The sequence below is a fragment of the Pinus tabuliformis genome, chromosome 3_2, assembly GCF_031772625.1.
Source record: "Pinus tabuliformis cultivar Carrire ecotype Pingquan chromosome 3_2, CPIR1, whole genome shotgun sequence".
Lineage (NCBI taxonomy): Eukaryota > Viridiplantae > Streptophyta > Pinopsida > Pinales > Pinaceae > Pinus > Pinus tabuliformis.
The window spans coordinates 588,618,994-588,679,678 of record NC_142302.1 but is presented as its reverse complement, the minus strand read 5'-3'; the positions used below and the strand labels follow the sequence as shown (position 1 = coordinate 588,679,678).

At 34.5% G+C, this 60,685-nt stretch overlaps 1 protein-coding gene across 1 annotated transcript; it reads left to right on the top strand.

Annotated features, from left to right (window-relative positions):
• The first annotated feature begins 36,023 nt into the window (after window positions 1–36,023).
• Window positions 36,024–42,285, top strand: LOC149181937 (uncharacterized). The gene is made up of 4 exons (XM_089414385.1): window positions 36,024–36,084; window positions 37,136–37,917; window positions 38,053–38,730; window positions 38,836–42,285. The coding sequence occupies exons 1-4, from the start codon at window positions 36,024–36,026 to the stop codon at window positions 42,283–42,285; spliced, it is 4,971 nt and encodes a 1,656-aa protein (XP_089270511.1).
• The last annotated feature ends 18,400 nt before the right edge of the window (window positions 42,286–60,685 follow it).

Sequence of the window (60,685 nt, the reverse complement as noted above, 5' to 3'; positions counted from 1 at the left end):
AAATAAATAACTAATTTAACTTTACTTTTAACTTATTTGAGATTTTGGTTGAATGTCAGTGGATCTCATCTTGTTAACTTATTTGAGATTTGTTTAATGTCAGTGGATCTCATCTTGTGCTTGATCACTTTGGCAATATACAATTCACACCCATTAGTTTTGACGGATTATGCACCCCTTTTATCTAAGTTTATCGTTGAAGATTATGAATTATAAATATCCATGAAGGCTTGGCCTTTTACAAAATTTTCCAATTAAATTCCAAGCACTTGTCACAAATTTTCCTATATAGCTCAAAAAATAAAGATTTTAAGAGATTATGAACACAAAACATGAAATTGCTAGATTTTTATCTATTATGAAAGGAAAACAAGGAATTATTATGAAATATAACACAAAACTTTCCAAATTCCAAAAAAATAAAAATATTACCTAAATAATTTTCAATCTCCAATTTTGATTGAAAGGCACGAGCGAAGGTTCAAAAAACATGAAAAAAATGAAAAAGAAAAAAAAAATCTTAAAAATGCATCAAATTCACCGTTCAAATCCGAGGGAAATCAATGAATATTAAAAAAAGAGAAGGAATCCAAGATCCTCAATGGTAAAATATAATATAATAGAAATTGAGTAATTGGGCATACACATTCCATGAGTTTCCTCAAACCTTATCCTTGCCTTGCTCTTCTTGACATTCAAATTTGTTTTTTCAAAATAAAGAGTAACGAAACAACATATAAATATTACAGAAAGAAAAATCAAATTATATATAATAAACCATTGTACTGATTCACTTACAGAAAATACATGTTATAAATTTACCAGCATAATTGACTGGGGATGTAAGAAACTGTTGAAAAAACCCTAATATACAAATCATTTTATTAAATATGAAATAATAATATTATTGTAACATTATCATGGACTATTACAGATTTATTTTTTGAATTAGATTAAAACATCATAATTTCTATAAGTGAATTATATAGAACTACAAAAGGCTACATTGTAATGCCCCTTAACCTAAATCATAAATAAAGTCAACAAATATAATCATGCTCAAAAGTAAGTGACATAATTCAAAGGTAGGTTTTATGATTACCATTTATGTAGAATTGTTCAAAATATTATACATATCCGCTAAATAAGTAGGAGGAGAAAAATTTCCACAAAAATAGGTATGATATCATGTGTAATTTTAACATAAATGAAATAAGCAAACAATGGAACTTTACCATATTAAAGTTTACTTCTTGAAAGCATGCATTTATAGGATACGGTCAATTTCACAAATAATCCTCCTTTCAAGTAAAATTGAAAAAATCAAATTTGTAATAGAATTCTAATAAAAGATTTTTTGTTCAAGAACGAGTCGAAGTAAAACTAAGCAGATCACTCAAATTTGTTTTTATGGCAATGAGGATGAAGCCACTCTCTATGAGAATCTCTTGGTGCCATTGCACTTCCTTTACCACCAATAAGGTCTCACAAAGCTTATACCTTATTTTCATGCCCTACTTAACTGCTCTTTTCACCCCCTTCCTTCAACTTTTGCCTATTCTTTCCTCTTTCCTTATTACTTGTTTAAAAAGGACTCAAAACTAGGTAAATATATAATAGAAATACAAAACATTACTAGAACGTCAAGAATGCAAGGCAAGCCTTCGTAATAGCAAAAAGATCATCATAGTCCAAAAAAAATGTTACCTAATTTCATTTTCCGAAATGCATGGCCTTTCAAACTTAAAAAAAGTGAATGAATGAATGCAAATCTGTCTTAAATTCAAATTATATGAATTCCTACCTGCTCAACTTGTGACATGGATGATAAACTTTTTACAAGCAGAAAAACAATGAAACTGTGACAAAGATCCAAAAAGAACCAATGTATTGCCTTGATGATCAAATTTAAATAAATATAGGAGATCTTGGTTCTAAGGCCACCTATTGAGGAGAATATTTTGAGTCCTCTATTTCTGTTGCATTCTTTTCAACAATGCCAGGGCTCTTGATTTTCAGGCAGGGGATCTCAAACCCATCAACATCTATAAACACATAAAACCCATCAACTTCTATAAACACATAAAACGATGATTAGTGTTACACCAGTTAATGCATAGAAATCCAACTATAGTTTCAACAATGCAAAGAAAATACACTACTCATTGATATTTCCATGCATTCGCTAATGCTTCCAATTTACAAGAGTTCAAATTTTATGGGGAACACAATGAACCAATTTACATGAGTTCAAATTTTATGGGGAACACAATGAACCAAGGGGATATGCTATGGTATAAGCCAATTCATTGGCCTTTAGCTCTCCAACCCTTTGAACCAAAAGATAGTAATCATAATAATATGTTTGATCAACCCCACTTCAATGAAAATATGAATGTAGGAGTTTAGAAAGGCTAGCATGGAAAATATGCCAATCAACAAGGAGCTAATTTGATAGAGCTAAGAACAAATGTTCAAAAAAGAGCAGCCTAAAGCACAATATTCAATGAGGGCTAATTTTCACAAACCCTTAAACTAAAATATATTTTGAATGCAATTATTATCAATTTACACAGGGTTCCATTATGCTTTTTTGTTAAGGGTGAAAATCTCACTGGATATCATTAGTATTTACGAATTTTGGTACCTTCTTAAAACAAGTTTAAATTGACTTCCTATCCACACTTAACTATTTCTATGAATGCTATTTTAAACTAGCTCAGAAAAATCAACATGTGCACAACAACATCTATACTAAATCAAATAAATGGTAAAAGTAAAAGGAAAATATATGCCCCATTCATTATTTTCTCTAAAACATGATTTAAAATAACTCACAAAAAATTAGTACACATCAACCCTTATATTGCATAAATGGGAAGAGTAAAAGGGAAAAAATTGCAACCCATTCCTTCATCCAAAATGGAAAAAGTCAATTCTTTTTTTCTCCTCATTCATCCATCCAAAACTGTCAACATATTTAGCCAATAAAAAAAATGCGATCACTAAAAATAATATGGGAATAGAAGAAATCAATGGTATGCAAACCATTTTTACTTATGCTTTCCAAATCAAGGGAAAACTTGTTCACTTGATCAAGGGAAATGGCAACAGAAATATTTTTGTATTTCAGTAATTGGTCAATTCACTGCAGCCTTTACCACATGACATTCCTCATCATATCATATTGGATGGGTCAAAGAAGTAGGTCGACAAATTCCTACCACCCATCAGTGTTCTGTTCACAAATCACTGCACATAAAATTATGGCAGGGTTTTAGGAAAAGTTGGTGATTTGATTATGGTATGTAACATGCCATGCCAAACAATGCAGCCAAATGATAATAGTTAATTGCTGAGCAGGATTGGTGCCAGGAAATGAGCCACGATTATGGCAGGGTTTTAGGAAAAGTTGGTGATTTGATTATGGTATGTAACATGCCATGCCAAACAATGCAGCCAAATGATAATAGTTAATTGCTGAGCAGGATTGGTGCCAGGAAATGAGCCACGACTTCAAAATAGCTAACTTTACCTAACGTTGTTAGAAAAAAGATTTTTTTTACTATTACTCTACAAGACTTGGTATAAACAGTAGACATAGGTCATTTTTCTAATAGCTATTTCCAAAAAATGTGCCATGAAGGAAGAAAATACTTCATTATTTTGTCAAAAATGTCACTTGATAACTTAGGGTAAATCTAACACAACAGGATAATAGATCTGACAACTGGAAAAACAAACAAAAAACAACAACAACAATAAAGGATTCAAACCATAAATTACTAATTACAATTAAATCGAATTCACAGAAAATGACATGAATGAAATACATAGAGATCGTACCATATGAAAAGAATAAAACCCTTGTGCAAAATATAGAAGTTTAGATGCTAAGCGTCGATAAATTATTAATGTAATTAATTAAAGTCTATGGGTGCTAAATTTATTGAAATATTTCTAGTGACAAAATAAATCTCCCATGCTCTGAACCTGACCTAAGCATTCAATTCATACAACATTCTAAAGAACAAACACCATCTCTGCAAGATACCATTGGAAGACCTGTCACCATATTTTCTTTACACAGATTCTGAAGAGAGCGATAGTTTAAGTGACCAAATCGCTCATGCCAAAGTTTGCTCACTTCATCATTATGAGCAACAAATAGTGAGGGAAGATTTGATGACCCAAAGTTGTGAAACTTATACAACCTTGTAGAATCATCAGCAATGCCAGTAGCTAAAATCTATCTAGGATCTCTTAGGTCCTTAATTACAACATCATGAGGTGAAAATTCAACGATTCTACCTTCACCTAAATGGGTTATCTGATATACAGATAGAAGGTTGCAGGATAAGGTTGGAACACATAATACATCATTAAACTGACCATTGTCTATATGAACAGTTCCAGTCCCTACAACACTAAGAGATCTATCATCACCAACATATATATTTTTGGTGTTACAATCATTTAAAGAAGAAAACATGGCTTTGTTTTTGGCCATGTGATAAGAAGCTCCAGAATCAATGAGCCACTCATGAGAATGAGAAGAAGAAGATACATTTAGTTCATAGCCAGACCGAGATACTTGACAACCACATGCAGAAAATGCCATTCCTGAAGATGAAGTTGAATTTGAAGAGTGCTCCAAATGGATGTTATGATTCTTCATTGTTGCTTCCAAGGCTTCCATCTTCTTAAAGCATTCGGATTCTAAGTGGCCATCTTGATTACAAAAGTTGCAATGTCTATTAGTCTTCTTCCCTTTGTTTTTATTTGTCTTATCATTTTGTTGAAATGATTTTTCATTTTGAGGCTGAAATTGCTTAGGACCCTTGTTTGGTTTAGGACCATTCTTTTTAGGATACAACTTCTTAGGAATCTTTGGATTTGGTTGATGTTGGGCGGCTAACACTTTCTTAGAAGAGTTTTCAAGATTAAGAAGACCAAGGTGTAAGATTTTTTCTTGTTCTCTTATTAAGGAATCACAAAAAGAATCAAAGGAAGGGACTTGTAGTCTTTTCCTTGAGAAATGAAGGCTTCTCTTGTAGAATGGAAGGTGGAAACAAACACAGAGTAGGCTGGTCCCAACTTAGTAAGAATGGAATAGATAAGGTTACTATCTTCTTTCTTAACCTTAACACCTTCCAAGAGAAGTCTAAGGGTCTTGAACTTGAACAAAAAATCTTCAATGCAAGAAAAATTATTGGGGTCCAATGTAAGCAACTCATTTTCAAGTTGATGGGCTCTAAGTTCATTTTTAATTCCAAAGACTTTAGTAATCTGTTTCATTGCTTCATCAGGAGTATCAAGTTCTGCAATATGGAATCTAAGATCTAGAGAAATAGACATCCCTATCAACCCACGTGCTTGGTCTTTCCTATTTTTCCCATTTAGCTGCCTTATCTTCATCTTTCGGTTTGGTATCTTGGCCTGAGGCTATTCTGTAGAGACCTTTACTTCTAATTAAATCCACAATGTAGGACCACCATTGGAAGTAGTTGGTGCTGTCAAGAATAACTTGGCATGGAATTTCCATTTTAACAGAAACTGAAGCTATAGATGTTAAAATTAAGTGTTCCAATGGAAATATCTTGAAAAATTAGGCTGTCTAAAAAAAAACGGTTCTGAAAACGGCTTCTGGATGAAGAAGTTATGGCTTTTTGAAGAAAACTTGATGAAGTCGCCGACGAAGTGCAGGAATGTATGGAAATGAAAAATCCACCCCCACAAAAAGGAGACTTGAACATCGCTCACAAACAGATCATAGATCAATACACCAATACTTTTGACGTTGTTAAAACCCTCAAAGAGGGAAACAATCCACGGTTTCAGCCAACGCGGCCACTTCAGACAATTTATTAATAAAAGAATGAAAATTTACATAAGCTTCTCTCATGAACGGTTAACCTACAAATGGCCCTCCATGCTCTTTAAATAGAGATCATGGACCAATCAGGTGTTAAGCCACAGATCAAGTGTCGGTAATACCGAGGAGAGAATGAACCGTCCGATCACTACATATCGTGACCGTCGGATTGTAAGTTACAAAATGTACATAGTAAAGAAACACACTTTACCTAACTCTATACTAGACCAAGTTATACTTAACTATTTCCTATGTGTCGGAATATCCTAACATCATTGGGGTTTTGAAATATTAAATTATATAATTTGTATTTAATAATTAAACTTGTCCAACACACTGGGCGTTGTTTTATTACAAATTCAAGTGAATTATGCGATTGTGTGATTGTTTTCTCTATTCTGGAATAAGATGCCTTTGTGATAGCCTTCTATGAATGCATTAAATTAATATGAAAATTGTATTTCCTTTGAAATTCGATTAAGTGAATTATGGGATTGTGTGATGCAGACAGCAAGATCTTTCAACACCATGCAGACAACAAGATCTTTCAGGTAAGGTAGCAAGTTTGTTCGACGAAGGCGGGTTTTTAGCGAAACAGGAAGTTTAGACATGTTGCACAGAGCATTTGTATTGTGTTTTGGTATTGACGTTTGAAATTCAGCATCAACTCTGTCAAAAAGCTCCAACCCACACAGCTAAAAACGTTGTTTTTTCAGCACAAAGTTTTGCACAGCAGAATGGAGCTACACCAAAATAGAAATAAGATACAACCAGGAAATCAAGAATGGAACCAACCAAGAAACCAGCAATAATGTTCATAATTTATAGAAATAGGACACAACCAAGAAACCAACAATAATGTTCATAATTTTAGTATTTGCCTTCGAAATTTATAGCGGTTTGAATTGGCAGCATCAACTCTGTAAAAATTCGAGGCCCAATACAGACGTAAAAACACTTTTGTAAAACTAGCTCTTACTGCAGCTGTCACTTGATCAGCTGGCACAAATTCGCTAGGAGCTCAAGCCAACTTCTATCAATTCTTAGAAGAAGCTTTTACTGTGATGACAGGAGACTAATTCTACGGGGGCTATTCTACATGCAGAAAGAGAATGAAAACTGAAATGGAACTCAAACCCTAATCGTGCATCTTTATTTCATACTTAGTTTCATATCTAAATTTTTTTTGTGGTTTCATATTTTTTAATCTTATACAACATTTGAGATATCCAATAGCCTTGTACTAAGTTGTTGTAGAGGATTTCAATACATGGTCTTGTTCAGATTTTCTGTTTAATTAATTTTAGAAAAAATCTCATGCATGTGACAACAATAGAATTAGTTGCTATATTAACTCTAGTATTTTTGGAGGAGGAGTTAATGCGTCCTATATTTGTTGTGAGGGAATTTATGATTCAGTTTTATACTCCAGCTATAAGGAATGTAATCCGCTAGAGGATTGTAGTAGTGTAGAGAAAATAGGGTGAGCTGAGAGTACGTGTGAAAGATTAAATTTGTTGTAATCACTTGCTCTATTTTGTTTAATATATCTAGCATTACTATCTCATGAACCTTATGGCTTATATGCTTCTAATTTATTTTTATATGACATTTGTTTTTATATACAACCTCACTCGAGATTATCCTAGAGAAGTGGAATCAATATTAATTATTCTGACCTCTTACATAAGATAAATCCTAAGGTATATGTCTATTCTCCTACATTGAGACAAGGTAAATTATAGTCTCACATAATGGTTTGTAAGTTACTTCAATTTTGAAACTAGTTTTTACCCACTTTATATTATATGATTTCTTCAACAATGGACTTTAAATGGAATTTAACAAGGACGAGGGAGGTGACAATCATGGAGTTGCATGAGTGAATTTCATGTGGCCACCTCATCAAGGCCCATGTGAACTTCACTTGCTACCGGTACTTGATCGATATAAATAGTGGGTATTTTACTATCTCCACCCAACGGTGTGAATCAATTCTGTAATGCATCGAGGTCATTTCCATTTTCGTTTGGTTTTTTAATATTTATTAGTGGTTTATTAATTATTTGAATGTTTATATGTGTGTTTTCTCAAGAAATATAAAAATTTCATTTTAGTTATGTTTCTATGCTTAGATTCAGGTTGTGAATTCTAAATATTTCATTATGGTTATGTTTTTATGTTTATATTTAGGGGTGTTTAGTGGGAAGAATGTCAATTGAAATAAAAAATGGTATAAATTATTCCTAAAAAGGAGAGATAAATAATTTATCATTTTAAAGATGTTATTTTTTATTTTCAATTTTTTGGTAATGAGATATTTTTGACATGTTTTATATATTTGAAATATTATTTAACTTTTGTTTTAGATATATATGTGTATGTGTGTGTGTTAGATATTGAAATATTTTATTTCACATTTTTTAATGCCATCTATCAATACGATATTAGTAAGTAAATATAGGTGTACAACATATTAAGAATTAGATAGTAGTATGTTGTTCTCTCTAGTTATGGTTTTCTATTTTGATTAAAAAGCAGAGATATATAACTCATAATTTCCAAAATGTTGTTTTTGATTTGCAGCTATTTAATATTAAAATATTTCGTATATGTTTGATAGTTTTTATATGTTTCTCTCACACACACATACACAGACACGCGCACACATATATTATGTGATAGATATTGAATATTTTACTTAATATTTTTTCAATGCCATATCTCAATACTATATTAAGAATTGAATATGTCTATAACATATTATGAATTAGAAAGTGATATGGTGTTATCTCTATATAGATATATAATTTATAAATGATCATTGATTTGTTAATTGTTTCCATGTTTATTTTTAATGATTATTTGTTAACTGTTTCCCTATTTGTGTTTCAGTGCTTATAATAGGGCATGGCCACGCTTATGACTAGTTTATGAAATGTTTCAATTTGTATTTGTGCCTTCTCCAAATATGTGACATACATAAGTTTCTCAAATTTTTTTTAATACATATTTATGTATGACATTTGTCTCTTCTTTTAAATATAGCTAAATTTACTCTCTCATGAACCCTTATGGCTTGTATGGTTCTAATTTATTATTACATCAAAGTACTTCCTAGATAAACCCTCACTAGGGCTTATCCTAGAGAAGTATAATCGATCGATGTTTGATTAATTATTATTAGTTGCAATGCGAATAAAAAAATCCTAAGGTATATGTATATTGTCCTACGTTGAGACAAGGTCAACGGTGGTCTCACATGATGGTTTGTAAGTTACTTTTGTTTCAAAACTATTGATTTCCCACTTTTTATTTAAATTAGGGAAATTTTGAAGTCTAAAATGAGCCTCGTAAGGAAATTATAAAATAATAGATAAAATAATAAAATAAGATTAGATTACATCATCAAATTTTAGAGAAAAGAAATACAAAACTACATTACTCTTAAGAAATAGTTATTGGTTTTAGTATTGTTATCTGATATTGGTCTTGAATGATGGTAGTGGGTCGAGTATGAAAATATGATGAAATGTGGCCTATGCATTTGATGTTCTGGGTTAGGTGGATCCAGTACGATTTATTATGAAATGTGGTCCATAGAGGTATTCAGGGTCGGAGACTTCAGTGACAAAGTCATAGACTCCTTCCAATGGTAGCTGGTAAGTCTCTTCAGGGGGATGAATCTCCCTTCTAGTGGGCATTGGAGAAGGAGAGAAGGTTGTATTGTTCCTCCAGTGGGGTGTTTGCATACTGGTAGGAGTCTCTACTAGTACAGTGTTGTAAGATGTTTCCTTTTATAACAAAAGATGAAGACAAATACAACACCAACAATGGATTTTGGTGGCTAGGTTTGCATACTTTTACTCACCCTTTTACCATGTTCTTTTTATCCATTTCATGCCAATAGTTGTTAATGTATATCTTAAAATGCATAGGTATACCTTTTGTCATGTATTTATGGATTATTGGTCAATGAATCATAGTCATAGGGAATTATTACCCAAGTGGCTTTCTAATTTAGTTATTTCTGTAGATTTAAAGGGAGAATGACCAGGACCATGATTCATTGAATGATGTTATCAAAGATGGCAGTGTTATCATTGAATATTGGTTGCAATGGTGAATTAACATTTTGATTTACACACTGTTATATTTTAACATTCTGTTTCATTTTGAAAACCACCGTGTAATTAAGGGTAGAAAGTGCCATAATTCTAGGAGCTCTATTATTGGAAAATTGTATAAATAAGAGTTGTAGGCTGTGAAAGCTATTGTTGTTAAGAGTCATTAAGGTTACAAGAGAAATACTCTTTGAGTCTATAACAACATACTTGCTATATTTACTTTATTAATGAAAAGTTGATCTTTTGAGCATATCGTGATTCGTTGATCTCACCACAACCCTGATTAGGGAGTTGGGTCCACTCTCCTGGCCATGTGCTCTTAGATTAGATGTGTGTTAGTTTTATTTCCATGATTTTATTATTGTTGTGAATGTTTATCAATGTGTTGTTGTGAGTCCTTATTGATGTTACTCTAGTTTTTGTTACATTTATTACTTGGTGTTCCTCTTATTGATATTACAGTATTTCTTATTGTTACGCATTTATGAATTTATAGTTAATGTTCAACGTTGGTAGAACACGTGTCCCTTCACATACAATACATGATATCCTTGAAACAACTGGTAGAACATGGGTTGACAATTAAATGTGGATTGGGTGAATTGCATGATTCAAACTTGGACAACAATAGTGGTTTTCTCCCACATTGGGTCTCCACCTAAAAATCATGTTGTCCTCATCTGTTGATGTGTCGCTTTTCTGTGATAGTTTATTATGTTATGATTTTTCATGGTTATTCTTTAATTAAAGGATAATTAAGTAATGATACACTTGTTAAAGTAGAATATATGATGAAATATATGAAAAGTTAGTTAATTGCATATACATTATTTTCCTTCATCATAGTCACATACATACACTGGTTTAATTAATGAAAATAGCGTACAAACATATTAATAAGAAATTGAAAGTTTTAACTGAGCTTTTCAATACTGATTCACCCCCCTCTCAGTGCTTTTCCTAGCACGCACTTATGATTTATTTTCATTATAATGAATTGACGTGGTTATAGGGATATTTTTTTAAAATTTTATGCTTTATCTCCTCTAACTATTGATGAGTGGTGTAGTAAAGAGATTAGGGCCATGAAGGAGGAAGGAACCCATGTGATTTATTACATCGTCTTCAGTGAGTTTTATGGGATTTAGTTATAAGTTTCAATTTATATATGTGTAATTTATTATGGGAAAAAACTAATTAGAAAGTTCTTTCCTTTTACAGTCCCACGAGAGAGGAAGCATGCGCTTAAAGAAGAAAAGGTTAGCTCCTCATTCTAGTAAGAGAAGAAAGGATGGCTTTCAGGATGCAAATGATAGTGGTGAAGGTGGAAGTGGTGAAGGGACCTATTATGTTTATACAAAACCATATGTCCAATTATCATGTTTGGGCATGAGATGTTATTTTTATATTACAATAATTTTCAACATAGCCCACCATATACCATACTTTCGTGTTTAGGCATGAGATGTTGTTTTGTATATTGAACAGGTTGTGTCATTTTATTAAATATCTACATTTGAGAGAGAAAAGAAAAAATTGAGTTTCTGTGTGAATTGAAGTGTTTTTTTGTCTTTTTATAAATGAAAATATAAATTTCATAGGTATATTATGATTTATGTTATATTATAATGTAATATTATAATATTATATTACATTATTTTATAGACCATGTTCCAAAACAAATATTTATATATGTGACCAACCTACACCTACCTTAACTCCATATAACTTAAACTATTTAACTACAAATATTACTTTTATTGAGATATGGTCTATATAAGGCTATGTTATTTAATATTGACATTGAAATACTTCATTTATGGCTCACTATAAGAATGTCTTTCACTATTAATATATTTTTATTTTAATCCAACCAAACATAAAATGAAATAAGTATAAGTAATACCAACTATACTATTTTCCAAGTGGCATATGTAGAGTCCATACAATATAGTGAAGGAACTACATGTATCTTTAATTTTGAAAAGTAAATTAATTTTTTCATTGCTTTCAAGTGATATTGAAAAGTAAAATTAAGGTGCAATTTTGAAGTATTTCATCTATTCTAGAAATTGAGTTATTTTGTTAATACTAATTCTTTAGTTTATTTTTGTAAGTATTTTTTTGTCATTTTTAAATGTATTGTTATACTTGGCTGTAGAGAACCTCTCGGAAAAAAAAGTATGAGGGAGTTATACTCATCTATCACTATATCTAAAAACAATAAAAGAATACTTGGATTAACAATTTAAAAATAGTGATAACAAAAGAATCAATGTGGGCCATAAATAAAATCTTCAATTTCAAGCTTAATTTGAAATCAAATTTATATAAAGATAAAGTAATTGAAAGTTCATATAAAAAATAAAAAGTAAAGGTTTACTTTCGAGTACTAGGAAACATGTAATTCCTTAACCACTTAATATGAAGTTGAGAAATGACATGTAAACAAATTCACATACCATTGTGGGTAATCCAAACTCTCTTTCTACAAAAGAGAACCACTAAAGTTTAAATTCTAACAAAAGGACAATATTATTAATATTACATGATGTATAGTTCATTGATATCTACGTGACATGTAATACTTAAAACAAAAATACATTAATAACGTAAAAATATTGTAATGAAGCATGACTAAAAAATTCCAAATCTCTATCAAATAACATAATTTTATATTTCAAATATAATTATAATTTATATTTTGATGAATCAAAATATTACCAACTTATATATATATATATATATATATAATATTCAAATATTATATTATAAATAATATTTCAAAATAGACACTTATTTTGATAACTAAATATATTTGTTATCTAAAGATAAAATAATTTCATAATTGCATAACATATTATTTTAATATTCAATTTTTTTATTTCCAATATAACTCTCATTTATCTTTTCATAAATGAAAATATAAATTTGATTCCTATAATATGGTTTATTTTATAATATAATATAATATTATAATATTTTATCACATTATCTTATAAACCATATTCCAAAATAAACACTTATATATGTGATTATTCAAGAAAGTATATATTTCTCTAATTTTAAAAAACTAATTGTTTTTTTTTTCGAGTAATATTGAAAAGTAAAATTAAAGTGAAATTTCAAGATTTGTGGTGTTTCAAAATTTAATCTCCCAAATTCTATTTTTGGCATTATTTAATGTGCTTTTTTATTTTTCTTATGTGTAGTAGCTTTGGACTCCAGCACTTATACCATATTTAATTATATTTAATTGCTGCTACTCCAACCCTGTCTCTATAGTAGATTTGGAATAGTGCACTTATATCATATTTAATTGCTAAAACTCCAGCCCCATCTCTATTTAAAAAACCCACCGGAAACGACGCGATCAAGTAAAACACTACTTCAAAGTTGAAAGTATTGACGTTCAAAAGGATTTAATTATGAGATAACTTAGCAACTTTGATGCTTGACTGTGTTTTTTTGTCACTCTGTGTTTATAATAAGACAAGCGTATTTTGATGCCTAGTTTATTAATATTTATTAGTGGTTTATTAATTGTTTCGAATGTTTAAATGTGTGTTTTTCTAAGAATTCAAAATATTTTATTTTAATTATGTTTTTTATGTTTAGATTTATGGCTGTCAATTTTGAATATTTCATTTCAGTTATGTATTTATGTTTAGATTAAGAGATGTTAATTCTAAATATTTTCTGTTAATATTTTTATTTTTAGATTCTTCTGTATGTAGTGGGAAGAATGTCAAATTACATTAAAAAAAATAGTATAAATTAGCATTAAAAAATAGATATATAATTTATAATTCAAAGATGTTATTTTTTATTAACCATTGTTTGATAACAAAATAATTTTTATATGTTTTATATATTTTCTATATTATTTCATTTTTGTCATATATTTATATGTTAGACATTGAAATGTTTCATTTCATAAATTTTTATTGCCATTTATCAATACTATATTAAGAACGAAATAGAAGTCTACAACATATTAAGAATTAGAAAGTAATATGGTGTTCTCTCTAGTTATAGTTTTGTGTTTAGGTTTAGGGGTGTTTAGTGGGAAGAATGTCAATAAACATGAAAAAATGGAATAAATTCTCATTGAAAATAAGAGATATATAACTCATAATTTCTACAATAATATTTATGATTTGCAACTATTTGATATTAAAATATTTCTTATAGGTTTTTATTGTTGTTATATATTTCTTATATATATATTTTATGTGTTAGATATTGAAATATTTTACTTAATATTTTTATGTCAATAATATATTAAGGATTTAATATCAGCGTACAATATATTAATAATTAGAAAGTGATATGGTGTTCTCTATATAGATATATAATTGATGAATATTCATTGATTTGTTAATCATTTTCATGTTTATTTTGAATGAGAATTTTGTTAAATGTTTATATATTGATATTTCTTTGTTTATAATAGGGTATGGCCACTTTTATGACAGCTTATTAAATGTTTTAATTTTTTTTTTGTGTTTTGTGCAAATATGTCACATACCTAGGTTTGTAGATTTTTTTCTAATACATATTTATGTATAGTTTTTCTCTCTTCTCTTTAATATATCTAACTTTACTATGACATGAATCCTTATGGCCTATATTCTTCTAAATTATTGTTATATGAAATTTGTTCCTATATACAACCTCACTCGGGCTTATCCTAGAGAAGTGGCACGTCTCATTAATTACTCTTACCTCTAAAGGACATAAAATAAATCCTAAGGTATATGTATATTATCCTACATTGAGACAAGACCAAAAACGCTTTCACATGATGGTTTATAAGTTACTTTGATTTTCAAAATATTGTTTACCCACTTTATATTATATGATTTCTTCAACAATGGATTTTAAATAGAACTTAACAAGGATTAGGGAGGCGACAATCATTGAGTTCCATGAATGAATTTCAAGTAGCCACCTCATCTAGGCCCATATGAACTTCACTTAGCTTCCGCTACTCGATGGTATGAATATGTTCTGTAAACCCTAGCCTAATGCATTCAGGTGATTTCCATTTTCATTTGGTGTTTCTAGTTGGTTAAGTTGTTTCCAACTCTTGGAGAGCTGCGAGGAGAGGTGTTGGTACCGGTACCCTAACAGTTGTGTTTCCTTACCACATTTTCTCGCCTCTTCAGACTCATGTTTAGCTCCCAAAGGGCATTCCTATATTTAGGTTATTTTGCTACACTTCTTTATTTATAACTTAACATTTTGTATGTTTATTTTATTGACTAGGTTCCTTCTCATGTTGTGTCAAGGGTACTCTCATGCCCTTTGTGATAATGGAATTTAACCTTCCTTTCCTCACTGCTACTAGAATTTACATGGAATACTTATAGATCATTTACTTTCTCCTTCTATAGGAATTGTTTTTCTTATGATTTCATGTTAGTATCAATTTATTTATTTGGGTTTTAGGTCTCCCTTATTTGTTTGCTTCATGAGTCTAAATAGCCATTATTTTGTTATTCAAGATTGGATATCTTCCTTTAAAAAAGGGGCTCTTCTTGGTCTTAGAACCAAGTACTTTTTTTCAGGGTTTTTCATATTTATTTTTCAATTGGTTATTGAGAATATCCTCCTTAGAGAAACCTTCATTTGAATATATTTGTTTTTGAAATAGTGGTGAGAGCTAGGTGAATGTGCCTACACCTTCGTGTTTAGCTTCAAGAGAGAATACATGATTCCTTCATGCAGATTTCCCTATTACATATTAGTTTTTAGTTTTCTTTTTTCATTCATATGGTATGTTTCCATGTCTCTTGAAAGGATTCGAAATTGTTGGTTAGTCCTCACAACATTAATGGAACTTCTACGATAATGTGTAGGGGTAGGAATGGTCAAAGTTGTCACCTATAGAAGTATATTATTCAAGTATATTAGTCACTATTTAGTAGTAATTTTTTTTTTAACCTAGCTATATTTACCCTCGGTACACTAGTACTCACTACCTACTTCTAATACTTTTTACAATTATACTTGAATTAATGTTAACTTAGGGGTTCCTCAAGGCGCAATAAAATATATTTATTGTTTTATATTTCAATATTGGTATAGACAACAGTACTTTTGGCCCTCTTCTATTAGGATAATGAAATTAGGGAAAACTTTCCATGTTGGAGGAATAAAAGTTATAATTGTTGTCTATATTTTTTTTCTAAATAATTGACCCTTAGCAGCATTTGATGTGATATTTGTATACTTCTCATGGGATTGAGATCATATGTTTTATGTATATTATATATTTGCTTAGTATAACCTATTATGAACCCTGCAAGGGTTTCCCACTGGAAATTCTTTTATTGATTTATACTTTTGAGATGAATCTCAACTTCAATAAAGTAAAAATGTTTTTTAACAAACTCTATTGATGATTTTGTAGTGTATGTTGTGTGATAAATGTTCTGGTGCTCTGTTGGCCATACCACTCTATACTGTTTTTATTTTTTTCTCTTCTTAATTAGAAATGGAAATAATGGCTTCACCAGTAAACATGTTTCACTTTCAATAGGATATAATTTCATTTGGAAATATATAATATCATGTACAGGCCATTCCTTTTTACTACACTTTCATTCCAAAACTAGTACATCTAAGTTTGCATAGATATATTAATTATTCTTTATTCTTTGACAAATTTTGGTTTATACAATTTCTGGTTCCAGTCTTGATTACAAATTTTTATACCATTGAAAACTGCGTCTCGTTGGATATTCGAGTCTCGTAAAGGCTCGCTAATTCATGACCATCATAGAACCCACTCTATCCTTCCCTTCTCTTAATCAAATCCAGTCCCATTTCTTGTTACTGGTGTGTAATATTTACTCAATTTTCTTATTAGTCATTGAGTCTTATAAAACTACAGTCTACGTGTCTTTTTTCTTCGCAAACGTTAATTTACGTAGACAGGATTCCATGCATAAGATATATCCAGTGCATTTATTTAACTTTGTTCTTATTGTCACGAGAAACACTTGTTAATTCCTTTCAAATATTATATTTTGTTTCTTTTCCCCCTTCTAGGACCCACAACAATAGTAGGAATAGAGTTGTTGGGTTAGGAATTAAAATACGTCTTTATGGGGTACAATATCTTTTGTGAGACTTTGACACCTTCCAGATCCCTGATCCTTACATTCTCTCATTTGCATAGAAGTCGTTACATTCCCTCATTTTCATAGAATTCGTTACATTTTAAGAAGAAAAGAAATTGAACTCGCTTATAAAAATCACATCGGAGATAAAGATCAGTTCCAATTTACAAAAGTGTATTTATCTTTACTTATGACTTCATTCCGTAAAACACCAGTTGAACCAATTTTCTAGCCAGTAGAGTGTCTTGGTTACGACAATAATGTTGTATAATGTTAATGTTCTATGAAGTGATGTCCAACTATTTACTATGTTGTGTTATAAAACACACAACTTCATTCCGTAAAACACCAGTTGAACCAATTTTCTAGCCAGTAGAGTGTCTTGGTTACGACAATAATGTTGTATAATGTTAATGTTCTATGAAGTGATGTCCAACTATTTACTATGTTGTGTTATAAAACACAAAAAACATGTTATAGAATAATTTTACACTCTTTGAAGCGTTTCTTTTCAATTATATTGAATCCAAAACAAAAAGAGTTAGAAGTGATTTGATTTGTTTTGGTATTTGCCATTTTTGGAAATAATAATAATAATAATATTATCTCAACAAAATCTAGTTTCATGATTAAAAAAGTTTGATGTGTGTGAGTGTCAAAAAGGGTCAGTGTGTGAGGAAGTGGTTATGTCTTTGCGAGCACTTGGGTTATTGTTGGGGCTGCTAGGTAATATGGAATACACTATTTATATGCCATGTTGTATTCATGGATCTAGATACTTCCATGATCACTTACTTTTTATGGATTTCGAAAAATCTAGACTCATGTTTGCTTGGAAGCTAATGAGACGTTCAATAAGGCTTTAATTATTACTTGCCTTGGCAAATTTTATGTCTAACTTGTTAAAAGTTTCAATGTTTGTTTCTTATTATGTTTGCAATAAGCCCTGACCACTTTGATCCTTGGCCAATTTGATGCCTAGGCCATTTTGATGTGTTCTTATTTTATATCATTACATTTATAATAAGCTTCGCCTATTTTTTATGAGTGGTTTTTTAATATTTATTAGTGCTTTATTAATTATTTGAATGTTTATATGTGTGCTTTCCCAAGAATTATAAATATTTCATTATAGTTATGCATTTATGTTTAGATTCAAGGGTGTGAATTCTAAATATTTCATTTTGGTTATGTTTTAATGTTTAGATTTAGGGGTGTTTAGTGGGAATAATGTCAAGTGGCATTAAAAAATGGTATAAATTATCCTAAAAATGAGAGATATATAATTTATAATTTCAGAAATGGATTTTTTTATTTGCAATTCTTTGGTAATGAAATATTTTTTATATGTTATATATATATATATATATATATATATATATATATATATATATATATATATATAGATATATATATATATATATAGATATATCTTTATGTGTGTTAGATATTGAAATATTTTACTTCAAATTTTTTTAATGCCATTTATCAATACCATATTAGGAACTAAATATAGGTCTACAACATAACAAGAATTAATTAGAAAGTAGTATGCCATTCTCTCTAGTTATGGTTTTCTATTTTGATTAAGAAGGAGAGATATATAGCTCATAATTTCCAAAATGTTATTTCTGATTTGCAACTATTTGATATTGAAATATATCGTATATGTTTGATAATTGTCATATGTTTTTCTCACACACACACACATATTTGTTGTGTTATATATATATATATATATATATATATATATATATATATATATATATATCTATATATATATATATATATTATATATATATATATATATATATATATATATATATATATATATATATATATATATTATATATATATATTTGTTATGTGTTATTTATTGAAATATTTTACTTAATATTTTTTGAATGTCATATCTCACTACTATATTAAGAATTGAATATATTTCTACAACATATTATGAATTAGAAAGTGATATGTTGTTCTCTCTCTATAGCTATATAATTTATGAATGATCGTTAATTTGTTAATTGTTTCCATGTTCATTTTTAATAATAAATTTCTTAATTGTTTCCCTATTTATGTTTATGTGTTTATAATAGGGCATGGCCACCTTTATGAATAGTTTATTAAATGTTTCATTTTTTATTTGTGCATTCTCCAAATATGTCACATACCTAGGTTTATCAAAAAAGAATTATACATATTTATGTATGATATTTCACTCTTCTCTTTAATATACCTAACTTTACTATCTGTTATGGTGACAACTACCACCCTATTAAAACATGCTATGATAGAAAATTTTAAATCGGCCCCCTATAAGTGTGATCTATCATCTCTCTAAATGATCCTTTCATCCTAGTAATTTTAACTCTATGTAGGGCCAATCTACAATTCACAAATGGGTAAAGCTCTTTAACAAATCTCTCACTTAAGCCCTTCATTTCTATGTTTATCGAGATTTGTTTAACCCCTCAAAACCCTCATCGCATTATTATTCCCACCATAATTCCTTATAGCAGAAATCCTTCACAAAGCATGCATAAACCCTTTTCGGGACCTATCGCAATAACACAAGGCATTCATGGCTTCCACACCCGACAAGATTTATTAACTCAAATCTATGCATTTCAGGTCGAGAGCCCATCGCAGATCGCTATCGACCCAGCCTCAAAGCCATGTATATAAACAACGCACCCCTCGTCTCCAGTCCTGCCGGCCCTATGAACTGCATTGTATATATTCTCGGGTCCGGCCCCAATCGCATATCACATATCGGCGAAGCCCCGGGCCTTATATATATATATAGTTTCGGGTCCGAAGCCCTATTGCACATCACAATCAGTGGAGCCCCAGGATTGTGCCTATTGCAATATGCGATAGGCCGGACTCAATGATATTTATACACTCCATCACATAACTTTTGAGGTCCGGCCTAAGTGATCGAGAAGGAATTTTCAGTGTTTTCCCATGTTTTTCAAAATTGGTGATAAAACAAAGGATTGCATTTTTAGTGTAGAAACGGGCCTGTGGAGTGCCAATAGTGCAATTGCACATTAGGGTGGTGGAGGGCATGGGTCCTGTGACCTGAGAAGGGGCTGATACCTGATTGTGATGAAAGGAAGCACTCGAGAACTGTGCCAAGCCTATGGGATGAGCAGGAAATTGTATTTTGATTATGTATCAACCAAAAATCCTCTTCACACTTGTTTTGTGGTTTTATAAAATGAACGAAGGCAACGCTTGCATTTGATTAAGCATTTTTGTTCTATTTTTCATAATCATCAAGCTAATAATAGCTGTCCTTGCAGATGAGAAGCAAATGATGCAGGAGGATATTCGAAGGGCCATTGTATGCAGAAGCAGTGTGTTTAAGGGTTTGGCCGCAAGCATTCTGAGTCGGAATCCCACGCGTTTCCTGCACATTCTGTAGGCCAAGCTATCCCGGTATTTATCATGAGAAGGAAACATATAGTCCCCCTTTACCAACATCTATTCTCTTCATCTGGGAAGGAATCAATCGGTCGTTATGCTTTCTACGTGCCAGCGGTCCTTCTCTGTGTATTTGATTTTTAGATCTGAAACAGTGGGAAGATGAAGAGGTAGGGTAGATATAGAGTCAGGGATTTTTTCATAAGTATTACCTCCGAAGAGGAGAAATGGTTTTTGGTTTTCGAGAAGAAAAGTGTTGTTTTATTGTGAATGAGGAGGATTGTTTTTTAGGGAAGAAGGAGCCTTTAGTTTGAGACTCATTGTATTTTTTTGGATTAGAGGGTTGTTACTGGCATGGATGTAAATGTGATTTATATTTATGCATATTGATGACTTACAGTTCACTACTAGTCTTTTTAAATTGTATATGATTCAGTTTCATGGTTAACTTGTGAATGGTCTCTAATTTGAAACGAAATTAAACATGATTTGCATTTTTAATTTCATAGGAGAATGTGGATTCCTATACGTGTGATTGGATTGCAATCTAGCTTTAACACAGACTTGTCTAGCTGTGAATTCAGTGATTGATTCATCTAGACTTGAATATATGCATGATGTTTAACCTTCTTTGTCATACTCGTGTTGAACATATATATGATGTTTAAACCTCTGTATTATGCTCTTGTAGGATATCTTAAGATAGCTAGGACTAGATTAGAGTAGTACAAGTAGTATAGATAGGATTTAATACATAGTGGTTAGCTATTTTATTTTGTTGATTTAACTGAGGTCTTCCTCTCGGAAGCAATATTTTGACATGTTCAAACAGTTTACGGGGTTCCTTAAAACTCATCGGAGCTATCCATTCCAAACGAAAGCAAGTCTAATTGGGGCTTGCAATTAGATTAGTTCCCTTTGTTGGCATTGTGCACATCTACCGTGTCAACAAATTGGCGCTAGAAGCAAGGCCTAAACCGCCATCCCCAACTTTTCAAAATTTCATCTATAAGTGCCACGCATGAATTCAAATGGATTAATGTATGAATTGTAAAGGTCAGACAAATCCTGCCACACATTTGAAAGAGCCTCATTTTGAAGAAACAAAGACCCCTCTAAGTCCTATTTTGGGGTCACCTAAGGAAGAAAGATTGTGGGAGTATCCTGTCACTCATCTTCCCTTTCACTCATAAGCTTGTCATGCTCCTTTTCATCAATGACTACACTCTTGAATATCTTCTCGCATTGTAGGAACTCAAGGATTTGCTAATCATCTTCGAAAACCTTCCAATTCGAGATGTTGTCAGGCATGGATAGTCTGAAAGTGTATTGAACAAAACATTTCTTTTTCTTCAGTCTAAAATCTGGTAGAAGTTTAGCAGCCATATTAGCCATTAGATCAGCATCTTGGTTTTGGCCTCGAGGTATGTATGCAATATTAAAGGAATCAAAACTATCAATTAAATCCCATACCTCATGCTGGTACCTCACCAGGTGTGGAGAATTGCAATGTATCCTTTTCCTTACCTGATATATGATTATCTGTGAGTCACCAAAAACTTTAAGATCTTTCACATTCATACCAATGGCTTTCTTCAGGCCTTTCAGTAAGCCTTCAAATTTAGTCGTGTTATTGGTGCATGTGAACTCCAATCTGCTGGCCATTAGATGTTGGCTCCCTTGTGGGTCAATGAGAATACTTCCAGCACTTGCACCTTCAAGGCCATTAGAACCATCAAAATAGAGTGTCCAGAATATTGCATCTAATGTTACATCAATTAAACTACTATCTAAGAAATTGGTCCTATCCTCTACTATAATATAGGATAAATCATCAGTTGGATTATGGGAGGGAATTTTCAACTGTGTGTGTCAAAGTTTCTTCAACGGTTTCTGCATGAAACTCTCCAAAACAGGTTTGTGTAGTATAGTTTCGGGTCCGAAGCCCTATTGCACATCACAATCAGCGGAGCCACAGGATTGTGCCTATTGCAATATGCGATGGGCCGGACTCAATGATATTTATACACTCCATCACATAACTTTTGAGGTCCGGCCTAAGTGATCGAGAAGGAATTTTCAGTGTTTTCCCATGTTTTTCAAAATTGGTGATAAAACAAAGGATCGCATTTTTAGTGTAGAAACGGGCCTGTGGAGTGCCAATAGTGCAATTGCACATCAGGGTGGTGGAGGGCATAGGTCCTGTGACCTGAGAAGGGGCTGATACCTGATTGTGATGAAAGGAAGCACTCGAGAATTGTGCCAAGCCTATGGGATGAGCAGGAAATTGTATTTTGACTATGTATCAACCAAATATCCTCTTCACACTTGTTTTGTGGTTTTATAAAATGAACGAAGGCAACGCTTGCATTTGATTAAGCATTTTTGTTCTATTTTTCATAATCATCAAGCTAATAATAGCTATCCTTGCAGATGAGAAGCAAATGATGCAGGAGGATATTCAAAGGGCCATTGTATGCAGAAGAAGTGCGTTTAAGGGTTTGGCCACAAGCATTCTGAGTCGGAATCCCATGCGTTGCATGCACATTCTGTAGGCAAAGCTATCCCGGTATTTATCATGAGAAGGAAACATATAGTCCCCCTTTACCAACATCTATTCTCTTCCTCTGGAAAGGAATCAATCGGTCGTTATGCTTTCTACGTGCCAGCGGTCCTTCTCTGTGTATTTCATTTTTAGATCTGAAACAGTGGGAAGATGAAGAGGTAGGGTAGATATAGAGTCAGGGATTTTTTCATAAGTATTACCTCCGAAGAGGAGAAATTGTTTTTGGTTTTCGAGAAGAATAGTGTTGTTTTATTGTGAATGAGGAGGATTTTTTTTTAGGGAAGAAGGAGCCTTTAGTTTGAGACTCATTGTATTTTTTTGGATTAGAGGGTTGTTACTGGCATGGATGTAAATGTGATTTATATTTATGCATATTGATGACTTACAGTTCACTACTAGTCTTTTTAAATTTTATATGATTCAGTTTCATGGTTAACTTGTGAATGGTCTCTAATTTGAAACGAAAATAAACATCAGTTGCATTTTTAATTTCATAGAAGAATGTGGATTCCTATACGAGTGACTGGATTGCAATCTAGCTTTAATACAGACTTGTCTAGCTGTGAATTCAGTGATTGATTCATCTAGACTTGAATATATGCATGATGTTTAACCTTCTTTGTCATACTCCTGCTGAACGTATATATGATGTTTAAACCTCTGTATTATGCTCTTGTAGGATATCTTAGGATAGCTAGGACTAGATTAGAGTAGTAGAAGTAGTATAGATAGGATTTAATACATAGTGGTTAGCTATTTTATTTTGTTGATTTAACTGAGGTCTTCCTCTCGGAAGCAATATTTTGACATGTTCAAACCATTCACGGGGTTCCTTAAAACTCATTGGAGCTAGCCATTCCAAATGAAAGCAAGTCTCATTGGGGCTTGCGATTAGATTAGTTCCCTTTGTTGGCATTGTGCACATCTACCGTGTCAACAAATTGGCGCTAGAAGCAAGGCCTGAACCGCCATCCCCAACTTTTCAAGATTTCATCTATAAGTGCCACACATGGATTGAAAAGGATTAATGTATGGATTGTAAAGGTCAGAGAGATCCTGCCACACATTTGAAAGAGCCTCATTTTGAAGAAACAAAGACCCCTCTAAGTCCTATTTTGGGGTCACCTAAGGAAGAAAGATTGTGGGAGTATCATGTCACTCAGGAACAACCAGTCAGAAAACTTACTCAGGCTTACACTCATTACCTCTCTCAGCTTCTCATTTCTCACTCTTTACTTTTGACAACGAAGAGAAAGCCAAGGATTTTTATGCTGAGTGAAGATACATCTGTAGCTACTTCTATCGAAGATATTGTGCTAGAATCCTTGCAAAGTATTGACTCCCCTTGGGAAGAAACTCCTGAGGATTCCCCTTCTAAAGGTAACTCCTTGCTTGATTTTGAGAATCCTAATGGAGAAGCCTCCAACCAAAACTTCCTTGTCCTCAATATGGCCAACATCCTTCCCATAGGTGGAATCAACCTCCACCTCCTTCAGGTGGGAATCAACCTCCACCTCCTTCAGGTGGGAATCAACCTCCACTTCCTCTAGGAGAACTCCGTCCCTAGCTTGCACAGGATGTTGTAGTGGTACTTGGGCAGCAATATCCCTTACCCAAAAGTACAGAAAGCGTGTTACCCAATTTTGACCCTGATTGGGGAGATACCACTGATAACCATATTTTCTCTTTCTTCCTAGCCTTGCGCAGGTTGGGGGTCATCGATGAAGATGTCTTGTGCCATCTGTTCTCTTTTACTTTGACTGGTGAGGCCTCCACATGGTATTTCAGCTTAAGAATAAGGTAAATCACCTCTTGGGATGCTTTTCAGCAGGCCTTTTTAGACAAATTTGGTGATGACAAAATACTAGTGGCCTTAGTTTTAGAATTATCCCGTCTAAAAATGGAAACCAAGGAGAAGGTTAAGGATTTTAATATCTGATTCAACACCTTATTCAATTGAATCCCAGTCACTTCTAGAACTACTGAGGAAGTTCTCATGGAGTTGTATTTTTCTACTCTCCCTTTCCCTACAACGATGTGGATTAAAAGGAGTAATGTGCAGGCCTTACAAGGTACTATCAATGAAGTGGTAAAAGTTGAAAATTAAATGATCAACCTCACATCATGCCACCCTACAACTAGAGAAAAGCAAGCCCCTCAGACATCCAAGAAGAACAATGGAAATGATAGCAAAGGGGTTGAAACTAAAGACAAGGACACCACGGATGTGGAAGGGTTGAATCGGATCATTAAGAAACTTATGGACACAGTCATTGATATGAGAAGTAATCACAGAGAGAGTACGAGTGGTAAGGGAGGAGATTATAATAACAGCAAATCCTTCAAACCTTTCTACCGGAAGAAAATAGAGGGTGGTCATGGTGAGTGCGCATTGCCTATTCCACCTAATGAAGGGGCTTTAAACACAAAAGAATTGGCTCTGATTGGATCACTCCTCAATAAAGAAGAACCGACATTGGAGCTTGAACCACAAAAAGGAGATGAGGAGGAATACCAAGTAGAGGAACACTTGGATGAGGAAACCCAAATTAATGTTCTGTAGGATTTCCATAATGATGAGAATGACGATGAGGGAGATGAAACTGTAGAAATTAACGCTAATGAAATACACATGCATAGTAAAGGGCTACTTCCAGGTGCAACAAAGCCCTTATATCAAACAAAGAAAGATGTTTGCGCTATGAAAGCATCCACTGCGAGAGTTCCAGTTGAGAAGAGTGGGCTTGGCGGTCAATCCAAGAATACACCTGTTGCAAGTTACCCAAAGAAAGGAAATGCATCCCCCACTGCAACGAAGGCTACTCAACATGGTAAACTCCCACTTAAAAATGGAAAAACAGGTATGTTTACTCTACGCTATCCTATCTATAACATTGATTATAATATTGTGTATGATCTCAAGAAGTCTAGGGCCAATATCACATATTTTGACTTGTTAAAATTAACGCAGCAAAGAGATTTGCTGCTGAAAGCTATGAATGAGCGGAACTGAAAAACCCCCACCCCCTCAAGCACCCAAGCCAGGAAGACAATGTCCAAACCTATTAGTACCACTAGTGCAACCCAAATACCATGAGCTATGGAGGCCACATTATCCAAAATGAATCGAAAGCCCCAATATGTCATCGAAGACATGATAGGGAGGAAATATAAATCTATGACTCCACCGTTCCTCATTACATTTTAAATTTTCAACATGAACGTCCACAATTTCTTGGTAGATTCCGACGACTCATCCACTATCATGCCTTATGGTGTTGGTAAAAGACTTCAGGCCATACTTGAAAAAACGGGAACTCAAATCACGCAATTAGATAGGGCAAATGTGACAGTAATTGTAGAATTGAAGGATGTGTTGATTCAGATGGCTGCTAAAACACAGTATACACAGGTCATTGATATAGTGGTAGTCGATATACCTGAGGCCTATGGAATGCTGCTTAGCAGGGACTGGTCAGCGAAATTGAATGGATACCTCTCGACTGATTAGTCCCATCTCTTGTTGCCTCAGAAGGGAAACGGTGATATGCTGAGAGTCGATAGGGAAAGATACATGAAGTATGTGGTAATGGAACTAAATGGTCCCAGTGAAACTATAATGTTTACCAACTCCATCCTTGGGAACTATAGTTTCAATGTTTATACTACACAAACCTGTTTTGGAGAGTTTCATGCAGAAACCATTGAAGAAACTTTGACACACACACACAGTTGAAAATTCCCTCCCATAATCCAACTGATGATTTATCCTATATTATAGTAGAGGATAGGACCAATTTCTTAGATAGTAGTTTAATTGATGTAACATTAGATGTAATATTCTGGACACTCTATCTTGATGGTTCTAATAGCCTTGAAGGTGCAAGTACTGGAAGTATTCTCATTGACCCACAAGGGAGCCAACATCTAATGGCCAGCCGATTGGAGTTCACATGCACCAATAACATGACTAAATTTGAAGGCCTACTGAAAGGCTTGAAGAAAGCCATTGGTATGAATGTGAAAGATCTTAAAGTTTTTGGTGACTCACGGATAATCATATATCAGGTAAGGAAAAGGATACATTGCAATTCTCCACACCTGGTGAGGTACCAGCATGAGGTATGGGATTTAATTGATAGTTTTGATTCCTTTAATATTACATACATACCTCGAGGCCAAAACCAAGATGCTGATCTAATGGATAATATGGCTGCTAAACTTCTGCCAGATTTTAGACTGAAGAAAAATAAATGTTCTGTTGAATACACTTTCAGACTATCCATGCCTGACAACATCTCGAATTGGAAGGTTTTCGAAGATGATTAGCAAATCCTTGAGTTCCTACAATGCGAGAAGATATTCAAGAGTGCAGTCATTGATGAAAAGGAGCATGACAAGCTTATGAGTGAAAGGGAAGATGAGGAAAAGGATCAGCCCAATGTGATTTCAAAATCAATTTTTAGGATGGAGCATTTGTATGACTTGCATGATAAATTCAAGAAACCTACTAACTGCAAAAAACATAGCTCATCCATGAAGTATGAAATAGTCAGCCTTGGGACCAAAAAAGAGCCAAAAATTGTCAATCTAGGCCTGGGGTGCTCTCCACAGGAAAGGGCTGCATTTGTCAAACTATTTAAAGAATACAAGGATGTCTTTTCATGGAAATATGAAGACCTAAAGACCTTTGATACCAGTCATATGCAGCATGTGATCCCCTTGGAAAAGGAGACCAAGCCCCACCAACAAAAGTTGCGTAAGATGCATCCAAGTCTAGAACCATTGGTGAAGAAAGAACTAAACAAGATGTTGGATGCTAAAATCATATTCCTAGTCAGACACACCTATTTGGTATCTAATCTTGTCCCGGTGAGAAAGAGAAATGGAGATATCAGGCTGTGTATTGATTTCAGAAATTTGAACAGAGCGTCTCAAAAGGATAACTATCTTGTCCCTTCTACGGAACATGTCCTTCAGTGCATTTTTTGGTCTGAGATGTTGTCCCTATTAGATGGGTTTTCAGGATATAATCAAGTACTGGTATCTCATGGGGATCAGCTTAAGACAACTTTCAACACCAAATGGGGCACCTACGCATACCATAAAATGCCTTTTGGGCTCATTAACGTGGGTGCCACATTCTAGAGAGCTATGGACATAGCTTTCTGAGGGTTGATGAACAAATTAGTAGTGGTGTACATGGATGACATCATTGTGTATTCATATCGCAGGAGGCATCACATTTATCACGTGAGGCAGATTTTCGAAAGATGCCGCAGGTATGGAATTTCTTTGAATACCAAGAAGAGCATCTTTGTAGCCACAGAGGGAAAACTACTGGGTTGTATCCTTTCTAAAGACAGAATTGTGATTGATCCTGAAAGAATACAAACCATCATGAGAATACAACCCCGTACCAATAAAAAAGGCATGCAATCTTTCTTCGGGAGGATTAATTTCGTTAGAAAATTTGTCTCAGGCTTTGCTGAAATAGTACACCCCTTGTAGCTGATGATGAAGAAAGACGTTGTGTATAAATGGAGAGATGAAGCCAAGGAAGCATTTTGGTGAATCAAGGAAACCATTGATCAAGCTCCTATGCTGGTCAACCCTAATTTCAGCAAAGGATTCTTCTTATACACCTTTGCTTCCGACCTTTCATATGCAGCAATTCTCACTCAAAAAAGTGATGATGGCAATGAAGTCCCCATTTCCTACATGAGTTCGAATCTCCAAGGAGCAGAACTGAATTACCAAGATGTGGAGAAACAGGGCTGTGCAGTTTTGAAGGCCGTTAAACATTTCTGCCCTTACTTACTCAAGGCCAAGACCAAATTCATTGTGCCCCATCCTGCTGTAAGAGCCCACTTCATGTAGAAAGAAATGGGCGAATGAAGAGGGAACTTGATAACTGCCCTTCAAGAGTTCAACCTGGAGATAAGGCATCTGAAAAATCAGGAACGTTGAGCTTCCAGTATGCACAAAGGGAACTCAGGGAGGAGCTCTTATGGGGTAACAAAGCACTGATGTATGAGCGAGAAGCATCAGAAACTTTTTTGGACCCTGAGTCATGGTACCATGACATACGCTTCTATCTAGTGTGGGGTTCATGTCTTGGACACATGGATGTGTCACAGAGGAGAGCTCTCAGATTAAAATCCAATCTGTATTATTTGGTCGACAACATCTGGAAGGGGACACAAGCTCGAACCCCAACAAAGACTCAACAGCAAACGGGATTTGTAAACCAAGGAAAGCTGACAATCTTAGAGTTGTAATAACGGATCCAGAAATACAAGCCTATAGAGAGAACATGACAGAACATGCAAGCATTTGCAAGTTCATGGGAATGTGGCCAACAGAAAGAGCTTTGTGTCAGTGGATCAGACAGCACTGGAAGCCCAGAGGAGATGTCAAACTGCATTTGGGAGCCAAAGGTTTCTTTACAGTTGTGTTTACCAACCTGGAAGACAAGGACAGGATTTTCGATGGAGGCCCGTATTTCATGGCCTCAACTAGATTATGCACATGACCATGGAAACCGAACTTTGTTTCAGAGAAGGAATCCTTCACTCAGGTTCCAGTGTGGATCCGCTTCTTTTCTCTCCCGATAGACTATATGGGTTTGAATGCTCTAAATCAGATTGGAGACCAGCTGGGGACGTTTGTTAAAGCCTCAGAGGCAACATTGCAAAAGAAATACACTTCCTACGCAAGAATATGCGTGGAAATGGATGTATCAGGGGCACTGTATGAGGGATTATGGCTCGAATACAGGGATGAGGATTATTTTGAGGCAATAGACTATGAGAAGATCCCGTTTCGCTACCGAAAATGTCATGAACACAGAAATCTAATAAGGGAATGCCCTATGAACAAGAAGGAGGAGGACATTAAGACAGAACCAGCAAACAAAGGCAAGGATAACTTCATAACCCCGAAGTCAAGGCAGAGAGCCAATAGAAGAAGGGCGCACAGAACAGGAATAGAAAGAAACAACAACAGCAACACTTTTGAGCTCTTGGATCTGGAGACAGACTCAGAGGAGTTACAGAAAACCAACGCAACAGGTAAGGAGCCAAGATACAAGGAGGAGCGAACCAGGAAATCAGAGGAAGAAAACCACAACAACAACGAAGTCCAAATGGGGGAGCAACCAGAAGAGCCGAACGAGGATACAGACACGTTGACTAGTGATGGGGGGAGCGAGGATATTGAGTTGGAGGAAGTTTTAGCCCGGGAAGGGATGAATCTACCTGCCATAGTGGAGAGTTGGAAAAATCAAGGTATAGAAATGGTACCAGAAGAAGAAATCAAAAAGATTAGTGATCTTTTTACAGCAAGGAAGAAAGCAGCTCTAGAAATACAACATAGAAAGCTAGGCATCGCTAGAGGTAATAGTCTCCACCCGAAGAGTCTTCTATGGAACTCATCAAGCTCACAACAAAAGAAGAAAAGGGGCCGAAAGACAAGCAATGAATCTTTGCAGGAGCTAGGAATGATAATGATCAACTCAGGGAAAATGAAGGCTCTTAGCGCCTTCCTGTCCTTTCAATAACCCCTTAAGTTTATCATGAAGATCATTTCTTGGAATGGAAGAGGGCTAAACAGCCAAGCAAAGCACAGAATGTTGAAACGCAAATTCCAGAAATATAGACCGGAAATTATGTTCTTACAAGAAACAAAATGTAATGGATCCAACATGACAAAGCTAACCAAGAAGATAGGAAGGCACATAAATTTTCTAGAAGTTGAAAGTCAGGGCAGAGAAGGAGGACTAGCAACCCTATGGGACACAAGAGAACTTCAAATATTATCTGCAGAAGCGAACAAGCATTTCATTGCTGTGGAAGCTCAACCTACAGGTAATTCTGAATCTTTTTTATGTATAAATGTATATGGACCTCAGAAGATAGAGGATAAAATCTGTTTCCTGAATCCTTTACATAGGCTTATTAGTAGACACCCAATGTCCAAATGTATGATGGGGGGTGACTTCGATATGATAACAACCCTTCTAGAGAAGAAAGGGGGTCTAAGGAAACTCAATAAGGATGCGAAGTCTTTCATTAGTTTCATTGAGAATGCTAAATTGGTAGACATTCCCACCAAGAGTGGCAATTTTACTTGGAACAATAGAAGAGGGGTAAATAGAATGATAGCCTCTCGCTTGGACAGATTTTTGGTGTCCGAGAGCATCATAATGGATGGTACCCTTGTTGAGTCTGACATCCTTCCCAGTGGTGGGTCGGACCACTGGCCAATATCGCTCATAGCAGATGTTCAAGGTACACCAAGGAATAAACCCTTTAGATTTGAAAAATTTTGGTTGGATCATCCCAGCTTCCTTCAGATGGTTGAAAAATGGTGGTTAGAACCGATGGAGGGTGAAGACACTAAAATGTTCAATTTGCAGAAGAAATTAAGACTTACTAAGGAAAAGATAAAAGAGTGGAACATAGCAGTTTTTGGGGACATTTTCAAGGAAAAAACCTCTATAGAAAATAAGTTGGAACAGATTCACAGAGAATGGGCAGCTGGACAAAGCAGTGAGGAATCTATCAAACAGGAAAAGACTCTAACTCAACAGTGGCACAATCGATGTCGGCATGAAGAAATCTTATGGAGCAAAAAATCAAGGATTCAGTGGCTAAAGGAGGGAGAGCAGAACACTAAATTTTTTCACAGATCTGCTCTAGATTACAGAAGTTCAAAAAAAATTCTTGAGATGAAAAATGAAAATGGAGAGCGAGTTAAGAACCACCATGACATATCAGAGCTGCTCACAGCTCACTTCAAATCCATAGCACAGGAACCGCAGTCAAACAGAGGAGAAGCCATTAGGGAACTTCTAAAAGCCATTCCTAAAGCTATAACCTCTGAGCAAAACTGGGCCCTTAACAGAGAAATCACATTGGAAGAGGTAGAGGAAGCTGTAAGAAGCATGCCAAATGATAAAGCCCCTGGGCCGGATGGGTTCACAATCAATTTTTACAAGGCTTGCTGGAATATACTGAAGCAGGATATTTGGGAGGCTGTAGAGGACTCCAGGTAGTCTGGAACCATACTCAAATCCATTAATTCAACCTTCATAGCGCTAATTCCAAAGGTAGAGGAAGCTATTACTCCTGAAAAGTTCATACCTATTGCTCTCTGTAATGTCATCTATAAAATAATATCAAAAGTTATTGCCAATAGGCTGAAGCCCATTCTCTCGGGGATCATATCGAAAGAGCAATCGGGTTATGTAGAGGGTAGGCAAATTTTAGATAACATTATCCTGGCTCAAGAGATGATCCACACTCTCCATACGAGGAAAAAGGGAGGGATGCTAATGCAACTGGATTTATCAAAAGCTTATGACAAGGTAAGTTGGAAATACCTTGAAGAAATTTTGGATGCTTTTGGCTTCAACAGGCATTGGGTTAACTGGGTTCTGGCCCTCATCAAATCAGCGAGATTCTCGATCCTAGTCAATGGGGCCCCTTCTGAACCATTCTCACCTTCGCAAGTTATAAGACAGGGTGATCCTTTATCCCCTTTCCTATTCGTTATCCTCATGGAGGGTCTCAGCAGAATTATAGCCAAGAAGAAAGTTGCAGGGGAAATTAAGGGTCTTCAACCATTCCCAACTATTCCTGCTACCACTCATCAACAGTTCATGGACGACACTCTGTTACACGGTAACCCCACTGTGAAAGAGGCCTTGGCATTCAAGGAAATCCTAGATCTCTTTAGCAGATCATCATGGATGGAAATCAATTTCTCCAAATATACGATTTTCTTCTTCAACACTCATCATGCTATTCAAGCTCACCTTTCTCAACTTCTAGGCTTCTGGATAGGCAGTTTACCATCGAGATATTTAGGAGCTCCCCTTACTCTGCGACCTTGGCAGAAAGGGCACTGGGAAAAGATCATATCCAATATGGAAAACAGATGCAAACACTGGACACACAGGGCGCTTAACTTTGCAGGAAGATTAATCCTCACAAAGGTTGTGTTACAGTCTATACCGCAGTACTTATTATCCATGCTACCGGCCCCCAAAGGGATTCTTCAACAAATCAGAGCGATTCAGAGATCCTTTTTATGGAGTGGGAATGGGGACAAGAGAAAATGGGCGTTAGTAGCCTGGAACAAATTATGCAAGCCGAAATATTTGGGGGGACTAAACCTTGTAGATTCGGCGGTGACCAACATAGCCTATGGAGCAAAGCTATGGTGGATATGGATTAAAGATCCCAATATGCCATGGGCCAGACATTGGAAGCACAAGTATATCCCTAACTGCAATCATCAAGATCTTATTAGACTGCAGGAGGTTCCAGAGGGCTCACCCATATGGAATCCTGCAAGACATAACCGTAGCCTAGTGCAGGAAAATAGCTTTTGGGAAATACGCAGTGGTAGGCTTGCCCTGTTTTGGGAAGACGCATGGCAACAATGCCCAAAATTAGACACCCCACAGTTAGCACATCTCAAACAGACCAGTCAGCACGAAGGCAGAAGCAGAGTCTGCCATTACTGGGACTTGAGCAACAGAGATGCAAACTGGAGAGGATGGATACACCTCAATGCTGATAACAACATTGAGGGAAATGAAAGCGTAATTCAGCTCGGCAGGCAGATTCGTAAAAGAAGGATAAGGAAAACAGAGGAAGAGGATCGGCTCAGATGGGGTATGACAGAAACTGGAAATTTCTCATTAAAAGAAGCGAGGGAACTGCTAGTAAAGGCAGAACAGGAGGAAGCTACACCCTGGTGCAACAAAGTGTGGGACAGCTTATTTTGGTCGACAATTAAGACCTTTTTATGGCTATTAATGAGAAACAAAACCCTGACATGGGACAATCTATGAAGGAAAGGGTTCGAAGGGCCTTCCAGGTGCCCGATGTGTTCAAGGGAAGAAGAAACCATAAACCACTTAGTCAATTCGTGTGAATGGGCTAACCATCTATGGAATTGGATGGAGGGAATTATGAGGAATTGAAACCGAGACCGAGAGTCCATCCAGAACACGATTTCAAATTGGCAAAACATTTTCTCCCAAAACCAGAGAGTCAATAACATATGGAAAGCCATGCCAGGCTTTGTACTGTGGACAATATGGAAAGAGCGAAATATGAGGGTATTTCAGGATGAAAACAGAAGTATTGGGCATTCTAAAGTAACAATTCTTACAAATCTTAAACAATTGATTCAAAAAAAGTGCAAGACTGATCCCAACGAAAAACCCTCAGAAAGAGACTTGCATATCTTGATGTTCTTTCAACTGGAAATCAACCACAGCATCGCAACACTGAGACACCAACAACAACCAAACTCGGAGGCCGATAGATGGACTTGTCCACGAGTGGGAGTTTTGAAGCTGGACTTTGATGGTGCCTGTAGAGGCAACCCCGGGAAAGCTGGCATTGGAGGTGTTATTAGAGACCAGGAAGGAGAAATTATGCATATTTACTACAGAGAGTTGGGGGAAGGCACGAACAATGAGATGGAGTTCGCGACGTTAGAGCAAGGATTGAAAATTCTAAGAAATCTACCGACAGGCAATGCAGTGGTAGAAGGCGACTCGTCACTGGTTATTTCAGTCGCAAAGAAAATTCAGGGAGGTACTCAGGCATGCAAAGCCACGAGACACTGGAGGCTTGCCAAGGTGACAGAGAACATTGCAAAACTAATCGGCGAAATGAAAGGTTTAGTCTTTCAATCGATCAGGCGTAAGGAAAATGGTCTAGCTGATTACTTGGCTAACTACAGCATTGACAACCAAGATAGGGGATGGGACACATGTTGGCAGCAAGTGGACAGTCCTCACCTCAAGGAGAGATGCCTACAGCTGGCAAGAGAGGACGTGGGTAATTTAAATCGGGCTTAACCGGAAAATGGCAAACTATATCGGCCCCTCATGATGAATTACTCGGGAGACGATATGAGTGGCGAAGGTTGGCACAGATCGAAAGGACAGGCTGGTAGTATACATTTATGGCAACAGAGGGTGCACAAAGATCACATATTCAAGTGGATATTAGGAAGGGACTACTGCAGCTGCCCCCTCAGCAGGATCGACATTTGGCACGATTATATTCATCAAGGCATGAGCAACATTTATTTGTATAGCAGATGACATCACGTAGCATTCACAGCCACCCAAAGGAACTATGATTGCAGTACGCCCACGATGTTTCGGGAGATGAGGCTTAGTGTGGGAAACCTTACAGCGAAGAGCTATTTAACTAACTGCTGGAGCAACGTCTCATTCACTCATTCTAAAGGCATTGCTTTGGGTTACAATTGTTCTCGAGTCCGAACTGCTATCCAGGCTACGGGTAATAGGAACGATATGGATACTGGGAATTGTCGGAGTATCAATGCGAACCAAGAGCTCAGGGCTGCCAGAAGCGCATATGAAACTCGAACGACCATAAGGAACAAACGGAGAATTGCTGAGATGGAGGCTGCGGTAAAAGAGGAGGAGCAGACGCGTGATGGGGAGGAAATTGCAAGGGAGGTAGATTGGTTAATCGACCCGGGCACTGCATCCAGACGCGCCACTCAATTCGTGCGCACACAAGTAGAGAGCTGGAGGATCAAGACCCTTTTGGCGAAAGCACTGGATTCCATGGATGCTGGGAATCAGAACTCGCAAGGGGAAAACCATATATCTGAAGGCCAACTAAAAAGTCTGATTGAGATTTGCGGAGCGATGGACAATAAAATTTCAGCTGTGCATGAGGTGGCAGAAACTATCAATAAGAAATTAACATTGCTTATTCGACTTCTCCAGCAAACCATAAGCCCGGATCCTCCGAGTTAAGAGAGCAAGCAGCCAGCACCGCCGAAGGAGATTCACAACTACCGATCCCTGCTGGAAAGAGTCGATAGGCATGTCCTGGAACAGGGTCTGGACATTGCAAGTAGGTTCGAAACACCCCCGCAGTGATTCGGGTTTGCTGATGCCTTCTCTTCAACCTTGTCTGTTGTCATGTGTGTGCCATCTCTTTGGCTTTGTCTGTTTTCTATTTCTATGGGCCTCTATCACTTTTGTTTGGTGTTTTTCTAGTGTCTTGAACTATAATTTGGGTTATCTGGATGATGTGTTAGTTACAGTGATGCAGTTCAAGAATTATCGATGTTATAGATATGAGAAGGAGATAAATGGCTAAGGCCACCCTGCGCGGTGTGCAGTTAGCATTTTGAAATATCTTAGTCTCTGGTTGTCTCAGGGCTGGTGTCTTGTGTCTTTTGAACTGTCTTCATCAGGTCTCGATCTGCTTCTGCAGATTTTTTGTACAATATTTTGTTTCATAATATAAATATCTGACTTACACAAAAAGTAAAAGTATCACCAAATTTTATATATATATGAACTAGAATTAATTATATATTTTGTATTTTAATATATAATTATAATTATAATTTATATTATTTTAATATTATATTATAATTCATATTCATAACAAACACTTATTTATATATTTAAATATATTTATTGTATAAATATAATATATTGCTTACTTAAATATAAGTTTCATTCATATTTTTATTTTCATAAATAAAATTATAAATTTGATTCTTATATTATGATTTATTTTATAATATAATATTTCATTTTATTATATTATATTATATTATAAAATAAACCATTTTCTAAAACAAACACTAACAAACACTTGTATATGTGATTTTATTTTTATATAAGTGTTTGTTAGTGTTTGCTTTGGAATATGGTTTATAATATAATATAATATTATAATATTATATTATATTACATGATAAACCATATACCAAAACAAACACTAACAAACACCAAACACTTATATATGTGACTCGTGAAGGAATTACATATGATTATGATTTTCAAAAGTCAGTCTATTTTTTTTCTTTATTTAATGTGCTTTTGCATTTTTCATAGCGCAATATTTAATCATTGCAACTCCATCCCTATGTTATTATATTTATTTTAATTCACATTCAAAAGATAAACCTATTTTCCCAGAAAATGTCGAAGTAGAGTATCATGATGAAATCTGGAAGCAGCCAGTTGATTACGAACATATCCCTTTTCGATGCCGCATCTGCCATGAATATGGCCATTTATACAGGCAATGCACTCTGAACAAAGAGGAAGAATCCAAGAAAAGACAGGAGGATCAACAGAGAAATGCTGAGAAAGGCTTCCAACAGGTAGTAAGGAAGAAACGACAGAACAAAGAGACATCAAAGACCCAACCCCAGGAAAAACCGAGCAAAATAAATAATCAAAACAAATTTCAGGTACTGCAGAGTGAAGATGAAGATTATGAAGTAAACCTGGAAGATGATGAGGACCCGGAAAATACCCCCATGGAAATAGCGGGAGAGGAGAAAGGTAAGGAAAACGAAACAAATATAAACAAAGCAAACAGAGAAAAACCAGAGGAGATGTCAACAGAAACAGAACAGGAATCTAAGATGGAAGTGGAAAACCCGCCTGAAAACGAAGCAGAAGAGGAGAAAATTATGAGAAGGTTACTCCAGGAATGGAAGTATCTGGATAGCAGGTTCATACCTGAAAAACAAAAACAGCTGTATAAGGAAGTTTTCAAGAAATATAAAGAGAAAAAAGGAGAGCCTCCGGATAAACCAACCATGACAGAAAGCGAACAGGGGAATGAGGATAAAGGAATGGCCAACTCTGGCAAAAACAGCAGGAAAAGAGGCCGAAAACCAATGAGTGAGACCATACAGACGGTGGGAGAAATTTTGATAAACTCAGGAAAGGTGATACCTCTGTCGGAGGTATTCTTCCCCTCTTACAAAAAGTTTTAAATGATAGTGATCAGTTGGAATATTAGGGGTTTGCATAGTAAAGGCAAACAGAGGTATCTGAAGGATAAGTTGAAAAAGGAGAAACCTAGTGTTATGATCTTACAGGAAACAAAGATTTTGATCCAGCAGCTCGAAGAAATAATAGAAAAAAGTAGGTTACAGTATCAAGTGATTGGACAAGATGCAATCGGTTCTGCAGGAGGTATTGCAGTCCTGTGGAACCCCAATGAAATCATCATAGAAAACTGGTCCAGTATGAGCGGCATCCTCACTGGGCTAGGCAGGATAGTCGGAACCAATCATCAGGTGGTCATCTCAGGAGTCTACGGCCCTCCGACCCCTGGAAAAAAAGAGCAGTTCATAAACAGTTTCAAATCGGTCCGCAGACTTTACCCTGAAGCTGCTTGGATCACTGGGGGAGACTTTAACCTGATCAGATCCTTGGAAGAGAAGAAAGGAGGGACTAGGAAGAGGGATCACTTCATGGATAATTTCAATGATATGATAGCAGAACTTAGGCTTGTTGACGTCCAGACCATCAATGGGGTCTACACGTGGAACAATAGAAGGGGAGGTAAGAATCAAATTGCTTCCAGATTAGATAGATTTCTGGTATCTGAAGACATCATGAACAGAGATGTTTTCGTGGAGGCCAAAATCATTCCATCTCTGGGATCAGACCATTGGCCGATTAGATTAGAGGTGGATATCAAGAAGATTCAGGGGAAAAGACCTTTCAGATTTGAAGCCTTTTGGTTGAGGGACCCTGATTTCATTAAGAAAGTAGAGGAGTGGTGGAATCAATGTACTAGTCAAGGCAGATGTAGAATGCATACGTTCCAGCTTAAATTGAAAGAGCTGAAAAACAAAATAAAAAAATGGAACAAGGAGGAATTTGGCAATATTTTGGAAGATAAACAAAAGCTGGAAGGGGAAATGGCAGATCTGCAGCAGAAGATAATTTTGGAAGGCAGAACAGAGGAAAGCATCAACAGGGAGGGGGTAATCCTTGGCAGATTGGAAGAGAGACGAAAGCAAGAGGAGATCCTATGGCGCCAGAAATCTAGGATAAAATGGTTAAGAGAGGGGGAGAAAAATACAAAATTCTTCCACCAGACAATGATCAAACACAGGCAGGGAAACAGAATCCTTTCGATTAAAGACAAGAATGAGAAAAGAGTGGTAGAGCAGAATGAGATAGAACAGGTTCTGATGGATTACCACAAAGAGATGCTAACAGAACCCCAAGTGGATAGATCGGGAGCCATTCAAGAGATCTGCTCAGCCATCCCCAGTCTGGTCACTGAGGAACAAAACAAAGCGCTTATGAGGGCCGTGACCCTAGAAGAGTTGGAGGAAGTTGTGAAGACTATGAAAAAAGGGACTGCTCCTGGGCCGGATGGCTTCACAGTGGACTTCTACCAGGCAGGCTGGCACTTCTTGGGAAGAGAGATACTGGATCTAGTAGAAGAATCAAGAATAAATCAAAAGGTATGGCCTGCTCTTAACTCTACCTTTTTTGCCCTCATACCTAAGGGAGACAACTTAGAAGAGGCTAGTGGCTTCAGACCTATAGCTCTTTGTAATGTCATTTACAAAATGATAACATCCCTGATTGCCAAGAGACTAAAACCTCTCTTGGACAATCTAATCTCGGCTGAACAAACTGGTTTTGTGGAAGGAAGGCAGATACTTGATGGGCTGGTGGTAACACAGGAGGTGATCCACTCTCTAAAGGTTAAAAAACAAAAAGGAATGCTGATCAAATTGGATTTATCCAAAGCATATGATAGGCTTAACTGGAAGTATCTGGAAACTGTCCTGGAGAGATTTGGTTTTCACCAAAGATGGATTGCTTGGATTCATAACCTGATCTCCTCTCCCCACTTTTCTATTCTGGTTAACGGAAGTCCCTCAAAAACTTTCAATGCCTCTAGAGGCATTCGACAGGGAGACCCATTGTCTCCTTTTCTATTCATTCTAGCCGCTGAAGGACTAGGTCGATTTATTAAACAGGAAAGAGCAGCAAACAGAATCAAAGGGTTGCAACTTTGGGGAAACAACCTGCCTCTAACACATCAACAATTTGTTGATGACATTATGCTGTTCGGGGAACCAACGGTAAGAGAAGTTCGACATCTTAAGAGAATCCTAGACTTATTTGCCAAGGCTTCTGGGTTAGAAATTAATAGGGACAAGTCATGCATCTTCATCTTCAATACAATGGATCAGGTCAAATCCCATCTAATTAGAATTCTTGGATTCAAGAGGGGAGAATTACCTACTAAATATTTAGGTAATATTCTGGACCTCACCTCAAAAAAGGTGAGAAACTGGCAAGGGGTTCTTGACAAACTAAATAACAAGGTCTCAAATTGGGCTTTCAGAGTTCTGAATATTGCTGGCAGAGTTGTTCTTGCCAAGTCGGTCCTTCAGGCTATTCCTATATACCCATTAGCGATTATGGCTGCCCCAGCAGGGGTTTGTGCTAAAATCAGGGAAATCATAAGGAAATTCATTTGGAGTGGTTCTGATCAGAAGAAAAAATGGGCCCTGGTCTCGTGGAGTCAGCTAATAGAGCGAAAAGAAAAAGGAGGATTAGGTCTAAGGGACCCGGAAATTCTTAATAGGGTTTTGGGAGCTAAACTGTGGTGGAGGTGGCTCAGTGGTGGAAATGATCTCTGGAAAAACATATGGAGGACTAAATATAGAATGCCAAATTCTCCGGCCGATATCCTAAGACAGCAGGAAATCCCCAAAGGCTCCTCTATCTGGGAACTTGCCTCCCAAAACAGAGATCTAATTAGCAAACATACTTTCTGGGAAATTAGAGGAGGCAGTGAAGCCAACTTCTGGGAAGATAGGTGGCAACAACGAGAAAGGCTAAATAACAGTCAGGACCTCCTGCAGATCCGAGGTAGAATTGAAGGAAACAGATCCAGTGTTAAGGATTATTGGAAAACAAATGAACTGTCGGAGGGATGGAGAGTCTGGGAGGACCCGACAGAGTGGGATCGTGAACTTACCCCAGAGCTCCAAGAACATTACAGAAAAGAAATGGGATCAAGGAAAATCAGAGAACGACATGGGAAAGACATCCTCCGGTGGGGATACTCTATGAAGGGAATATTTACAACGAAAGAGGCTTATTACTTAATGGATTCTCAAGACAGAGGTGACAGGAATGTGGAATGGAAAACAATCTGGGAAAGCAACTGGTGGCCTAAGGTGTCCATCTTTGTTTGGCTAGCTTCAAAAAACAAAATTCTGACCTGGGATCGAATTCAGAAGAAGGGATTCATTGGCCCCTCCCGATGCTATCTATGCAACAACGATACCGAGACTAGAGATCATCTGTTGGTCAAATGTCCCTACACAGAGCAACTTTGGAGGACGACTAAACGACTGTTCAACAAATCAGGATTTAATACCAGAGAATTTACTGAATTGGTTTTCCAGTGGAGCAAGGAAACCTTTCAATGCAAGGTTGTCCAGAGGGCATGGAACCTTATCTCTCCCTTCATACTCTGGATGGTCTGGAAGGAACGAAATAGGAGGGTATTTCAGAATTCTGCGAAAGGTCCAGAGGTTATTTGGGATCGGGTGATCGAGAGTATGCGAGAGACTATCCTTGTCGAGAAGTGGGAGAATGATGATTGGAAAACTAACTCGGAAGAACAGGAAATTTTAAACAAGTTAAATCTTAAAATGGAGATGGTTCACTTTAAATGTTCGACCAGCCAGGACATGCGAACTCAAAGTCCAGACAAGTTCAGGTATCCGCGAGATCATTTTATCAAGCTAAACTTCGACGGGGCCTCGAAGGGGAACCCGGGCGAAGCTGGCTTCGGGGGAATCTTCAGAGACAGCAACCACCAAGTAAGATGGATTTTTGCGGACTGGGGAGGGCAGATGACCAATAACGAGGCCGAGTTCTGGGCCCTGCATCAAGGTTTACGTATTGCCATTAGGAACGGCTATACCAACCTGGAAATTACAGGGGATTCGAAGATTGCTGTGGACATGTTGAGGAGGCTCAGTAATGGGCAGGGATGGGAGAAAGTCACCAAAAGCTGGCGCACTGCGGGCATTATTCAAGAAATTGCAGGCTTCATTAAGCGCATCGATTATAGACTCATTAGCCATGTTCGTCGAAAAGGGAACCAGCCTGCGGACTGGCTAGCCAATTGGGGCTGCCGAGGACGTGGCAACACCATGGATAGCCAATGGAGAGCTGTGGAGGGTAATCAGGAATGGAAAGAGCTGGCAGATTTAATTAAGGCCGATCATGATCATGCCACAAATGTCAATGAGCGGATCAGTGAGCTGGACAAATAAGGGGAGGTGGAGACCTCGTTTCAAGGAAAGGGTTCAAGTAGGATTTGCAAAAATCATCATTGCAGATTGCAGGGTGAGGGATCAAGACCTCGGTGGCAGTACAGCGACGGCGGATGGAGCGGTTGGGCAACAGTACACACAAGGTAAGTTAATTAATGTTCGAACTATGAGAGGTGAAGGCTGCGGTACGCCGGACCTCACAGCAGAGGGGATTAATAAGGATATGATGGCAGAGTGTAGTGGTTCACCGGCGTGCTACCGGCGGCATTTGACAACCGGAATAAGCGGTTTCCCCAAGGAAAAGAATTTGATATATACCCAAAGCTGGATGAATGTCAAAGCATTGTGCGTGTTTCCAATTTGGGTAAGTGCGGAGGTTCCCATCGAGCATCACCAGAGAGCAGTGAACACACCAAGTAACCAGAGAACGAGGTGCGTCCGACCGTCGGATATTATGGAAACCAGACAGAAGCTAAGGCAGATGGAAGAGAAACAGAGTGTCGGGGAGGATAGCAGAAGCCGTAAAGGCAAAGTTATTATGCAGCAGGACCCACCTTTTTCAGTTTGGGAAATTGAGGATGATTCGGAAGAAGACACAGCCCTGGACGCAGGAAGTGAACGCAGGTACCACCACAAAAACTCGGCGGAGGAAGGAAAGGAGCAGACGAAGGCAGAACTGTCTGATTTACAGGACTCGAAGGTCCGTCGCTACGGCATGAGGAAGCGTAGCTCGTCAACTGACAAGGAAAAAGACCGGGACGGAAAACGAACCAGAAGCCAAAAGGGTCAAGGCAAGGTGGAAGGGGAGACTTCCAGGCGTGACCAGGGGAATAGAAGAAAACAAAAAGAGACTGTTAACCATAGAATTCGCAGGGCCGAAAAGGCCTTCATCCGCAATTCCAAACCTGCAGTCCGCAGACTCATGCAACATCTGGAAGAGGAATCGATTCAGGAGCAATCTGACGAGGAGATGGAGGAATGGGAATTCCTTATCCCCGACCCGGGTCACACTAGAGGGCACATGTCTTTATTTAAACAGTCGCTCCACATCTACTGGGTCATGAAGGGGCTCATGGCCAAAGCGATGGAGCAGGTGGCAAAAGAAATGGTCGCTCTGGCTAAGGGGGGTCCAGACATTCGCTGCGAATTGGCCTTCCTTCGCGTAGCAATGGTTAAACAAGACGAGAAGCTGGAGGCTATCCAGCAGATGCTGAATCGAGTTCACCCAGCGCCAGCGGAAGCAGCAAATCAGCATCCTGATGGCGGCAACGAATGATATGAGATATGTTTAGTAACTGTAGCAATTTTTTTGGTTTTAGCTTTGTACCTGTTATAGATAGTAAAAAGCATGCAGTACAGAGCAGTAGCTTTAGGCATAGTTTTAGTAAGGTTCAAGACTGTATAGTTTATCTAGCTCAGACAACCAGACTGCGGGCCTTCTATTTTTGGGCTGCTTTTAAAAATTATAGATGGAGTTATGACCCGGTTTCCCCTAGAGGGCGGGCAAAGACTGATTCTGATATGATGTAATGTTCTTTTGATCGAGTAATAGAAAGAGTACCATCCTAGCTTACAAAAAAAAAAAAAAGATAAACCTATTTAAATAAGTAAAAGTATCACCAACTTTTATATATATATGAACTAGAATTAATTATGTATTTTGTATTTTAATATATAATTATAATTATAATTTATATTATTTTAATATTATATTATAATTCATATTCATAACAAACACTTATTTATATATTTAAATATATTTATTGTATAAATATAATATATTGCTTACTTAAATATAAGTTTCATTCATATTTTTATTTTCATAAATAAAAATATAAATTTGATTCTTATATTATGATTTATTTTATAATATAATATAATATAATATTTTATTTTATTTTATTATATTATATATAAAATAAACCATTTTCTAAAACAAACACTAACAAACACTTGTATATGTGATTTGATTTTTATATAAGTGTTTGTTAGTGTTCGTTTTGGAATATGGTTTATAATATAATATAATATTATAATATTATATTATAATACATGATAAACCATATACCAAAACAAACACTAACAAACACCAAACACTTATATATGTGACTCGTGAAGGAATTACATATGATTCTGATTTTCAAAAGTGAGTGTATTTTTTTTCTTTATTTAATGTGCTTTTGCATTTTTCATAGCGCAATATTTAATCATTGCAACTGCATCCCTATTTAGATAAACCTATTTTATTATATTTATTATATGTTATTATATTTTTCATAGCGCAATATTTAATCATTGCAACTCCATCCCTATGTTATTATATTTATTTTAATTCACATTCAAAAGATAAACCTATTTAGATAAGTAAAAGTATCACCAGAATAACCCTAAATTGTAGGGATGAGGAAAATGACCGGAGGGTGCGAGCTTAGGGTTTTTGCAGGTCCTCTTGCTGCCGCCGCCGCCTCCACAGACTGGTTTGACGTTGCAGGTCCATGCGCTGCTATTGCCGCCTCCACAGTGTTGGTCGATGCTGGACTGTGCAGGAGTCCGTCAATGGGATCTACAGCGCGCGATGAAATCCCGTGGATCTGGACTGGATCCATCAACAGAAAGGAGCCACTAGTTTTTGTCGTTGCTGGAAAGTGCTGGAGTCTGTCTGCGGGATCTACAGCGCGCGACGAAACCCCTTGGATCTGGACCGAATCCATCAACGGAAAGGAGCCACTGGTATTGAATCCAAACAAGCAGGTATCTGAGGTAATTTCCCCTTCTTTGGCATATTTCGGTTTCCTCAGGGCGTATCTGGTTTCCCCTTTTCATTGCCCGGGGTTTTCTGCTTTCAATCTATCGACCCCCACACAGTCACAGGATGCCTCGCCCTCTGTCGCGGGTGATCTTCCCTGGAGAGCTTGGCCTGTCTGCGCCACCGGGAAACAGAGGCGATTTCCTTTTCCTCTGCCCCAGCTTGGCATACCGAGGCTGCATGGTATAGATCTGCCTTTCCTTGTTCAAAAAGACAGCAGCTTTGGGCTGGATCTAATCGCCTCTGCGTCGCAATTAGCAGCAGTGGACAGAGATAGGCAGAAACAAAATGATATCTCGCCAGATCCAGCAAACAAGACTGAAAAATGGGATTTGAGCAACTTGCAGTCAGAGCAGGTAAAAGCAAATCGCTTTCAGATTTTCATTAAATCCCCTGAAGGGGAATCTCGATTAGTGTGGGTGCATGCAGGAGGCACCATCCTGCAGCTGAAACAACAAATTTGGACTGAGCTGGGTTACCCAGTTCAGATCCAACATTTGGTCAGTGGTAGATGGTCCCTTCAGGACCCTAGAACGTTGGGAAGCTATGCGATCAGCCCAGGAACACACATTGTCTTAAATCTGAGGCTGAGAGGAGGGGCTCAGCCACAGGGACAGTCAAGCTCTGCAGGGGGAGACAAGGGGAAAGGAACAGCACCCCAACATCAACCTAAGGGAGGCAAATCCTACAAAAATATATTACAAGGCAACAGGAATTCAGAGCCCTCTCCAGATCACGGCGGAATCAAACCCAGGCCATACATAGTAGATCAACTGGGGCATTCCCCAGCCCTGAATCTTGACTCCACAGGACTTGATGATTTCGTTAAGTCCTATGAAACGCAGGCCCTTATATGCCGTTTTAACAGTTTTTGGCCTAAGCCAATGGATCTATTCCATTGGATCTTTACCAACTGGACCATGGAATGTGATATACATCTATGTTCCAGGGGGTTTTTTATAGTCAGATTTATATCCAAGGAAGTTAGAGATACAGTCATCAGCGCCGGGCCTTGGTTCTGGGGAACAGCGGGGCTCTTTATGACCCCATGGTTTTCGGACTTCGATCCAAACAAAATGACTGTATCCACAATGCCGGTGTGGGTTCGTCTTCACAACCTTCCTCTACACTTCTGGAGTGAAAAAGTACTGGAAGGTATTGGGAACAGCATAGGGAAGTATATCAAAACAGATCTGGAAAGGACTGACGAAAGGATATACACTTTCGCACGCATATGTGTGGAAGTAGATCTCAGCAAAGGGCTGCCGGATAATATCAGGCTGATCTACAAACAACAAAACTGGCTGCAAGCACTAGACTATGAAAACACCGCTTTCAGATGCAGGATCTGTCGGCAGACAGGACACCTGCAAGGCACATGTCCAGAAGCTAAGAAAACAAACAGTAAGAAGAAACAGAAAGGGAAGCAGAGGAAAGGATGGCAATTCCCTGCACCAGACTCAGAGGACGAAGAATCAGAAGCAGAGGAGGAAGAGCCTCCTACAGAGAAAGTAGAGCTTTCTCAAGAGAAAAAGACTCAGAAGGGAACTACTTCAGTCACAAAGGACCCACAGCATCACGCAAATCAGGCAGAGAAGAATCAGGGAGAGATGATGAGAGTGGATCAAAGTATGGGAGGCATAAAGAGGCACCACCTCTCAGATACCTCAGACTCAGACAAAGAAACAGGCCCACAGAATGCAGAAACACAGATAGTCATTGCTTCGATCAAGCCTTCTCAAGGAGAATGGCGCAAGGTCGAAAAGAAAAAGGGAAGAAAAACTTGAAGGAACTCAGTTTTCTCTTCCCTTTTCTTCCCCTCTTCTCTCTTTCTTTCTCTTATTCTTTGTGCACGCTAGTCTTCTAACGTTGCGTGGGGTGTGAAAGCACTCGAGCCCATGCGGCAGCTTATGGAATGCTTAAATGCATCTGCTAGTGTAACTTTTCATTAATTTTTTAATAAAAGGTTACCGTTTTTTTCTTTGGAAAAAAAGTAAAAGTATCACCAACTTTTATATATATATGAACTAGAATTGATTATGTATTTTGTATTTTAATATATAATTATAATTATAATTTATATTATTTTAATATTATATTATAATTCATATTCATAACAAACACTTATTTATATATTTAAATATACTTATTGTATAAATATAATATATTGCTTATTTAAATATAAGTTTCATTCATATTTTTATTTTCACAAATAAAAATATAAATTTGATTCTTATATTACAATTTATTTTATAATATAATATAATATAATATTTTATTTTATTTTATTTTATTATAAAATAAACCATTTTCTAAAACAAAAACTAACAAACACTTGTATATGTGATCTGATTTTTATATAAATGTTTGTTAGTGCTTGTTTTGAAATATGATTTATAATATAATATAATAATATAATATTATATTATATTACATGATAAACCATATATCAAAACAAACACTAACCAACACCAAACACTTATATATGTGACTGGTGAGAGAACTACATATGATTCTGATTTTGAAAAGTCAATCTATTTTTTTTCTTTATTTAATGTGCTTTTGCATTTTAGACTTAATCATATTTAATTACTGCAACTCCAGCCGGACCTCTATTTAAACTTTCACCTGACCACCTTCTCTTCACCGGTTCATTCGTGCTTCATTTATCACTTGCTAGCATTTTTGGAAATTTTTTTTTGGTCGTCGATATCAATGGCCTCTTCAAAGCCCGTTTTAGTGATGCCCATTTGTATTTTCGCCCTCTTCCTGCTGGCTCCTATAACAGCCACAACTAATAATGATTTTTGCACCTCTGAGAAGGTGGTTATAAAAAACCCACAGGCACTGGCAACGGCATCAGGTAAAACACTAGTTCAAAAGATTGACGTTGCTCGGTTTCGACAATAGTATTATGAAGCGATGTCTAACTCTTTAATATTATAAAATAATCTAGTTAAAATATTAAAAAAAATAATCCAATAATTTGTTACTCATGTTAAAATACTCTGATGTGTATGTAGGGGTGGTAGCACCGCTCAAGAAGGCTCCGAGCTGGAAGTCGTGTCCGGATTACCCTTTCTGTGATTAAATTCAGGAGTTAGTGGGAAGAATGTATTTATATTTTTAGAAAAAGCTAGACTCACGTTTGCTTGGGAGCTAGTGAGACGTTCAAATAAGGCTTTAATTATGACATAACTTGGCAACTTTAATGTTTGATTGTGTGTTTATAATAAGGAGTTACTTTCGTGGCGGTAGTCCCTGCTCGGTATGCAAGGACAACACAAATAGATTGTATACTGTCCGATTTGAAATGGGATTTGAAATGGAACTGAAATAGTTCACCTAGAGCTGTCAAATCGATGGTGATGTGTTGAATTTGATATGTAATTGGGTTTTATTCGAAACCTATGGATTTTGTTTTAGTTAGACCTACTGATTAGCTGAAAGAGATTTCAATATTTATTGACATATTTTGAATATTATGAAAATGTTATTTTAACCCAAGCTCAATGTATATAATTGGATTTTATGGTGAGAAAATTTTGATGTCTTATCCTTCAGTGCATATGTCTTAGTCACACATATGTGTATTTTTAATATTTTTCCGAAACGTATAAATATATATTTAAAATAAAATAAAATTATATAATAAAAACATATAAAATTATATAATAAAAGCTTTATATATCAAGCTTAGTGCATTGGGAGATCTCTTCCATGGTTTTATTGGAATGCTAGGGAAAAGTTTCCTACTTTTTAGGCAATGAAAAATAATAGTTTTGTTTTTGTTTTTGTTTTTTTTTTAATAAAAGTTTATATATATTTATGTGAGCAAAATATTTTATTTAATTTTCTTTTATCTTTATTAAGATTAAATAATATAATGGTTAAAATGGATATATAATTTTATTTTATCTTTATTAACATTAAATAATATAATAGTTAAAATAGATGCATGCTACTACACATAAAAATATAAATATTTTTAAGACTTAATTCAGATTTAAAAACTAGCAAAGATGTTCACCAGCTAAACTATAAGACATTTTTTTCATTATTCGGAATTCTTAAATCTTTTACAATATTTTTAAGTTAGAAATTCTTAAATTTTTTACATTATTTGTACAAGTTTTTGATATTAAATATTAATTCTTTACATCATCCATTTTTTAGGAAACAACATATTACAATTTATTATGTTCAAACTTCAATAAAACCAATAACATCATAAAATATAAAAGATTTTACACTAAAAAATTATATATACTTAATATTTCAATGACTTTCAATATATTTGATTATATTATATGTAACACAAAAAAAATGTATAATTATGCATTTCATTTTTACTAAATAAATGGAGTTATAAAGTTATATTATATATATATATAAAATATTTGATTTAAATTACTTTAATTTTTAATGTAAAGAAAATTTCAAAATATTTATATAAATATATATATAATTTAAAAGAAAAAAAACTATAATAATTAACCAACTGTAATTAGAATCCAATACTCTCCAATTTCCCTAATAAAACAAAAACAGAAATAACAATAATAAAAATATTTAAAAATTTAAGAAATCATAAAAATAATATTTTATATTGAAAAATATATATTTTTATAAGTAATCCCAATGCACTGTGTGATTACATTAACCAATAGGGAATCCCAAGGACATTGGTCCTCTACTTATTAGTATATTTCTACCATTCATGAACAATGCATTCACGGCATGAGGATGAATTGATATAATCACGTCACTTGTTTTTAGTATTTACTAAGATACTTTGAATATTATGAGAGGGTTATTTTAATATAAAATCAATGTATATAAATGAATTTTATAAAAATGTTCCAAGTCATCATTGATTTTTGAATTCTGGAACTTATTGGAATGGTCTATTAAATGGAGCCACTATCTTGGATTATAACCCAACATATCACACCACAGATATCTTGTTATTTAACGGAAAAAAGTATGGATTGACACATGGGCCTCCATGCAAAGCACCATTGAAACAGGTGGACAGCGATGCAAACAACTGTTGGCTCGAACATCATGAAAGAAAAACATAAATAACCAAATCATTTTTGTGCCATAGCTACTGCATCATCAGCCATAGCAACTGCCTAATCAACCAAATGCTCTATTGATGCCCCTTTAGATATACTAATCGGGCAGGTATAAATAGAAGTATGAAAAAAGGAAATGGAAAAAAAGGTATTTGTTATATGTTGGACAAAAGGAAATGGCACGTATAAATAGAAGTTTGAAAAAAAGGAAATGGAAAAAAAATGTACATAAAAGCAACAAAGGTTAGAAAAAAGGAAATGTATAAAAAGGAAAACAAAGGTGCAGAAGACACCTGAAGTACCTGGATCATATGAAGGAAGTTTTAGACCTCAAGGAGAGGCTAGGCGTAAAAACAGGTTTTTCAAGAGTGTTATTTTTTGAGTTGCAATTGTAAATTGAAACTGGTTTTTCAAGAGTGTTAATTTTTGAGTTACAATTGTTGTTTTATGGGGCCAAATTAAATTTATTTTCATTTAAATCACAGTGAATTCAACCTTGTGAATATGATTGATTGAGTTGAGTTTTGGGTAACACGTTTTGTTAAGGATATTGAAGTTAAAATTCTTTTCATTTAAATCACAGTGCATGCAGCGTTGTGAATATGCTTGAGTCGAGTTTTGTATAATACTTTTTATTAAAGATTTTGAAGTTGTGGCTTTTGAGTTTACATGTATATCAATTGTTTTAACCCTAATCCTGGAATTATAAGAAGAATCTTATAATTAAGCAAAGAATTAAATGAAAAATGTTTGTATTTCAACAAATTATTTAATAAAATTCTGAAGCCAAACATGAGTTAATTTTAGAGAAACATAGACATAATTTAATACTCCAATATTCTTGGAAATTTGAATCCTCCCATATTCTTGAAAATTCCAAAATTCAAAAGAAAACGTGAATAAATTTTAGACCAAACATAGACAGTAAAGAAAAGAATCCTCCCATATTCTTGAAAATTCCAAAATTCAAAAGAAAACGTGAATAAATTTTAGACCAAACATAGACAGTAAAGCAAAGAATCCTCCCATATTCTTGAAATTCCAAAATTCCAAAATTCAAAAGAAAAAGTGAATGAATTTTAGACCAAACATGGACAGTAAAGCAAATATCAATCAATTTTAGACAGTAAAGCAAATATGAATAAATTTTAGACTAAACTTAGACAGAACTTTGAAAATTAAACACTAAAAATTCAAGAGAAAACATAAGTAAATTTTAAATCAAACATAAACACACTTCAGTATTAATTTATAATGCATCAATATTCATGAAAATTCAAAAGAAAATATTGGAAGTTCAAGAACAGACAAACCAACTCTTATTCTGCCCTTTCTGGAGAGTGTTCTATTATGAGTTTGTTCTATTCAACCTTGGATATTCGTTCAACTTGGTAAATGGGTTATGGAATGCTTTGACCTCTGCTACTTTACTTCTCAGTGCTTCCCCTCGAGAAAATGAAACTATTGGTAGTGCTGCTAAAACTGTTACTCTATCTACATCCTCACTTCTCCTCGAGTAAATGCAATTGCTGGTAGTGCTGCTAAAACTATTACTCTATCTACATCTGCACTGGAAAGAGCGTACAAACCACACCAAAGAACAAGGTTATTTGATGTTCAAAAGCCGCGGAAATTACAGAAATTGTCTTATGGAAGCTACTATGACTAATTAATTGGGGTTATCTGCATCACAAAGAAAAAAGTGCACTTGAAGATCGAGTACTAGACCCAATTCTGTTCATCCCCATCCAAAAGCGAAGAGAGGAGCGAAGAATTGTTGTGGGAAGACCAAACCCCAAAAGCGAAGAGAGGAGCCACAAATTGTTGTTTTAGCAGTTGTGGGAAGCTTCATAGATGACAAATGGCTAGCATGCCAACAGCCAGTTGTGGTTAACATAGCCTCTTATTCAAATTTTATTATTATTAATATAACTTCGTTATTTCACCTTACATTCGTAACTCATACACTTGTAAATTTTATCTAACGCCCAATAATATTTATTTTCAATTAATATAATAATATAAAAATTATTTTATGCAAATGCATTTTTTACGGTGTCCTTAGTCATACAGCCAGATCAAATAATTGAGATACGAAAGATTTTAAAGTAAACATTTATGTAAATTGAAAATATCAAATAGATCAAATAATTAAGATAGGGAAAGATTTTAAAGTTCATAGTTCATTTGCATCGGGGCACGTGAAGCGTGCAATAAGACCTCCAATTCACAACTTTGGTTATAAATTTCTTACACCAATATTTGCAGAGATAAACTTTGGTTAAACTTTGATAGTGGATAAATTTTTTTGGTCAAAAGACTGGTTAATGTATGGTCAACGATGGATCCATCGCTATTAGTCCCAGGCAAGGACTAATAAGGCCAGACGTTCAATAAGGCTTTAATTATGATCTAACTTGGCAACTTTAATGTTTGATTGTGTGTTTATAATAAAGCACGTATTTTATTGACTGGTTTATTAATATTTGTTTGTGGTTTATTAATTGTTTCAATGTTTAAATGTGTGTTTTGCCAGAATTAAATATTGTATTTATGTTTTTTTACGTTTAGATTCATGGATGTGAATTTTGAAGTTTTCATTCTAGTTATTTATTTATGGTTAGATTCAGGGTGTGAATTCTGAATATTTTCTTCTGTGATTAAATTTCTTCTGTGATTAAATTCAGGAGTTAGTGGGAAGAATGTTAACATTAAAAAAAATAGTATAAATTAACAATAACAAAGAGATATATAATTTATAAAACATGTTATTTTTTATTTGTAATTTTTTGATAATGAAATAATTTTTATATGTTTTATATATTTGCTATATTATTTTATTATATAATATTAATATATATATGTGTGTATTAGATATTGAAATATTTTACTTTACATTTTTTAATTGCTATCTATCAATACTATATTAAAAACTAAATATAACTCTACACCATATTAAGAATTAGAAAGTATTATGGTGTTCTCTTTAGTTATGGGTTTCTATTTAGATTTAGTAGTGTTTAGTGGGAAGAATGTCAATCCACATTAAAAAATGGTATAAATTCTCATTGAAAAAGAAATATATATAAGTCATAATTTCTAAAATGTTATTTTTGATTTGCAACTATTTGATATTAAAATATTTCTTATATGTTTTATTCTTGTTATATGTTTCTCATATATATATTTGTTATGTGTTAGATATTGAAATATTTCACTCAATATTTTTATCTGAATACTACATTAAGAATTGAATATGAGCCTACAATGTATTAAGAATTAGAATCTGATATGGTGTTCCCTCTATATAGATATATGATTAATGAATGTTCATTGATTTGTTAATTTTTTCCAAATTTATTTTTAATGACATATTTCTTAAATGTTTCCATATTTATTTACTTTTTTTTGTTTATAATAGGGCATGGCCACTTTTATGACAAGTTTATTAAATATTTTAATTTTTATTTGTATTTTCTCCAAATATGTCACATATCTAGGTTTGGAAATTTTTGTTCTAATACATATTCATGTATGGCCATTCTCTATTTTGTTTAATATATCTAGCATTACTATCTCATGAACCTTATGGCTTATATGCTTCTAATTTATTTTTATATGACATTTGTTTTTATATACAACCTCACTCGGGATTATCCTAGAGAAGTGGAATCAATCGAGGTCTGATTAATTATTCTCACCTCTTACATAAGATAAATCCTAAGGTATATGTATATTCTCCTACATTGAGACAAGGTAAATTATAGTCTCACATGATGGTTTGTAAGTTACTTCAATTTTAAAACTAGTTTTTACCCACTTTATATTATATGATTTCTTCAACAGTGGACTTTAAATGGAATTTAACAAGGACGAGGGAGGTGACAATCATGGAGTTGCATGAGTGAATTTCATGTGGCCACCTCATCGAGGCCCATGTGAACTTCACTTGCTACCGGTACTTGATCGATATAAATAGTGGGTATTTTACTATCTCCATCCAACTGTGTGAATTTATGTAATGCATCGAGGTCATTTCCATTTTCGTTTTGTTTTTTAATATTTATTAGTGGTTTATTAATTATTTGAATGTTTATATGTGTGTTTTCTCAAGAAATATAAAAATTTCATTTTAGTTATGTTTCTATGCTTATATGCTTAGATTCAGGTTGTGAATTCTAAATATTTCATTATGGTTATGTTTTTATGTTTATATTTAGGGGTGTTTAGTGGGAAGAATGTCAATTGAAATAAAAAAAATGGTATAAATTATTCCTAAAAAGGAGAGATAAATAATTTATCATTTTAAAGATGTTATTTTTTATTTTCAATTTTTTGGTAATGAGATATTTTTGACATGTTTTATATATTTGAAATATTATTCAACTTTTGTTTTAGATATATATGTGTATGTGTGTGTGTGTTAGATATTGAAATATTTTATTTCACATTTTTTTAATGCCATCTATCAATACGATATTAGTAACTAAATATAGGTGTACAACATATTAAGAATTAGATAGTAGTATGTTGTTCTCTCTAGTTATGGTTTTCTATTTTGATTAAAAAGCAAAGACATATAACTCATAATTTCCAAAATGTTGTTTTTGATTTGCAGCTATTTGATATTAAAATATTTCGTATATGTTTGATAGTTGTTATATGTTTCTCTCACACACACATATATTATGTGACAGATATTGAATATTTTACTTAATCTTTTTTGAATGCCATATCTCAATACTATTTTAAGAATTGAATATGTCTACAACATATTATGAATTAGAAAGTGATATGGTGTCATCTCTATATAGATATATAATTTATGAATGATCATTGATTTGTTAATTGTTTCCATGTTTATTTTTAATGATTATTTGTTAATTGTTTCCCTATTTATGTTTCCGTGCTTATAATAGGGCATGGCCACGTTTATGACTAGTTTATGAAATGTTTCAATTTGTATTTTTGCCTTCTCCAAATATGTGACATACATAGGTTTCTCAAATTTTGTTTAATACATATTTATGTATGACATTTGTCTCTTCTTTTAAATATATCTAACTTTACTCTCTCATGAATCCTTATGGGTTGTATTGTTCTAATTTATTATTGCATCAAATTACTTCCTAGATAAAACCTCACTAGGGCTTATCCTAGAGAAGTATAATCGATCGATGTTTGATTAATTATTATTAGTTGCAATGCGAATAAAAAAATCCTAAGGTATATGTATATTGTCCTACATTGAGACAAGGTCAACGGTGGTCTCACATGATGGTTTGTAAGTTATTTTTGTTTCAAAACTATTGATTTCCCACTTTTTATTTAAATTAGGGGAATTTTGAAGTCTAAAATGGTCCTCCTAAGGAAATTATAAAATAATAGTGAAAATAATAAAATAAGATTAGATTACATCATCAAATTTTAGAGCAAAGAAAGAAAAAACTACTTTACTCTTAAGAAATAGTTATTGGTTTCAGTATTGTTATCTGATATTGGTCTTGAATGATGGTAGTGGGTTGAGTATGAAAATATGATGAAATTTTGCCTATGCATTTGATGTTTTGGGTTAGGTGGATCCAGTACGAAATATTATGAAATGTGGTCCATAGAGGTATTCAGGGTTGGAGCCTTCAGTGACAGAGTCATAGACTCCTTCCAATGGTAGCTGGTAAGTCCCTTCACAGGGATGGATCTCCCTTCTAGTCGGCATTGGAGAAGGAGAGAAGGTTGTATTGTTCTTCCGGTGGGGTGTTTGCATACTGGTAGGAGTCTCTACTAGTACAGTGTTGTAAGATGTTTCCTTTTATAACAAAATATGAAGACAAATACAACACCAACAGTGGATTTTGGTGGCTAGGTTTGCATACTTTTACTCACCCTTTTACCATGTTCTTTTTATCCATTTCATGCCAATAGTTGTTAATGGATATCTTAAAATGCATAGGTATACATTTCGTCATGTATTTATGGATTATTAGTCAATGAATCATAGTCATAGGGAATTATTACCCAAGTGGCTTTCTAATTTAGTTATTTCTGTAGATTTAAAGGGAGAATGACGAGGAACATGATTCACTAAATGATGCTATCAAAGATGGAACTGTTATCCTTGAATATTGGTTGCAATGGTGAATTAACATTTTGATTTACAAATTGTTATATTTTAGCATTCTGTTTCATTTTGAAAACCACCGTGTAATTAAGGGTAGAAAGTGCCATAATTCGAGGAGTTCTATTATTGGAAAATTGTATAAAGAAGAGTTGTAGGCTGTGAAAGCTATTGTTGTTAAGATTCATTAAGGTTACAAGAGAAATACTCTTTGAGTCTATAACAACATACTTGCTATATTTACTTTATTAATGACAAGTTGATCTTCTAAGCATATTGTGATTTGTTGATCTCGCCACAACCCTGATCAGGGAGTTGGGTCCACTCTCCTGACCATGTGCTCTTAGATTAGATGTGTGTTAGGTTTATTTCCATGATTTTATTATTGCTGTGAATGTTTATCAATGTGTTGTTGTGAGTCCTTATTGATGTTACTCTAGTTTTTGTTACATTTATTAATTGGTGTTCCTCTTATTGATATTACAGTATTTCTTATTGTTACACATTTATGAATTTATAATTAATGTTCAACGTTGGTAGAACACAGGTCCCTTCACATACAATACATGATATCCTTGAAACAACTGGTAGAACACAGGTTGACAATTCAATGTGGATTGGGTGAATTGCATGATTCAAACTTGGACAACAATAGTGGTTTTCTCCCACATTGGGTCTCCACCTAAAAATCATGTTTTCCTCATCTGTTGATGTGTCGCTTTTCTGCGATAGTTTATTATGTTATGATTTTTCATGGTTATTCCTTAATTAAAGGCTAATTAAGTAATGCTACACTTGTTAAAGTAGAATATATGACGAAATATATGAAAAGTTAGTTAATTGCATATACATTACCTTCCTTCATCATAGTCACATACATACACTCGTTTAATTAATGACAATAGCGTACAAACATCTTAATAAGAAATTGAAAGTTTTAACTGAGCTTTTCAATACTGATTCACCCCCCTCTCAGTGCTTTTCCTAGCACGCACTTATGATTTATTTTGATTATAATGAATTGACGTGGTTATAGGGATATTTTGTTTAAATTTTATGCTTTATCTCCTCTAACTATTGATGAGTGGTGTAGTAAAGAGATTAGGGCCATGAAGGAGGAAGGAACCCATGTGATTTATTAGGTCATCTTCAGTGAGTTTTATGGGATTTAGTTATAAGTTTCAATTTATATATGTGTAATTTATTATGGGAAAAAACTAATGAGAAAGTTCTTTCCTTTTACAGACCCACGAGAGAGGAAGCATGCGCTTAAAGAAGAAAAGGTTAGCTCCTCATTCTAGTAAGAGAAGAAAGGATGGCTTTCATGATGCAAATGATAGTGGTGAAGGTGGAAGTGCTGAAGGGACCCATTATGTTTATACAAAACCATATGTCCAATTATCATGTTTGGGCATGAGATGTTATTTTTATATTACAATAATTTTCTACGTAGCCCACCATATACCATACTTTCGTGTTTAGGGATGAGATGTTGTTTTGTATATTGAATAGGTTGTGTCATTTTATTAAATATCTACATTTGAGAGAGAAAATAAAAAATTGAGTTTCTATGTGAATTGAAGTGTTTTTTTGTCTTTTTATAAATGAAAATATAAATTTCATTGGTATATTATGATTTATGTTATATTATAATGTAATATTATAATATTATATTACATTATTTTCTAGACCATATTCCAAAACAAATATTTATATATGTGACCAACCTACACTTACCTTAACTCCATATAACTTAAACTATTTAACTACAAATATTACTTTTATTGAGATACAGTCTATGTAAGGCTATGTTATTTAATATTGACATTGAAATACTTCACTTATGGCTCACTATAAGAATGTCTTTCACTATTAATATATTTTTATTTTAATCCAACCAAACATAAAATGAAATAAGTATAAGTAATACCAACTATACTATTTTCCAAGTGGCATATTTAGAGTCCATACAATATAGTGAAGGAACTACATGTATCTTTAATTTTGAAAAGTAAATTAATTTTTTCTTTGCTTTCAAGTGATATTGGAAAGTAAAATTAAGGTGCAATTTGAAGTATTTCATCTATTCTAGAAATTGAGTTATTTTGTTAATACTAATTCTTTAGTTTATTTTTGTAAGTATTTTTTTTTCATTTTTAAATCTATTGTTATACTTGGTTGTAGAGAACCTCTCAGAAAAAAAGGTATGAGGGAGTTATACTCATCTATCACTATATTTAAAAACAATAAAAGAATACTTGGATTAACAATTTAAAAATAGTGATAACAAAAGAATCAATGTGGGCCAGAAATAAAATCTTCAATTTCAAGCTTAATTTGAAATCAAATTTATATAAAGATAAATTAATTGGAAGTTCAAATAAAAAATAAAAAGTAAACGTTTACTTTCGAGTACTAGGAAACATGTAATTCCTTCACCACTTAATATGAAGTTGAGAAATGACATGTAAACAAATTCACATACCATTGTGGGTAATCCAAACTCTCTTTCTACAAAAGAGAACCACTAAAGTTTAAATTCTAACAAAAGGATAATATTATTAATATTACATGATGTATAGTTCATTGATATCTAGGTGACATGTAATACTTGAAACAAAAATACATTAATAACATAAAAATATTGTAATGAAGCATGACTAAAAAATTTCAAATCTCTATCAAATAACATAATTTTGTATTTCAAATATAATTATAATTTTTATTTTGATGAATCAAAATATTACCAACTTATATATATATATATATATATATATATATCTTCAAATATTATATTATAAATAATATTTCAAAATAGACACTTATTTTGATAACTAAATATATTTGTTATCTAAAGATAAAATAATTTCATAATTGCATAACATATTATTTTAATATTTAATTTTTTTATTTCCAATATAACTCTCATTTATCTTTTCATAAATGAAAATATAAATTTGATTCCTATAATATGGTTTATTTTATAATATAATATAATATTATAATATTTTATCACATTATCTTATAAACCATATTCCAAAATAAACACTTATATATGTGATTATTCAAGGAAGTACATATTTCTCTAATTTTGAAAAGCTAATTATTTTCTTTTTTCCAAGTAATATTGAAACTTAAAATTAAGGTGAAAATTCAAGATTGGTGGTGTTTCAAAATTTAATCTCCCAAAACACTACTTGAATCAATTATCTAGCCAGTGGAGTCTTTTGGTTAATCAAAGTTGAAAATATTGACGTTGCTTTGTATAATGCTAATGTACTCTGAAGTGATGTCAAACTATTTTATATTATAAAATGTTATAAAATAACCTTAGACTCTTTGAAGCATTGATTGGGGTAGGAATGGTCAAAGTTGTCACCTATAGAAGTATATTATTCAAGTATATTAGTCATTATTTAGTAGTAATTTTTTTTTATAACCTAGCTATATTTACCCTCGGTACACTAGTACTCACTACCTACTTCTAATACTTTTTACAATTATACTTGAATTAATGTTAACTTAGGGGTTTCTCAAGGCACAATAAAATATATTTATTGTTTTATATTTCAATATTGGTATAGAGAGCAGTATTGTTGGCCCTCTTCTATTAGGACAATGAGATTAGGGAAAACTTTCCATGTTGGAGGAATAAAAGTTATAATTGTTTTCTATATATTTTTTTAAATAATTGACCCTTAGCAGCATTTGATGTGATATTTGTATACTTCTCATGGGATTGAGATCATATGTTTTATGTATATTATATATTTGCTTAGTATAACTTGTTATGAACCCTGCAAGGGTTTCCCACTGGAAATTCTTTTGTTGATTTATACTTTCGAGATGAATCTCAACTTCAGTAAAGTAAAAATGTTTTTTTAACAAAATCTATTGATGATTTTGTAGTGTATGTTGTGTGATAAATGTTCTCGTGCTCTGTTGGCCATACCACTCAATACTGTTTTTTTTTTCTTCTCTTCTTAATTAGAAATGGAAATAATGGCTTCACCAGTAAACATGTTTCACTTTCAATAGGATATAATTTCATTTGGCAATATATAATATCATGTACAGGCCATTCCTTTTTACTACACTTTCATTCCAAAACTAGTACATCTAAGTTTGCATAGATATATTAATTATTCTTTATTCTTTGACAAATTCTCGTTTATACAATTTCTGGTTCCAGTCTTGATTACAAATTTTTATACCATTGAAAATTGTGTCTCATTGGATATTCGAGTCTTGTAAAGGCTCGCTAATTCATGACCATCATAGAACCCACTCTATCCTTCTCTTCTCTTAATCAAATCAATTCTCATTTCTTGTTACTGGTGTGTAATATTTACTCAATTTTCTTATTAGTCATTGAGTCTTATAAAACTACAGTCTACG

Coding starts and splice junctions, on each gene's coding strand:
- LOC149181937 (XM_089414385.1), top strand. CDS start 36,024: ATGTCCTGGAACAGGGTCTGGACATTGCAAGTAGGTTCGAAACACCCC. Junction 37,918..38,052: donor AGGTGATACCTCTGTCGGAG/GTATTCTTCCCC, acceptor ATGATCTTACAG/GAAACAAAGATTTTGATCCA. Junction 38,731..38,835: donor ACCCTGATTTCATTAAGAAA/GTAGAGGAGTGG, acceptor AAATGGAACAAG/GAGGAATTTGGCAATATTTT.